This window comes from Phoenix dactylifera, unplaced genomic scaffold (genome assembly GCF_009389715.1).
Source record: "Phoenix dactylifera cultivar Barhee BC4 unplaced genomic scaffold, palm_55x_up_171113_PBpolish2nd_filt_p 000874F, whole genome shotgun sequence".
NCBI lineage: Eukaryota > Viridiplantae > Streptophyta > Magnoliopsida > Arecales > Arecaceae > Phoenix > Phoenix dactylifera.
In genome coordinates, this window is record NW_024068237.1 from 36,050 (window position 1) to 108,138 (window position 72,089).

A 72,089-nucleotide genomic window follows, 5' to 3' on the forward strand; every position below is an offset into this window, starting at 1 on the left:
ATCTTCATTTCTGTGCAATTTGATCTATGATTGATTGTGTGTTCTGCTTACCTCTTTTTTTTTGATACGATGACAAAAAGGAGGAGAAATATTGAATAGATATGTAAATAGAATCAACATAAAAGAAATCAAAATGAGAATCAAAAATTAAAACATAATTTGTTCTTAGTGGATTTGGTACCTCGAGGCTCATTATCTCTCTTTTGGGGCTCCTAATGGAGTAATCTCCAGAATCTATTCAAGGGATATTCGGAGATTAGCTGAATCCAACTCAAGAACAAATTGACAGATTTTTCCTCTAAATACCAAAATTTAAAATTCAAAAACTTCAATATACTAAAAGAAAATTCAGAGAATCAAAACATAGTAGAATGTATATGTTGAGGGGGAGAATCTGAATTTTTAAGAAAGCCAAATCATTAAATATATATAAGCCAAACAATTGATTGCATGATATGAAGGCTTATATAATTCCAAATGAAAGGGAGAGCTTTAACTCCAAAATTTATTGTTTCACACCTTTCAAGCTTGGATATATTAAATTACCAGACATATGAATTCATTTATGGATTTTATTTCCTTGTTTATTGAGCAATTCACTTTACATATACTCAAAGTTTTGTCATCATCAAAAAGGGGGAGATTGTGGAGTGATTGATTAAAACCCTATTTGATTTTGATGAGCTCAAAGCATTAGAGTATATATGTTGTTTACTAATGAATTCAATTGAGTGTTTCAGTGAAAATCTTGTCTAAGTGTCTCAAGACTTGGTTCATAATATTTTGAATAAGTTAAGAAGTCAGTTTGAACCAAAGTCTGAGACTCGAGTCGACTCCAGAGTATTACGAGTCGACTCCAAGCGTATCAGGATCATTGGCACGGGCTCGAGTCGACTCCTGACCATTACGAGTCGACTCCAACTGAGAACAGACAGACAAACAGAAAGCATCAACTCAAAATCTGTCAGCGAGTCGACTCCTGAAGTGCGCGAGTCGACTCCGATGTTTACCGAGTCGACTTCGGAGAAGTATGAATCGACTCCAAGGAGTTACAGGCAGAAAAGTCAGAGAGCGGTTTTCGACCCTGAGATTCGAGTCGACTCCTGTGGAACGCGAGTCGACTCCGATGATTGGCAGGTCGACTCCAAAGATAGTGAGAGTCGACTCTCAGCAGTACACAAGGCAAAAGTTAGAGAGCGTTTTTCGGACTCTGAGATTCAAGTCGACTCCCGCATTGCACGAGTCGACTCCGAGACACCGCGACCCCAAAGAAGACAGAAGACCAATTTGCTGTCTCTGAGATTCGAGTCGACTCCCAGATAGCTCGAGTCGACTCCAAGGCAGCGCTTCACTAAAAATACAAAAGACTAAGTTTTGGAAACTGAGAGCCGAGTCGACTCCGGAACAGTTCGAGTCGACTCCAAGACTGGACGAGCCAAAAGACAGTAGATCGAGAGTTCGGGCTCTGAGTGCCGAGTCGACTCCTAGGATTGTCGAGTCGACTCGAGTGGACCAAGTTCAAAAATAGATCCACGGACTCCATGGGATGAGCCGACTCCGAAAATGCCAAGTCAGCTCCAGAAGTTGGCGAGTCGACTCCGGGTCAAGTCGAGTCGACTCCCAGTCGAAGAGGCGACTTTAATTCAAATCCGGAACAGTTGCCGAGTCGACTCCAGAAAAGCATGAGTCGACTCCCGCTACAGCCGAGTCGACTCCTGATCGCGCGAGTCGACTCCAACCCACCAACGGACATATTGTCAGGCTGTGCAGAGTGTGCAGAACGGGCAGAAAAAGGTCTCTAACGGCTAGTTTCCGTGGGGGATGGCTTAAATAGCCACAGAAGACTGTAGCAAGGTAGAGAACAACCATTCCACTCAAAGTAATCAAGCTTTCAATCTCTGCAACCTGGTTTTCAACGGAAAAGAGGGAAGAGCAACATTAACTGCATCCACCTACTTCTTCCCAACATTGAAAGAGATCTCCTCCTACATTCAAGTCGACCAGACATTCAAGAGGAGACCCGAAGTTCAAGAAGCCCTACTCTACTCCAACTCAAACGTGTTTGAGGGCTTCTAACTTCTCTTTTGTTTATATTGTTATTTATCTGCTTTTGAGAAGCTCTGTTTTTCTGTTACTCCTTTTTACTTCCATCTTGTCTTTGCTTGGTTCAATCGGGGGATTGAATCAAGGGTATTGAGGTTGGTTGGTGAGCCGAGTGTAAAACCAACGTGTAAGGGTTCGATTGTGATCCCAAAAAAACAATCGGGTTGGTTCTAGTCGGTGAGCCTGGGAAAACCGACCGAGTTCGTTGTGAGCTCGTAAAACAACAAGTTTGGTTGTGAGCTTGGAAAACAACCGGCTGTAATCCAAGGGGTTATAGTGAATTCCCAAGTGAGACTTGGGGAGTGGACGTAGGAGCAAGGGTTAGCTCCGAACCACTATAAAACATTGTGTTTGTGATTGTTTGTCTCTCTCTATCTCTCGCATTTCATTCACCGCACATAGAAACTAATTAATCATCTCGCAAAAGCATTAATTAGTTATCCACAAAAGTTTTAATAGCCAAATTATTTTAAAACCCAATTCACCCCCCCTCTTGGGTTGTCTATCTGGGCAACACAAATTGACTCGACTAATAACAGAAGCAGCTAACCAAATTGACTCGGCTAATAATAAAAGCAACGAACCAAATTGATTTGACCAATAACAAAGCAACTAATAATGCAATAAAGTAGAAATGACACGGACTTGAGTGAATCCAATCTCGAGGGTTCAACTCAAACTGATGTCAATCTCTGGTGCGACGTGAATCAGTGGCTCTAATGGCTCCATCATATGAATGAAGAGTTCTGATATTCCCATCACATTTCCACGAAACCTACTGCAACAAAATATACGTAAAAGTAGCATGCTCTGCTCCTCGCTGCTATTTTAGGCAGCTGGGACACAGAAGAAACATGTTCGCTCAGCTGCACAGCTATGATAGGTAATCTTGAAGGCATGAGGCAAGAAGGAAAAAAAGGACATGTATAGATCATAACAAGCACTACAAATAAAAATATTATTGAAGTATAAAAATAAAAGAATTTATAAATGTGGTATAAAACTAGCAGTAAAAGTTTTTACAAGCAGCAAGGCTGCAAAAGAAACTCCATCCATCTTGTTCAACAGAAATTAGCATCAAATCATGCCACGCTAAGTAGAATGGTATAATTTGTTCATTCAATACAATTCGATGATCCAGCTGATAACCATCACAGGATGGACATAACTGATGTATCGAAGAAAATGTCTGGAAAAAAATTGACAATGGTTAATGATAAAATTTTGACAATGATTTCATTACCGTTGTGTCTTACTGGTAATTGTGATCAAATCATCAAAAGGTTAAACAAATGCCCCTTCTCTCAAAAATAGAAGGAAAAGCTGACAGCTGAAATTCTTTATGTGCATTAGCATACAATATTGGCTGCTGCAGAGCCAGATTTCCCAAAATAAAGGAGTGGCAAATGCTATGCAAGCATAGCCGTGAAAGGTATGTTTGAAGCTGCGGATAGATTATGACCTTTGAGCCAGATGCCACTCAGATCTGCCATGAAAAATTACTTGCTCCGCAGATGTTCTGCACCAGCTAGCCTGTTTCATAACCCAAAACCTGCACCAATTAATGCAGCTGTCACCGAAGCTGATGCCTCTTCAAGTGTTCGTTGCTTCTTGACAGTATTAAAAGCCTCAATGACATCTCCAACCTCCCATTCATTGAAGCCACTCACACCAATACCACATTCTAGTCCAGAACCCACCTAGCGTAAGGGAAAAAAATAGATAGCTGGGTAAAGATTGCTCGAAATAGACCCACAAGCTGATGTACAGAAATAACAGAAACAGCTCAGTAAAAATGCCTTATTTAAGAATATTTATTGAACAATGCCTGCTGCTGAGAACAAAACAAATAAAGCCTCAGACTCGAGATATTGTTAATTTCCAAAGTATTTCTTGATCTCAGAACTGGTGCAAGTTACTGCAGTATTTATATGCATATAGGAATTATATAACTATTATATGAAAATGCAATAGAAATTAAAAAAACATTCGTGTAATCTAATGACCTACACGAGATATGAGCAGGGTGTAGAACTAACAAAAAGTTTTTTCATTAATATTTGCATATATTAAGGAAAGATTGTTGGAAAAACATATTATTTTAAGAAATAAAGAATTGTATTAAATTAGAGCCCTATTTGTAACTTATAAGTTGAGCTTCATTAAGTATTCTTATTGATTATTATCAGTATGCTAATACTGATTGCACATTAAGCCCATTGAGTATATCAAAAATCTATATCATAGTGTAGAGATGACTATGATAATTTATTACGGTATTTTCTTTCATATTAGTATCTTTTCTACCAATAATATTAATACTAATATTATTAATATAGCTGAACATTAAGCTTTGATCTTGTTTCATGCTATTTATAATAACTTTTTTATATTAATATTGCGATATAAATAGTATATATATATATATTGATATAGTAAAATAATATATTATTATAAAATAATAAGATTATGATCCAACCTATTACATCTAACGGATATTTAGATGCAATATAGCAGGGTCATTAGTGGTTCTACTTTCACTTTTAAGTAAGATTGTTATCATAAATTTGTAATAATTATAAATAAAATATTAATGTAATCTAATGACTTGTGCAGCATATGGGTAAGGTACGATACTGATGAACAATCTTTTTCATCAATATTAGCATACATTATGTAAATATGATTATTAATAATATCATCAATTTATGTATTAATTTGGTAGTACTAATGAAATATTTCTTATTTAACATGATTTAATAAGCTAATAAACTTCTTATTGATCATATTATATCGTTATATTTTGATAAAAAATGTATTAAATAAAATCCCTACTCATTATCTAAAATAAATAGCTTTATTAATAATGTTACGTAGCAAATGCAGAACTCTGTGCAAGCAAAGCCTACATTTTAGTTTATATATTATATATTAGATGCGTGATTGGTAAATAAGACGGTTGGCACTTGAGCCCTAAAGGCTTGCCCTTAAGGGTCCAAGGTTCAAATCCCAGGCCTTACTCAAAACGATAAATATAGTTCTTCAAGTTCTCCTGGAGTATGTATTTTTAGTACATGCCTTGCCCAAGCCGACTATCCCTTGCAAGCTGTACACCATCTCATAGTGACACATGAAGTTTTGACATGTTATACCGAACAAGAAAACATAACCTCTGCTTGGCATATATACAGGTCCTAGAAGTTTCATTATCTCTTTACCCTATTCTATCTCACCATTCGCCCTTACTATCCTCGTCTAAGCCACCTAGCACATCCATCAATTCCCTCGATTTCCTCAAGCATGTAAAAACCGTTGAAATGGGACTGCAACAATGAGCTATATGTTCCACTACCTAGGCAGCCACTCTTTCAATTGATCTTATCCAACCATGCTAAACACATGCTAGAGACAACAAGTGAATTTCTATTACTTTCCATTCTACTCATGAGAACATTAGGCAAGGTGGCTGATTAGTTTGTCCCTTGTATACACCAAGGTTTGCAATGTCTTATGTTTTCGCATGGTTCAACACTAACAATAACAAAGGCATGCTCCTTGCCTCGATGCAACAAATATGAACATGAAGATCAAATCTCTCTCTCTCTCTATGTGTGCGCGCGCACGTGCACGCCTAGCTGATTGTCAGTTTAACAAACTCTACCCCAACACTTGTTTGCATTCGGCTCTAATATGTCTTCAAATCACTTCTCTGCCAACAACTTCCATGAAGATCTCTTTTTGGTTTGTTCCTCAAACATCAATACAGACTGTAAATACCTAAAATTTGTATTCATTCAGAAGTTCTCATATTTTGACTGCCTTAAAAAGCTTATTATCTGTTCCAATGAGATTCAAAAATCACACCACAACAAAGATGTACCTCCATTACATCCACCCTTCTCCTGACATACTTGAAATCACCTGAATCCCTCCCAAAACTATACTCTCTCAGAAAAACTGGTAAATTGACAGCCATTGAAAAAAAATCTAGCATGAGTTACAATGGTACTTGGTGATTTCTTAAACTTCAAAGGCATATTTCCACTCTATCCATTTTGCACTGATATTAAATAACAAAATGCATAATAGAACATAGGCAGCAATGGCAGCTGTTCAAAGAATCTTACCATCCTTTGATATTGCACCCTAAACTCCAAATATGATCCTAGTAAATTTTCCATACATGAGCTCCATATCATTTTGGCAAACTCTTAATACTCAATAAATATTTTGAATTGTCCCTGGTGTAACAAATTACGACCTCACCCAAAAAACTAGACAAAAGTTATTATTTGGATTCATTGGCCCTATCTAGGTACCCAAGATCCTCCTACTGCACAACCAATATGAGAATAAGCACACACCCACACGAATCCTCACCTCCTCTCATTTAAGCACTGGAGTTCGCTCTAGGCTAAGAGTCTAAATCTAACTATATCTAATTACAAACACCACAATCGGCCCACAATCAGCCCAAAAAGGATTCATGTGTGCCCTATAGTCACACATAGGTCATGGGCCGATTCCGCTTTAATACTATTTGTAACAATCTAGAAACTTACTCAAGAAGCTAAATAGAAGTTATTATATAGGGTTTTGGCCCTATATAAGTATCTAAGATCTTTCCAAGGTACAATCAATGTGGGATTAAACGCACACATGCACAAGTCCCCATGCTTGGTCTGATCCACCATTGAAACTTATGCCAACAATAAAGATATATGAATATTCTATTCCCTTTATGTGTGTTTCCAGTTTAAACCCATCTGTCAATTTACTCAAAGACCATCACTTGAATCTCATCAATTCGTCAGGAATATGATCACCTTTATATGAACAATTGGTTATTATTTAGGGTTTTGGCCCTATACAAGTATCTAAGATCTTTCAGGGTACAATCAAAGAAGGATTAAATGCACACATGCACAAAGCCTCACACTTGGGCTAATCCACCATTGAAACTTATGCCCACATTAAAGATATATGATTTTTCTATTTCATTTATGTGTGTTTATAGTTTAAACCCAGCTTTCAACTTACTCGAAGACCATCACTTGAATCTCATCAATTTGTCAGAAATATACCACCTTTATATAAACAATTGGTTTAACAATCATATTGTAAAAAGGCCTCTTAATTTTTAAAGGTGCGAACAAAATCCATTTTGATTATGACTACTCCAACCAGAGAGAGAACAAGTCTCTTCCTTCAAGCTGCTCAATTGAATCTCTCACAAGAGCAAAATAAGTAGAGAAAACAAATTTCATAGGAAACTTGAAAGTAGGGTTTTACCCTACTTACTTTCTTCAAAAATAATGTATTATATAAGACCACTATTTATACTAGTAAGGTCAATTATTCCAAAATTAGGTTGAATTCCTTCCCTAGCTGAGGTCAAATTTTCTAACAATAAAAAAGTATAAAAATTACTGAAATTGGTCAAAAGCTAGATCTCAAGTCCGACATTAACTTTGCCTTCTATTGCATTGCCCAATTGTTCATAGATTATGAGTTACACTCCGGTCAATGTTTACTATAAATAGTAGGTCAAGGTTGATTAGCATTTTAGAGCCCTAAACAGTTCCGAATCAGGGTTATTTTGAGTTCCACGAGCTTATTGGCAGGGGTGGCAATCGGTTGGGCCGACAAGATAAGGGATGCAAGATAGATCAAAAATCTATCAACCCGAGCCCGATTTGTTTATTAAATGGGTCAAGAATTCAGACCTGAGCCTGAACATTTTATTAAATAGGTAACCTCCAATGGGTTGAATCAATTTAAATGGGTTAAACAGGTAACATTGCCATCCCAACATACTCATCGGTTGCCATATCATATATCTTGAAAATTTACTCAACTTCAAAAAAAAAAAAACAGCCGAAAATAGATAGATACCAATGTGAAAGTTATGCCCTCCAGAAGTTTTATGCCGTGAACAACATGGAAACCAGAAGGAACCCACTAAAGATTGATTACTCCTTGGATTTCCTACTATTTTTCTTTATGCATTAACATGCATTTTTCAAAATATCCATAATAGCTACATGAGCAAGTTTCTTGTTTCCGCAACTAAGGACTTCCCTTGATCATCATTTCCCGTTTCTCATTTTCATATTGTTTCTCACATTGGTTTTCCCTTTATGGCCACCATGAGAATAGTATACTGTAGAAATCATGGATAATGTAGCTTACTATCACCTCAGATATTCTGTAAATTCCCAATGACAGCTCTATATCATCACCTAGCCCTGCAATATTGGAAGCTTATAAATTGACTGATGGCAAGAGATTTCCTACTTGTCCAGGAAACACATCACACAACAATAAAACTTTTAAGTGTAATAAAACATATCTAACTGTGATAGTTTTACAAAAGGGTTCTTAAATTATGATTCATTCAACTAGCAAGAAGTTTATGACTAGAAGAGCATGTTAAAGGATCTCTGGTCTACATGTCCAACTCCTGCCACCTAATGATGAGAGGATAACGATTTTATACTAACAAAGCCACAAGTGATAATTAATGAAAATAGTTCGGAGAGCACGAATATTGTATCTTCAGCTTCTCAAGGACCTTTCTAGACTATCTTGTTTTCTATATTAATGCTTTGCAACTTTACTCATCCAAGTTCTATATATCAAATGATTCATGCTCGGGTCAAGATTTGATCTGCAAATGAAACAACATTATAAGAAATCTTGTTGCATTCATGTTAAATGCTATTTTCTTTTTCTAAATAAAGCACAGAAAATAACAAATCTCAAGATGGTCAATTTGGAAACTGAATAAACTTCAGATTAGGGGTTCAATAATGGCTATCCTTTGTCAAGAAGGCAACTTTTGGCACTCAGATATTGTGCTACCTATCCCGATCGACATAGCCTTAGCCAGGATAAAGGCTATTTCCTAGATATCATGGAATAAAAAGGTACTAACAGGTTGTACCAAGCTTTTTCCACCTACTTATTAGTGATCTCCCTACACTAATGCAAAGTAATCTTGTTATCAAGGGCAAATATCTTTTCACCAAAACAAAATAACACTATCACCATTAAAGGGTAAGACCATGGTATGCCATCCCTGCAACCATATTCATACTTCCTTGTATCCCGTGATATTCCTAGAACAACAAAATTCTCTTTGGATTTCTAGGATAGCTATAGTTTTCCAATTTCTTTTATTCAACAACAAATTGAGCCTTAATAAATTAAATTTCTTCAAAAAAAATATTGGTAATCACCATTTCAAATTCAAAAGACCGCCTTACTATGTTTTTTCTTCCCCTAAATCACAAATTATACAGCAACCAAATGATTGTCACCAACTTATAATATATGAGCTCGTTGTTGATAAAGAGATTATAATTCTATAAGTTATAAATGTTATAGGTACTTCAATAATCATCGAAAGCATGATTTCATTTAAGAACTTTTTAAGATAAACCAATTATACCTCAAGACGTGATCCATATATGAGATTTAAAAACATACCTCCTTCACTTCCTCTTTCACTCGTCTCAAAGAATCAATATTTCCTGAGTGAACTGTCTCCCCATGTCGAACAATCCGAACACCACAATCTTTCACCACTTTCCCTTTGGTGACCATGCATCCAGCCACACGTCCACTGCCACTGCTAAATGTAGCTCGAACATCTGCTGACCCTATAGGAACTCGTTCCTACAATATATCAAAAGTGAACAACATTAATGCCCATTTATATAGACTCCAGTGCATCAGAGAGGAAGTCCAATTCACCAATTATAGCATCGGTTCTACCTCGACAGGCTCTAAAAGTCCTTCCATTGCATTTCGCATGTCATCAATAAAATCATAGATGACCCTACAAAGACGAATTTCAACATTCTTTTTCTCTGCATAGCTCTTAACTGAACCCGGTGCTTTCACATTGAAACCAAATATAATGGCCTTAGTGGTAACAGCCAGATCAATGTCACTGGTACTCACACCACCTGGTGCTTGGAGGAGGAATTTCAGAGTAACATTATCCTGTGGGAGCACTTGAAGAGCATGTCTGATGGCTTCAATTGAACCCTATGATTGATGAAAGTGCTATCAAGTCAATTGGAAATGTGATGATAACATGAATGCCGAACCATATGTCAATTTTGCTTTAAATACATGGACAATGAAGAAATATATTAGAGTAAATTACAAAAAATCCCCGAGGTTTACGTTTATTATAATTAACCCCAATGTTGCCCAAGATAACAAGCCAAGAGGGGGGGGGGGGGTGAATTGGTTTCTCTAAATTTTTACTATCTTAATTTAGTCAATTGATGAGTGAGTGAAGTTAAAACAATACACAATGTAAACACACAAGAAGTATAGCGGTTCGGTGCTCTCCTAAGCACCTACGTCCACTCCCCAAGCGATCCCTTGGGAATTCACTATAATCCCGCAGATTACAGTCGGATTGTTTTCCGGGCTCACAATCCAAAAATCTTTCCACTTTGGTTTTCCGGGATCACCAAAAACCTATGTTGCTTTTACGGGCTCACCAACGAACCTTCACAATTGGTTTTACGGGTTCACCAACAAACCTACACCGTTGGTTTTACGGGCTCCCCATCAAACCTTTACCGTTGGTTTTACGGGCTCACCAACAAACCTTTACAAGGTGATTAAAAAGAAGAAGAAAGTTGAAATTCCTAGATGAGCAAATATAACAATTATAGGCTACAAAGAAGAGTTTAGAATATAGTTATCGCTTGAGGAGACTTCTCTCTTCTTTGTCAAGATTGCTTCACTCTTCAAGGGTTGATGGAGCTCTTGATGTTCCTTAGAATCTGCTCTACCACTTCCTTTTGACTCTTTGAGTGAAGTACTTGGATGAAGAAAATTAGGGCACTTGTCTTTCTTGTGTAAACTTTGATATTTTGCAAAAGAATACTTTCTCTGATGAATAGTGTCACTTTAAATAGTTTTCCTCATCCATTGGACATCCCCCATTGGTTAGATTTCAAAAACTAGCCGTTACTTACTGTTGTGAGGACAAAAAGTACTTCTGCAGAACTAACCGTTATGCTTCTGCCCATGCTGGGGTCGACCCAAATTTTTCTGCGATCGACTCAAATCACTGTTCATCAGACTTGGGGTCGACTCAACTTTCGCTGGGGTCGACCCAACTTTCACTGGGGTCGACTCATGCTACATTGGGGTCGGCCCTCTCAGGAAACACAGAACCTTATATTTCAGCCGTTTTTCACTGGGGTCGACTCAACTCTTTTTGGGTCGACTCAAGGTTCAGTGGGGTCGACTCAAGTTCCATTGATGTCGACCCTCTCAGGGATTCCAGAGACTCAATTTTGAATGACACAGCCTTGGGGTCGACTCATGTTCAGTTGGGGTCGACTCAAGTTACATTGGGATCGACCCTCTCAGAGATTCCAGAGACTTGTTTTCTTGAGGCTTGAAGATGGGGTCGACTCAAGCAAGCTTGGGGTCGACTCAACTACTGTTCATTCGTGCCATTTTTGCAGAAGTGTGCCTGATGGTTCCATGATGTGCCGGGGTCGACTCCATCAATCTTGGGGTCGACTCATTCCACACTTTGCTGCAACTTAAGGTTAAATTTATCCGTATAATCAATAAAATATACTTCAAGCAGTTTTGAATATATGCCATGATATTGCTACATACTCTTAACAATGAAAATTACTATTGTCCCTTAAGAGTACGTTTCACTTGAAACTTTGTCGAATTAGAATTTAGAATTCACTATTTCTTTTCTATCGCAAATTTTATCTCATTAGTAATCATTAAAATATATCTTGATCTCATTCTTTTAATGTACCGAGAGTGTCGAACTCAGTAATGATGTATCAAATTAATCTGTAGTATTTAATTAGATATTCTCTTAATGGTTGTGTTTGCTGACCCAAAGGTTGATTTAACGATTGATTTTGATGATCACAAAACCTTGAAGTATAATTACTATATTTGTGTTGCAAGGAGAAAGATATTTATTTTGCAAGAAATATAGCAAGTTGGAAGAATACAAGAAGGCCTCCAAAGCTCTCAAGAAAAGTTGGAAGAAAGCCACACCTCATTGGCCCAAGGTTCAAGTTCAAAGGCTTCAATTTAGAAGAGCAAATCTCAAAAAAAATTCAAAGGAACGGCGCTCGAGTCGACTCCTACAGTTCCGAGTCGACTCCAAGGAGTAACAGACAGAAAGATAGAGAGATGGGTTTTAGACCCTGTTACCGAGTCGACTCCAGAAGGATGCGAGTCGATTCCGACGTTTGGCGAGTCGACTCCTAAGTATGCCCGAGTCGACTCTCAGAGAAAAGCTGACTGAAAGGCAGAGAATCAAACTTAGTAACCCTGCGAACGAGTCGACTCCGAGAATTCCAGAGTCGAACCCAAGTCAGCCGAGTCAACTCCGGGACTCTGCGAGTCGACTCCGAGGCAGTACAGATCAACAGACAGAGGATCGGCTTTTCAGACTCTGAGAGCCGAGTCGACTCCAAGAGAATCCGAGTCGACTCGAGGAAGAAAATCAGAAAATATGTCCTCTGGATTTCTGAGAATGAGCCGACCCCCAAGTGCCCGAGTCGTCTCCAGCTATTGGCGAGTCGACTCCAGTTTGGTCCGAGTCGACCCTAGGACAAGGAATGCACATTAATTCAAATTTGGAACAGTGTCCGAGTCGTCCCCAGTCAAGCACGAGTCGACTCCAGTAACAGCCGAGTCGTCTCCAGATCGCGCGAGTCGACTCCGATCCCAATGGATACATTGTCAGAATGTGCAGACGGGTCATAATGGCTCTATTTTTGTCTCTAACGGCTAGATCTCTATTTCCAAGTCTTCAAAAGCTACAAAATCAAGGGAAGAGCTAGGGGAGAAGTTAAGGAAGTGGGAGAGAACACATAGGGAAGAGATTTCAAGGGAGATTTCAAGAGAAACCTTCCAAAAGTACAAAAGGGCCATTCAAAGCAAAAGTGAGAGAAGAAGAGCATCCGAGTGAATCCCAAAGCTTCCTCTCCAACAGCGTGCTGCCTCAGTGATCCTCTACCTCATGCGAAATCAAAAGAGGGTCAAGTAAAGAAGAAGCCGAGTTCCTTCATCTACAAAACTTGTTTGAGGGCTTCTTCTCTTTACTCTATTTATTTATATAGTTATATCTGCTTGTTTGAGAAAATTGTATTTGATTTAAACTCTTGTTCTAATATCTTGTAACTTGATTCAATCAAGGAATTGAATCAAAGGGTTAAGGTTTGTTGGTGAGCCAAGTATAAAACCAACGTTGTAAGGTTGTGGTTGGTGAGCCTTTGGAAAAACCAACTGGGTTGATTGTAAATTCGGAAAACAATCGTTGTAAGGTTGTGGTTGGTGAGTCTTTGGAAAAACCAACTGGGTTGGATTGTAAGCCCGTAAAAACAATCGGATTGATTCTAGTCGGTGAGCCTGTGAAAACCGACCGAGTTCGTTGTGATCTCGTAAAAACAACAAGTTAGGTTGTGAGCTTGTAAAACAACCGGCTGTAATCTGAGAGATTATAGTGAAATTCCCAAGACATCTTGGGAAGTGGATGTAGGTGCTGGGGTGCACCGAACTACTATACATCTTTGTGTTTGTGATGCTTTATCTCTTATGTTTCATGCTTTACATTCTTACTTGATTGTGTAATATCTCTAGCTTTGTTTCCTATTGATTTATAAGTGATTGTTTAGAACTTGCTTAGCTTTCACTCCATCCTTACCATTCACATAAATTATAATTGCTCTAGCTTAATCTTCCACTACTTTACTTGTAATTGCCTAGAGCTTAAGTAAATAACATCTTATCATTCCGCTGCATTCAATTCACAGTAAATTAGGGAACATAATTTTTTAGAAAACCCAATTCACCCCCCCTTTTGGGTTGTCACCTTGGGCAACAAGTAGTATCAGAGCAGGTGCTCTCGTATTATTTGTAGTCTTAACCGACTGGAGTCAAAGATCATGACAACCCCACACATATTATTTGTTGAGGGACTTTCCACAAATAGACCTCCACTGTTTGATAGATCTAACTATATTCAATGGAAAGCTAGAATGAAAATCTTTACTCAATCACAAAACTATGAGCTATGGAATGTCATAACAAATAGCCTACACACACCCACGAAATTGATTGAAAGTATGTTCGATAAAAATTTGGCTGAACTAAATGCAAAGGCCATGAACCTTCTGTACTGTGCATTTAATGAAAATATTTTCAACCAAATTTGTATATGTTTATCTGCCAAACAAATATGGAATTTTCTTGAAGCAACTTATGATATTTCTGAGAAACCCCATATTAGATTACCTGAGGATAATTGCAAGACTAACATTGAGCATGCAGGAAACACTCTAAATCAGGAAGATAGCTCAGAAAAAGAAAATATTGGGGATGAAGACAAAGATCTATCATCAATCCCTAAAAAATTCAAAAGCTTCCTAAAGACAAAGAAGAAGAGGAAGCAAGAAGAAAGAAAGAAAGAAATTAAAAACAAGAAAGCCTTGACCAAGAGAGAGTCAAGCAAAAAATTGAAAGCCAGGAGCAATAATGATGAAATCAGCTCCAAAGAACTACAAGAGGTAACTAACCTATGCTTTATGGCACAGGAAGATAAGGTAAATCTTGAATCTGATTTCACATTTAATGAACTTTATGATGCTTTTTCTGATTTGTATCTAGAATATAAGAAACTTATTTGTAAGAACAAGAACTTGAAGAATGAAAAACAAATCCTAATAGATGAAACACTAATGAAGAAACATACTAAAGAAACTGAAATCTTAATTAAAGAAAATAAAGAACTAAATCAGAAAAATCAACTTCTTACTGAAAGCTATGATAAACTTAATTAAAACAATGAATTGCTTTCAGAAGATAATAGAAAACTAACTAAAGAAGTTGAAAATTTCAAACCTATTGTTGAAAGATTCACTCTTAGCTCTGAAAAATTAAATTCAATGATAGAAAATTCAAGAGCTAGATATGACAAAGTTGGATTGGGATATCAACCATGGTACATCCAAAAATCTTTCAAGAATATAGTTGTTAAATCCTCCGTTGCCTATCCTAAAATAGATTCTTATAAATATGATCAACAAAAGTTAATTAAAATCCCTTTTGTTCATCCTAAAATAGTTTTTCATAAATTCGATGAACCTAATGAACAAAATCAGAAAATTAAAAATTCATCATCTACTTATGTTAAATCTATGACTGTTAAATTTAACAAGAATATGCAGAAATATACATCTTGTAATCCTAAAATCTACAAGCCTATGGACAAAATAGCTATTAAGAAAATATAGGTTCCAAAAGGAACAATAATAGCTAACCTGCAAGGACCCAAAAGAGTTTGGGTTCCTAAGTTGAAATCTGATTATTTTTCAGCAGGTGTGTCTAGCTATCCAAGGTTCTAATAAAAGATATTATCTGAACAATGGGTGCTCTAGACACATGTTAAAGAATTTAAAATATACTTAAGAAAAGTAATTGAAATGAAAAGAATAATGAAATTAGTAACCCTTGCATTCTCTTTGCCTTAGTATCTGATTAAAACATGAATTGCAGGTATTAATCAATTTTGTGATATAGGTAATACTTTTAAAAAATATATATAATGAAATCACTTCATTTTATTGTATGCTTTACTTACTGTTGGATAAGTTACTAAATAATTAATCAACTTATTAAGAATAACACTATGAATTCTCTATATGCTTGATTCAAAGTTTTATCCATGGCATTATCTTCTATTGATCATAGACATAAGAATATGTACTTATTATGCTCTTAGAAAAAATATGCATTATAAATACTAGTATCAAAGAATTTTTTTTGGGGCATGTAAAATTAACTTATGCTAGTATGGACCTAATTTCAAAAGACCTTGTCATTGGTTTACTTAGATTATCTTTTGCAAGGTCAAAGTTTGCTATGCATGTTAACTAAGAAAACAAACCAAAAATTAATTTCTAAATCTAAAGATGTTATTTCCGTCACTAAGTTTTCAAAAGCTTACATTGGGTTTGTTCTTAGTACTTAAACTAAAATATTTTCTGCATTGGAACAAACTCACAAAAAGGGATGAAAAAGGTTAGAAAACTGTGAAAATAAAAAAGTATCATGGCATAGTTTAGAAAACCAATTTTCTGTTAAGTTGTGCACAGAAAATAATATTGAATACAATTGTTTCTGCACCAAGAACACCATAAGTACAATAGGGTTAATAGAATCCTTGAAGAAATGAAAAAGACAATGTTGTATGATAGTCATCTACTTAAATGATTTTTGTTAAAACCTATCATCACTGCTTGTCATACATATGGTCTCTATTAGATCTATTTTTGATGAAAACTCTTTTTGATCTTCTGAAAAATAGAAAATGAGCTATTGCATATCTTTCATATTTTTCAATCATACATGATATGCTTGATATGTTTTTATGAAAATAATGCCAAATCTGATTAAGATATTCCTATCTTTGGATTTCATTCATCAAGCAATGCATATAGAATACTCAATGAAAAGATACTAGTTGTAGAAATATTAATTCATACTATTTTTATCAAAACTAGATCTTTTATTGAGAATATAGTTTATCACTTTGCTTTTATGTCACAATCTGAGTCATAATCAGAATTTTTAATAGAAATAGCTACTTAAGATAATTTGATCAAAACTTAACTTATATATCTTATTGATAATTATCTTTAGCAAATAGAATCTAAGCTAAATTGATTCTGAAAACAAGAAATTGATTTGATCTTGATGAATCTTCCTATTGCCTCACATGCTTGTCCTTGAACCATCTTGGTTAATGAAACTATCTTTTTAGTTCAAGTGACATGTGCTTGCTTATATTTAGGCAATCTCTTGAGTAAAGTGACTCAACATTCAATTATTGTCATATCTTATGTTGAGTCATCTAGTTAAAAAATATGTTGTATGAATGTTTTGTATCTTGAAGAAACTAATGACTTTCCTTCAAGAAAGAAAAAGATTTTGTTAATAATGCACGATCCTTAAGCAAAAAAATGAGAGATTTCAACTTGAAGGACACCTCCACATAAGATACAATAAACATTCACATGCAAACAAGAAAGGGACCTTCTTCAGCCAAAAGTTTACACATAAGAAATCTAGTAAGTATTTGACTTGAAGAAGGCAGAATGAATCGGTAGTTTTAGATACCTCTCTCATAAATTAGCTGAGCAAAGTCAATAATTTAAATCTTATTATGGCATGATTATAGTCTTTAATTATTAATTTTTTGATATCATGTCTATATATGTATTGATTGACTTATGCTTTTAGAAATTGTTTCATGGTTTGCCCAAACGAAAATATATCTTTGCCTATGTCATAACCATGAAATATCCAAGTTTATGTTTAAAATTTTGATTTAAAATAACTTGTGAGAAGCTATGAATCCTTGAGCATAATAAAAATGTTGTTTGTTGATATACATCTATATGATACATAAGATTATTTCTTTATTCTGCTCTTTCATGTAAATTATTTGAGAATAACAAAAAGAGAGAGAGATAAAGAAAAGAAAATGAACATTATTCAAGAGAAGTAAAATCTAAGTAAAGGCAAATACTCCAATCTTAAGAAAAAGCAAAACAAGCATAATATATTCGACACATTTGTGAGACTTGTGTGAGCATTCTTTTGGAAGGTGTAAAATCCGTAATTAATTACACTTAAACAGGAAGAGTTTGAAGTGAACATTTTAACCTTTCTATATTGCTCATCTTAGGGATGGTGCCAATAGGGAGGCTAGTGGTAGTACCCGATACTATTTGACTCAACTATTCGGTGTAGGGTATATTAGGGACGGCACAAGAGGGAGGCTAGTGGTAGTACCTCATGCCCCTTCCAACTCCGGATAGGGAGCAAATAGAGTATAGAGCATAAGAAAGTAAAAACGAAAAACAAAATCAAAATGTTCGTTAATTGGTTAAGGAAAGAAATTCAAAAAATGAGGAAATGAATGACAAAGTAAATGAAAGTATATAAGAAGAATCAAGTCAAGTTTTAATCACTTAAAAACACACCTTAAGGATGAAATCCGTGCAACATTATATTTAAATAGGGGAGTTTATTTGAAAAGAATTGATTTTGATCCTTGACATGCTTGTTCTTAATATTTTAATGCATGACTTAACACATAATATATTTTGCATGTGGCATAATATTTTGAATTATGGGTTCTCAATATTTTGTAATGCTCCATGCTTGGATAATTTGATTGAATGTTTGAAATACTACATAATTTTTTTTTGGTATTATTGAAAAGAAATTTTAAATTTGTCGTTCACAATAACTTTGGTACATAATGTTCTAATTCGTACCAAAAGTCAACATTAAATACAAATATTCTGAATATGCTCTAATATATTTGAAATATGTGTTTTCAATCGTAATGATTTAAGATGAGCTACAATGTGGAAGATACATATCTCAAATTATAACTTTGAAAGCCTCCTTAAAAATCTTTATGAAGTTCAGAATCCGATTTTGTATAAAAGCTTAAACTTAATTTAAAAATGCTTATATCGTTACATCTTTGTAACCTTAGTTATATGCTTCAATGATCGCATCATTCAGGAGAATAACTCAATATGATTCCTAAATGAAAATTTTAACTTAGGAAAAATAGATTAATTTTGATGCCTTGGTTGATTGCTCCGATACGCATCTGAAACATATCATTTCTTATCTTTAAAGTGTACTAAAATTGGTCTAAATGATGTATTTTTCAATGATCTTGATTGCGAACAAATATTTCTAAATATATGATTTTATTTTGATATTAAAAAGATTTATTATGTTTCATGTATACATTGCTGTGAATCTATGAGTAAGAAATTAAAATCCTATAAACATTCACTTGAATGATTTTCTATATCCCTTTCTGCATGATTGTTGCTTCCATCACTAAAAGAAAAAGCTATTTTTAAAAGAAAGTGTATGCTCCTAAAGCTAGAAATATTTTAACTCACTCAAATGACTCTTAAAAGAAAGAAAATGTAATTGCTTTTGAAAGAAATTGAGCTTCAAATGAATTATTTTTTGATTAATATTTCAGTACATTTTCTCAAAGATTAAGAGAAAGCATAACTTGTTCTTGAAAGATGAAAAAGAGTGATTGCTATAAATTTTGAAAAACTCTAGATCACTTTACATTCTTAATATCATAGAATTTCAGTTTTATTCACGCTTATCATCAAAATCTGAAATTCAACAAAAACAAAAGAATAATTAAAGAAGAATGCATCTTTTGAGGGGGAGCTTTAGATATTTAATCTAAATGCATTATGTATCTTATTCAAAAGTCACTTTCACTTGATGCATTCCTTGAATGTTTTATGAATTGATTTTGATGAACCTCTTTGTGTTGTCATTGCTTGCCTTGAGTTGAGTTCTATAAAGATTGTTTCAGGAGGAGAGATCATATGGAACTTAATCGCATAAATCCATAACTAAAGGAGAGAAAGAATACTAAATGAGAGGTGATCCTAATACTCTACATTATATAAATATCTAAAATTTAAATATGAAAATCTCTGTAATACACCTTGAGGCTTACTATTTGGTTAATATATTTTATGCATCAATCATGAACCAAATTGCAATTCAAACAGTTGATCTTAAGAGCCTCTAGTTTAATGAAAAAGGGGGAGAATAATGTGTTGAGCTAAATTTCCTTCAGTATTTCTTATGAACACAAATTTCAAGTAACTACTATATGTGATAGATTTATAGATGGTAAAATACACCTAATTGGCAAATCAACTATTTTGAAAATTATTTTTTTTAAAAAAAATCCATCTGTCTCTATTAGAAAATCTATTTTGGAATTCACTAATGAGTTTTTATTGGCTTGCTCTTTAGAGTTTCAATCCTGTGCCAATTCATTCTTATATAAATCAAAATATGTTTCTCTCTAAAGGAATAAAAGAAATTCTTTAAAAGAGCTCTAAGATGTATCAAAATTGCATGAATTCATATTTTGGTATTTGTGCCCCAATGCTCTTATTATCATAAAAGAATTTTGAAATCATTAAGAACTAATGATCCAACATGATGGTATGTTTTTCAAGAATATAAGTTTTGATCTTATACTCTGAAAATTAATTAAATTGCTCTCATGTTGCTAAATACTTAATATATTGGGCAAAGATCTTAAATAAACAAGCTTTCATACTTGTTATTAAAGATCTTTCAAAAAAGAGGGTTAGATTTCCATTCGTGCCTTCCTTGAATATCAGTCTTGATGCTCCTTGAATTAACTTGAAAAAGGTTCCACCTACACTTGATTTGAAAACTATCTTTGGAATGACATTCGATGTGCTCTCCTTATAATTTGCTCTAAAATCATCTTTGTTGCCCAAGATGACAACCCAAGAGGGGGGGTGAATTGGGTTTTCTAAAAATTGTGTTTCCTAATTTTTTACTTTAAATTGAATGCAGCGGAATGATAAGATGTTACTTACTTAAGCTCTAGGCAATTACAAGTTATGTAGTGATAAATTAAGCTAGAGCAATTATACTATGGCTTTAGGGCGCAATTGATCCTAAATTAACTTATAGTTGTATGATCAATTTAATCTATGTGAATGGTAAGAATAGAGTGAAAGCTAAGCAAGTTCTAAACAATCTCTTATAATCAATTAGGAAATAAAGCTAGAGATATTACACAGTCAAGTATGTATGTAAGGCATGAAACGCAAGAAATAAGGCATCACAAACACAAAGATGTATAGTGGTTCGGTGCACCCCAGCACCTACATCCACTCCCCAAAATCTCTTGGGAATTTCACTATAATTCCTTAGATTACAGCCGGTTGTTTTACAAGCTCACAACCCAACTTGTTGTTTTCGCGAGATCACAACGAACTCGGTCGGTTTTCACAAGCTCACCGACTAGAACCAATCCGATTGTTTTCACGGGCTCACAATCCAACCCAGTTGGTTTTCCCCGGTTCACCAACCACAACCTTACACCATTGGTTTTCTCTTTGGCTCACCAACAAACCTTAACACCGTTGGTTTTTCCTTTGGCTCACCAACAAACCTTAACCTCTTGATTCAATCCCTTGATTGAATTAAGTTACAAGATATTAGACTAAGAATTTAAAGCAAATACAAGCTTCTTAAATAAGCAAATATAGCAAATATAAACAAGTAGAGTAAAGAGAAGAAGCCCTCAAACAAATTTGTAGATGAAGGAACTCGGCTTCTTCTTTACTTGACCCTCTTCTGATTTGGCACGAGGTAGAGGATCACTGAGGCAGCACACAGTTGGAGAGGAAGCTTTGGGATTCACTCGGATGCTCTTCTTCTCTCTCTTTTGCTTTGAATGGACCTTTTGTGCTTTTGGAAGATTTTTCTTGAAATCTCTTTCCTAAGTATTCTCTTCCACTTCCTTAACTTCTTCCCTAGCTCTCCTCTTGATTTTATAGCTTTGGATGGCGTGGGAAAAAAAATCTAGCCGTTAGAGACAAAAATAGAGCCGTTGGAGTCAAGAAAAAACTAGCCGTTATGCCTCCCAGCGTGCTCGAGTCGACTCGGCTGAAGCAGGAGTCGACTCGGCTGAAACAAGAGTCGACTCGTGAATAGGAGTCTGCCGGTACTGTAGCTAGGAGTCGACTCGAGCACTGTAGCGCTGAAGTTGGAGTCGACTCGAGCACTGTAGCGCTGAAAATCAACTCTCTGTCTTTTTGTCTGTTCTCAGTCGGAGTCGACTCGCAGAGTCTCGGAGTCGACTCGAGCACTGTTCCTTGAAACTCCAGAGTGCCAGAGTCGACTCTGAACTTTCAGGAGTCGACTCGAGGACAATTCTTTTGAATCTTTCTTTGAATTTGCTCCTCCAACTTGAATTCTTTGAACTTGAAACTTGGGCCAATGAAGCATAGCTTTTTTTCAACTTTTTGAGAGCTTTTGAGGTCTTCTTCTATTTTTCCAACTTGCTATGTTCCTTGCAAAACAAATTATCTTTCTTCTTGCAACACAAGCATTAGTAATTATACTTCAAGATTTTGTGATCATCAAAATTAATCTTTAAATCAATCTTTGGGTCATCAATCTCTCTCTTTTTGATGATGACAAAACTTGGAGTATATGCAATATAAAATAGATTGTGTTCTAGAACTAATGCATAACTAAGTTGCATGAAGTAGAAAACATATATCTTTAAAATATACTTCATGATAATGCTTTAGATTTAATCAACTTAACATAATCAACATATAAAGCATTATGAGCATATACTCAGATATTTCTCCCCCTTTTTGACAACATCAAAAAGGTTGAAAGATAATGAAACATTAAGCACAAAGATAATGATACTCAAATATTTCTTTTTCTTATTGTACTCTGATTTTCACTTAATGCATGTCAAATTATTGCAAGAATATGAATCATATAACTCAAGGCAATAATGTCAGAATGAGATTAATCAGCATAGATCAGAGTCAATTAAGATGATTTTAGAGCAAATTATAATGAGAGCACATCGAATGTGATTCCAAAGATAGTTTTCAAATCAAGTGTAGGTGGAACCTTTTTCAAGTTAATTCAAGGAGTATCAAGACTGATATTCAAAGAAGGCATGAATGGAAATCTAACACCTTTTTTTTCGAAAGATCTTTAATAATAATTATGAAAGCTTGTTCATTTAAGATCTTTTGCCCAATATATTAAATATATAGCAATATGAGAGCAATCTAATCAATTTTTTAGAGTATAATATCAAAACTTATATACTCGAAAAATATAACATCATGTTTGAATTGCAAATTGGTTCATGATTGATGCATAAGATATAGTAACCAAATAGCAAGCCTCAAGGTGTATAACAGAGATTTTCAGATTTAAATTTTAGATATTTATAATACATATTGGAGAGTATTAGGATCACTTCTCATTTAGTATTCTTTCTCTCATCTTTAGTTATGGATTTATGCAATTAAGTTCCATATGATCCCTTCCTCTAAAATTTTCTTTCTCCCCCTTAATTGATCATTCCATTTAAGAGTTTAGAATCTGAAGATAATTTTCAATAAAACATTCAAATTGTTAATCTTGAAAATATGTTTTCTACAAATTTCAGCATATTTTCAACTTAACCCATTGAGAGCATATTTGCAAGTATCAAATCATATTCATTTGAGATAATAAACGCTCTATAGAATTAAACTCAAGGTATAGGCTATATATAATTAAGACAAGTAATGGCAACACAAGGAGGTTCATCAAAATCAATTCATAAAATATTCAAAGTATGCATCATATGATAGTAACTTTTGAATAAGATGCAAAATCTAGAAAGATTGATATGTCTAAAGCTCCCCCTCAAAAGATGCATTCTTCTTTAATCATTCTTTTCTTTTTGTTGAATTTCAGATGTTAATAATAAGCGTGAATAAAACTGAAATTCTATGATATTAAGAATGTAAAGTGATCTAGAGTTTTTCAAAATTTATAGCAATCACTCTTTTTCATCTTTCACGAACAACTTATGCTTTCTCTTAATCTTTGAGAAAATGTACTTAAATATTAATCAAAAAATAATTTATTTGAAGCTCAATTTCTTTCAAAAGCAATTACATTTTCTTTCTTTTAAGAGTCATTCGAATGAGTTAAAATATTTCTAGCTTTAGGAGCATTCACTTTCTTTTAAAAATAACTTTTTCTTTTAGTGATGGAAGCAACAATCATGCAGAAAGGGATATAGAAGATCCTTGAAGTGAATGTTTATAGGATTTAATTTCTTAGTCATAGATTCACAGCAATGTATACATGAAACATAATAAATCTTTTTAATATCAAAATAAAATCATATATTTAGAAATATTTGTTCGCAATCAAGATCATTGAAAAATACATCATTTAGACCAATTTTAGTACACTTTAAAGATAAGAAATGATATGTTTCAGATGCGTATCGGAGCAAATAACCAAGGCATCAAAATTAATTCTGTTTTTCTTAAGTTAAGATTTTTATTTAGGAATCATATTGAGTTATTCTTATGAATATTGCGATCATTGAAACATATAACTAAGGTTACAAAAATGTAACGATATAAGCATTTTTAAATTAAGTTTAAGCTTTTATACAAAGTCGAATTCTGAATTTCATAAAAATTTTCAAGAGGGCTTTCAAAGTTATAATTTGAGATATGTATCTTCCACATTGTAGCTCATCTTAAATCATTATGATTGAAAACACATATTTCAAACATATTAGAGCATATTCAGAATTTTTATATTTAATGTTGAGTTTTGGTACAAATTAGAATATTATATACCAAAGTTAGGCAAGTTGAAAAACAAAATCAATTTATTTTGCCTAAATAGAGATATCCTTCTCTTCTCTTTTTTACAAATTTATTCAACTTTCAGATTTCGAAGATGATTGTGAACGACAAATCTGAAATTTCTTTTCAATAATACCAAAAAGAATTTTATGTAGTATTTCAAACATTCAATCAAATTATCCAAGCATGGAGCATTACAAAATATTGAGAACACATAATTCAAAACATCATGCCACATGCAAAATATATTATGTGTTAAGTTATGCATTAAAATATTAAGAACAAGCATGTCAAGGATCAAAATCAATTCTTTTCAAATAAACTCTCCCTATTTAAATATAATCTTGCACTGATTTCATCCTTAAGGTATGTTTTCAAGTGATTAAAACTTGACTTGATTCTTCTTATATACTTTGATTTACTTTGTCATTCATTTTTCCAATTTTTTTTTAATTTTTTTTCTTAACCAATTAACGAACATTTTGATTTTGTTTCTCGTTTTTACTTTCTTATGCTCTATACTCTTTTTGCTCCCTATCCGGTGAAGTTGGAAGGGGCACGAGGTACTACCATTAGCCTCCCTCTTGTGCCGTCCCTAATATATCCTACACCGAATAGTTGGGTCAAATAGTGCCGGGTACTACCACTAGCCTCCCCATTGGCACCATCCCTATGATGAGCAATATAGAAAGGTTAAAATGTTCACTTCAAATTTTCTTTGTTTAAGTGTAATTAATTATAGATTTTATCTCTTCCAAAAGAATGCTCACACAAGTCTCACAAATGTGCCGAATATATTATGCTTGTTTTGCTTTTCCTTAAGATTGGAGTATTTGCTTTTACTTAGATTTTTATTTTCCTTGAATAATGTTTATTTTCTTTTCTTTATCTCTCTCTCTTTTTGTTATTCTTTTACATAAAAGAGCAGAATAAAGAAATAATCTTATGTATCATATAGATGTATATCATGCAAATAACATTTTCATTATGCTCAAGGATTCATAGCTTCTTATAAGTTATTTTAAATCAAAATTTTAAGCATAAACTTATGTATTTCATGGTTAAAACATAGGTAAAGATATATTTTAGTTTGGGCAAACCATGAAATAATTTCTAAAAGCATAAGTCAATCAATACATATATAGATATGATATCAAGAAATTAATAATTAAAGACTTTAATTATGCCATAATAAGATGTAAGTTATTGACTTTGCTCAGCTAATTTATACAAGAGGTATCTAGAATTACCGATTTATTCTGCATTCTTCAAGTCAAATACCTACTAGATTTCTTATGTGTGAACTTTTGGCTGAAGAAGGTCCTCTCTCTTGTTTGCATGTGAATGTTTATTGTATCTTACGTGGAGGTATCCTTCAAGTTGAACTCTCTCATTTTCTTGCTCAAGGATCCTGCATTATTAATAAAATCCTTTTCTTTCTTGAAAGAAAGTCATTAGTTTTTTTTTTAAAAAATACAAAATATTCATCCAACATATTTCTTAACCAGATGACTCAACATAAGATATGACAATAATTGAATGTTGAGTCACTTTACTCAAGAGATTGCCTAAATATAAGTAAGCACACGTCACTTGAACTAAAGAGACAATTTAATTAAGCAAGATGGTTCAAGGACAAGCATGTGAGGCAATAGGGAGATCCATCAAGGTCAAATCATTTTTTGTTTTCAGAATCAATTTAGCTTAGATTCTACTTGCTAAAGATAATTATCAATAAGATATACAAGTTAAGTTCTGATCAAATTATCTTAAGTAGCTATTTCTATTAAAAATTCTGATTATGACTCAGATTGTGACATAAAAGCAAAGTGATAAACTATATTCTCAATAAAAGATCTAGTTTTGATAAAAATAGTATGAATTGATATTTCTACACCTAGTATCTTTTCATTGAGTAATCTATATGCATTGCTTGATGGATGATATCCAAGGATAGGAGTATCTTTATCAGATTTGGCATTATTTTCATCAGAACATATCATGCATAACATGTACGACTGAAAAATATGAAAGATATGCAATAGTTCATTTTCTATTTTTCAGAAGATCAAAAGGAGTTTTCATCAAAAATAGATCTAATAGAAACCATATGTATGACAAGCAGTGATGATAGCTTTTAACAAAAATCATTTAAGCAGATGACTATCATACAACATTGTCTTTTTCATTTCTTCAAGGATTCTATTAACCCTATTTTACTTATGGTATTCTTGGTGCAGAAACAATTATATTCAATATTATTTTCTGTGCAAAACTTAATAAGAAATTGGTTTTCAAAGCTGTGCCATGAGTTTTCACAGTTTGCAAACCTTTTTTATTCGAAACCTTTTGTAAGTTTATGCCAAAGCAGAAAATATTTCAATTTAAGTGCCAAGAATAAAACCAACGTTAGCTTTGAGGAATCATCCACAATTACAAAGTTAAGAAGCTTATCTCCTAGGTTCACTATCCTAGAGATCCAAATAAGTTGTTGTGGAGAATTTTCAAAGACTAAGAGGCGGAAACAATTGTTGAGATTTGTATCCTAAATGTCAATCGTCAGCATATTGATGATTGAATTTTGTAAATGAATTGACAAATTAATAAAGTGTTATTTGGCATTATTCATCATTTCATCTTCAAATGAACTCTTATATGATGAAGTCCTTAGGACTTATGTTATGATAAAGGAGGATTTATCTTTGAGTCCTTAAACTTGTTCGCGACCAAATGATATGTTGTTACTAGGACGACAGCATTATCGAGATTAGGTCGTTGTGTGACATATACGTTGGTTGTCCTCTTAACCAAGGAGTGTGGAGACACTGGTATGCCACACAGGTAAAGTGTAGGAGTTCATTTCACTGAACGTGACCAATTCCGGAACGTTCTACTGTCGAGAGATGTTCTGAGTGGATATGGGTATAAGTTTGGCCCTCTGACCTGAGACCGCAACCTGTGACTAGCAAGCAACTCACTGTACTTTGGTACCAGACTACCTGAATTTCTAATTCAGTGACGGAAGGTCACTGGGTGCAGTCAAGTACTTGCGTAGTCAGTTGTGAGTCAAGATGGAATTGACCCCTCCTGAAAACAGGAGATAATGTCTTGTGATTAATTTAGCAAAACCTTGACCAGGGTAATCCCAGTGAGGAGTCACGGGATATCTAAAGTTAATCACATAATGGATGTACTAATTATAGGGTTGACAGTGAGCTCTAAGTCATCCTGGCATTAGGAGTCAAAGGGATTGAATTATACAGTAACCATAGTTCAGGGTTTCAGAATATTTGCTTCGCATATATTCGGCCTATCCGGACGTTGGGTACCATTGCTAGATGGTCACATCAATTAGTGTAGGAAATTATTCCTATACTACCGGCTTAGGTTCGAACCTATGAGGTCACACGCATAGAAGATTCCTGATTGATCAAGAAAGCTGATGAATGATTAAGAATCATTCAGGAATAATTTGGTCAATTTGATTGGCAAATTATCTTATAAAATAATTAAAGTAATTATTGAAGGATTAATTAGTAATTAAATTACTAATAAACTCAATTTGATTGAGTAATTATGCTAAGGATGAGCCAAATTGAATTGGATTCAAGTTTGGGCTCAATCAGGATTTTGACCTGATTGGATTAGGTTAGAACCAAAAAGGACTTAAGCTGATCAAATTAATTTTAAATTAATTTATTCTTAATTGGGGATTGACCTAATTGGATTAGGTCCAACGCAAAGTAATTAATTCAATTTGATTGAGTTTGCATGAGCCAAAATTGAATTGGATTCAATTTAAGCTCAATCAGGGTCTGACCTGATTAGATTGGGTTCAACCAAATTGCTTTGTTTTAATTCGGGTTTGACCAAATTTGATTAGGTGCAACCCAAGGGGATTAGGCTCAGATGATGTGGCAATTATTGGTGACATGGAATTGGATTTCATGAATTTTAAATAAACCAAAATTATTGCATGGCACATGGACCCATTGCTTGACACATGGCGACATTGTTTGTTATTTGAATTTAAATTCAAACATTAAGCAATGTGTTAAATGATTTTAATCACTCAAACCATCAGCCAAGGTGGCGTATGAGTTTTTGAATGGAACAAATTCGAATTTCAAGAGGTGATTTCGAAATTATGAAGTGTTTTACCTTGCCGCATGGATTTCAAAATCCTTCCCTCTTGCACATGTGTTTAAAATTTGAATTTAAATCAGATTTGGTTGAGATCTGATTTGGGTTGTTCCTATTCCTTTGCATGTGCCAACTAAAAGAGGTTTTCTGAAAATAAATTTTGAATTTTGAATGAAAATTCGGAGGCCATTAAAAGGGGTCAAACATGGGCACCAAAAACACATCCATTGCAGCCTTCTTCCTCACCCGCCTCCTGACGCAATCGGGGTGGGCTGCAGATTTTTTCTTCTTGAGGATGGCTGAATCTTTCTTCTCTTTTTTTTTTTTTCAAGCAATGGCAATGGAGGCTAGGGTTCTTTGTGGTGGAAGGAAGGAGGAAGAAGATGGGTTGCTGGTTGGTGAGATTGGGTTCAAGGAGGGTCAGCCAATGGACCAAAATTAGGCACCAATTTTGTGGGGGTTGAAATTGGCTAGCCCAATTTTTTTAGGCTGAATTGGGTTGTGTGGAGTCCTAATGGCAATAGGACTTAGAGGAGGACGTGGGAAGGAGTCTTGGGCGTGAGAGAGGTGCTGAAATGCTGATGTGGCACTCAAGGAGGGTGCACACAAGAGGCGGAGGCGTGAGAACAAAAGAAGGGATAAGGATAAACTTGAGTTTGTTAGGGAAATCTCATCCAAAACCAACCCAATTTCAAATGGCGCGAAGGGGAGGCGTCCCACCTTCCCTCAGCCCCTTTGGCATCGCACCAGCAAGAGGAGTAGCCTCTCTTCACGCAAACAAACCATAATTTCGAAATCCAAAAGAAAAACTAACTTCATTCATCATACCCTTCTTTATATAGAAAGAAAGGTTGGCACAGAATTTTAAATTGGACTCCTAATTACATGAGGACTCAATTCAAAATTTAAATTTTCTAATTGACCAATCAAAGGCCTTGACACCTAAGCCTAGACACCTAGGAATCCATTCCTTATGGCGTGTGGATTGAAACCCATCAAAAGAAATTCAGCCGCATGCCACGAGTTGGAATCTAGGTGGAACTCCTTCTCGAGTACCAACATCAGCATGAAGTTCTAAAGACTCCTCAAATTTCATCTGATCTCCAAATTTCATGTTCTTATAGTCATTGGAAAGCTACGGATGTCTACTTTCCAACAAAATTTGAATCAACTTAATCAGACTTCTGTAGCTTCCAAAATCTTCAAAATACCACATAGTATTCAATCTGTCACGGATTTCAACTGGATTTGAACTCTGAATTTCTTCCACATGTGAGAGATCTTCATGGTTGAACTTCTCCACGTGATGAGTGATGATCTTCACGGCATTAGGAATCCTTCTTAATGGCACTCAATTATAAGGACTCAATCTTAAACACATGGACTCAATCCTCTCACATAAGGACTCAATTTCACTCATACGACTAAACTAAATTCTCCACACATGACCCAATATGACTTGACTCAATCCTTGCATAACATGGACTCTTTTGATGCCACTTGGCATTCAATTGCAAACATAAAGCAGCAAATTGCAAACCCAAAATAAGAACTCAAATAAACCCAAAATAAAAGGACTCAATGTGACCAAAATAAAATAGACTCAATCCAATTAAATGCTAGAAATTACGAACCTAATGTGTTTTCGGGCACTCCCAAGCAAGAATCCAAACTCGACGTACATCCATTATGATTTGGGCTTGTGCTCCTGCATCAATTCCTCCCTTCTGGAAAAAAGACTCGACTCCGTCGAGTTTCACAATTGATAGAGCTTGTGGAAGTTTGGGTTTAGCTGTTGGACTTCCTCCGTCTTTAATCATGAGCGATCTGAATTTAGTCGGTCCTCCAATGAAAAACTTCTGAAATTCTCCTCGGTGGGTGGACACTATCTGAACAACTAGGATGTCCTCAACGATGTCCGTCGGGGCTGATCGTCGAAGAAGTGAAGATGGTACAGATGGGATGTCTTCATCTTCAACATAGTGAGCATCATAGGGCTGCAACTCTTCAACATAGAAGATGGGGCTAACCTGCAAATCATCTGGTAACTCGAGCACAAAGGCCTTGGGTCCCATCCACTTCAGCACCTTGAAGAATTCAACTTGGCAAGGTTGAAGCTTCTGAAAATTTCTGCATTCAACACTCAACCACATCAACACAAAGTTTGCTTCCTTGCGCAGGGTCGGCAAATAGAACTTATCCTCCACCATGGTGACTGTTTTGACGTAGCCAAAGTGACCACCAAGGTCTCCGCCATGGACCTTTCAAACAATATGATCACCAAGTGAGGTCTCCGGGACACATAAAAGAAAGCAATCATGGGTCAAAAATTCTGAATGCTGCCACTGATCCACTACTGAAACTTCTGCATATATGGGCTGAAAATATACTTCAGAGGGGTACAAAAATTTTAGATTGGCAAACCCCATTACCTCAACATTCAAAAGAGTTAGAACATATGAATTTTGACTGAGGAAATCAGCAATAAAATCTTCTGCATGCGGCCCATGCTTCAGGACTTGGCGGTGAAGCTCCTCATGTTCTCTAGGATTCAGCCGGTATGCAGGAAGATTCGGTAAACTTGAACCGGGCACCAAATCTATGGAATGTTGGATGTCCCTCATCGGTGGAAGCTCCTTGGGAAGGTCCTCAGGGGTTACATCAGAGAAATCATCCAATATAGACTTGAAATCAGGAGGAACAACTTTTGAAATTTCAGCCCCAACTTCCCTAGCCATTAGTGCATACATGACCCCCATCTCTCGGCTACAAGCTTCAAACTTTCTCATGGTTAAAACCCGTTGGATTATCAGATTTTCAGAGGTAAAATCAGTGATCCTAAGGGGCTTTAACACAACTCTTTTGTTGGCACAATATAGAGAATAACAATTGGATCGACCATCATACTCGACACTACGATCATACAACCAAGGTCTTCCTAGAAGAAGATAGCACACTTTCATGGGCAGAACATCGCACCATACTTCATCTCGGAGGTCCTTACCAAGTAAAAAACTGATCAAGCATCTTTGTTTAACAGGGATGGAGGAGTCTTCGATCCAACTTACCCGATACGGCTTTGGATGCGGTACCGGTTTCAGATTCAGCTTTTTCAGCACTTCTTTGGAAATGATATTTGTTGCTGGTGGTCCAAACCGAGAACGATTGGCACAGCGGTGTGAACGGGGTTCCCTTTGAGTTGCTTTGGTTGCGCTCCGCCCTCCGCCGTGAAACCTGCAAGCAAGCCTCGCACCACCACCGGGGTAGTGGGGGCCCTCCGACGATCAAGTCAGAGGAGATCGAAGGAGAAGGAGAAGGAGAAGGTAGCGGGTGAGATGATACTCTGGAAGATATATCTTACCCTCCCCCTTCCCCCCAGCCCCATATATATCAGGCTGGGGGGTTTTTCTGGGGATTCGTCATCATGTGGCACGATGGGGCTGCCACTGACATGGCCGTTACAGGGCGTCGTGGGGCAGCGCTGGGTACGGCCATGGCAGGGCATAGTGGAGCTCCGCTTTGTACGGCTGTTACAGGGGATCGTGGGGCCGCGCCGGATACGGCCGTTGCAGGGAGTAGTGGAGCAGGGGGCCGCGGCGTGCCTCAGAGGAACAGTCTGTTGTTGTCGAGAGATTACCGACTCGGGGTCGGATTGCTGGATCAAGGGGCAGCCGACTCGGGGTCGGGCTGCGGAGCCGAAGATATCCGACCCGAGGTCGGATTGCTGGATCAAGGGGCAGCCGACTCGGGGTCGGGCTGCGGAGCCGAAGATATCCGACCCGAGGTCGGATTGCTGGATCAAGGGGCAACCGACTCGGGGTCGGGCTGCGGAGCCGAAGATATCCGACCCGAGGTCGGATTGCTGGATCAAGGGGCTGCCGTAGTCTTCCTGGGCGCGCGTGCCGGTCACGTGGGGCATGGTGGCTAAGTTCCCCCGTAACAATAGCCCCCCACTCCTAAGCCTGGAACCAGGAGGGGAACGGGTGAAGGGAGTGATGCTTCGAGATTGCCGCCATCCCTCGGAAAGGCGCGCGCGCTCCGAGCTTCCCGCCTTCTTTATGGCGTATGGCAGTTGTCGCTGATCTGGCGGTCTGCGGATTTCGGCGGACATCCTTCCTTAATGGCGTCGATTCGCCTTTGGGGCGCGAACAAACTTTCGGCAGCCAGGCGTCCTCTGGCATCACCAAGGCGTCACCCGCCTTTCCGCCTATTTAACCGGGGGCCCTCCTCCGTCCGCCTTTCTCTTCACTGGCATCTTCAAGTTTATCCCTTGTGCCGCTGCCGTTGCCGCCGAACTGTTCGTTCGCTCCTCCTTTGACGCTCTCGGAGCCGTTCTTCCTTCCTTTCCGGTGAGTTGCCCCACTCTTCAATTTAGGGCTCTCCGTACTTTCTCCTTTCGTGTTAGTGTACTCCAGTCGTTCCGGTCCCTTCCCCCCTCTTGACCCCGTCCTGACCGTAGGTTCACTGGCCATTAGGGATGGACGAAGTAAGGGCGGACCGCATTCAGTCGGAGTTGGTCCCTGAAGACCTAGATAGGTTCGTGGCCCGGTACCACCTTCCCGAAGCCTGCAACATTACGCTCCCGGGGCCTGAGGAGAGGATGTCCCATCCTCCTCCAGGGAAGGTCGCCATCAATGAGGACATCCTTCGGGCCGGGTTCCGCTTTGCCCCCTCGGACTTAGTCGTGCAGGTACTTCGGGGTTTAAGAGTGGCGCCGACGCAACTGGTGCCGAACTCATGGCGCACCCTGACGGCCTTCCAGATTCTCTGCCGCATGCATGAGGTTCCCGCCACCCTGAATGTCTTTTGGGAATGCTACGGCCTGAACGGCCACCCCCGGGACAGACGGTGGTGGTGCTTCGCGGCGCGGCGAGGGTGCGGCCTCGTCAAGGATGCTCCTTCCTCCATTCACGGCTGGAAGGAGCGTTTCTTTTTCATTGACATAGATCCCTCTTGGAGAATCGGGACAACCTGGGAGACGCCGATGAAGTCCCCGATCGGCTTATCGAGGTTGTCGAGGGAGGAGTCCGATGGCGTTGCCGTCTTGAGGGGGCTGGTTGCCGAGGGCCGGCTTCCTCCGGTGGCCCGCCTTATTTCCGAGGATGCCTTGGTGAACGTCGGTCTGAGCTCGGTCCCCGCCGACCGTGAGCCCGCCACCACTTCTTTCTTTAGCTCTTTTCTCCTCTTTCGTTTCTTCTTTCCATCAGTTTCTCAGTCTTCGACCATCTCGTCCTTTTTGCAGAAATCGACGACGTCATGCGGTCGGACAAGGCGATGGCTGTCAGTAGGGCGTCCCTACTGGAAGCGGTCCGGAGGAAGAAACGGACTCCTCCGAGCGGGGTCCCACCGGCGAAGAAGTCCCGCCAGCAGGCGACTCCGACACCGACAGACGGGTCCGGACCCACCGATCAGGGGGACGCCGCGGGCTCGGACCGACAGTTGACGCCGTATCAGCCCTCCGGTGATGAGACTACCGCTTTTCCGGAGGCGTCACCCGGGCGCGCCCGAGACGGCCGGGTCGGACGCGATCGGTCCCCAGCCCGGCCTTCGACTCGGTCGGCTTCGGATGATACGAGAAGGAGCGCGCCGAGGCCCCGGCCGAGCGGGACCCTGTCGATTTCTGGAACGGCCCCCGCCCCGAGCACGGTCAGCATGACTCTCCCCCAAGCAATAGGTTAGGGTAAGGCCGCAGAACCACCGTCCGGCTCCGGGGCGAAGTCGGGGTCAGCCTTCACTTTCGCCGGCGCCCGAAACCTCATCGAGACGGTGCTGCTGGAGAGTGACCGTAGGCGGGTCCGGCAGATGGGGATCTCTGACGTCGGAGCTGCCAGCTGCGTCTGTCTCATGTCGGTGAGTGTTCTTCTGGCCGCTTTCGTCATTTATAGGCTCTATTGATCCCCGCCTGACGCCCTCATTTTTCCTATCTCTTAGCTCGCCCAGTACATGATCCGTCTGGAGGAGAGCCACGAGGAACAGGCGAGGCTTCTGGCGAGGGCCGAGAGCCGACTGAAAGCTGTAGAGGAGGGAGGCCAGGCTGCGGCGGGGAGGACGACCAGAGACCTCGAGACGAGGCTCCAGGTGGCCGAAGAGCGGGTACTCGGCTTCGCCGCCCTCGAGAGGCAACTGTTGGAGACTCAGGAGCAACTCAAGGTTGCCTCGGGTCTCGAAGGCGAGATCAGGAAGGCGGAGGAGCGGGCCGAAGAGCAGTCCCGGAAGGCTGCCGACTTCCGGGAGAGGTGGGAGAAGGCCCAGCAGTCAGCCGACAACGCCCGCAACCGAGCCCGATCTCTTGAAGCCAAGCTGGCCGAATTGGAATCGGCCTTGGAGGAGTCCCGCGCGAGCAACCAGGAGCTTCATTCACGCCTGGAGGAGGCTGAGGCTGCTCGCGTTGCTGCCGAGGCGAAGCACATGGAGGCTCGGGCCGATCTGCTGAGGGTCTCCTCCGAGGCGGACGACCGGATTGTGGCGAAGGTCATGGAGGCGAAAGCTCAGATTACGGAGCGAGCGGAGGCGGCGCTGGCCGAGAAGGGTGCGGAAATCGGGCGTCAGGCGGTACAGGCCTATTGTCAGTCCGCCGAGTTCATCCGTGACATGTCGGACGCGGGGTCCGACTCCTTTGTCTTAGGCTTCGATGAAGGCCTGGCGAGGGTGTCCGCTAGATACCCCGAAATTGACCTGAGTGGGGTCTCCCTCCTCGACTCCCCTCCGATGCCATTGCCTGCTGATTCTCCAACTGTCTCCCTACCCCTTGCGGATGTGCTCGCCGTTCCCGACCCAGGGGTTCCTCCAAGCTGACCCTCTGTACTTTTCTTTGTTCTTTTCTTTGTATGTTGGCGTTTTGCCATGTTGTATGGGTCTCGGTCCTGATGCAACGAAAGTTAATGCAAACAGAGTGTTTTCTCATTTCACTTTCATCCTTCCTCTTTTTAACTCTCGGTAGCGCCTCGTCGACTCCCGACTCTTGAAGTTCCTCCGGCGCTAGGCCAGGCATCCGAGGGTTAGGCCTCAGAAAATTCATCCGGAGCTAGGCCAGGCATCCAAGGGTTAGGCCTCAGGAAATTCTTCCGGCGCCAGGCCAGGCATCCAAGGGTTAGGCCTCAGGAAATTCTTCCGGCGCCAGGCCAGGCATCCGAGGGTTAGGCCTCAGGAAATTCTTCCGGCGCCAGGCCAGGCATCCGAGGGTTAGGCCTCAGGAAATTCTTCCGGCGCCAGGCCAGGCATCCGAGGGTTAGGCCTCAGGAAATTCTTCCGGCGCCAGGCCAGGCATCCGAGGGTTAGGCCTCAGGAAATTCTTCCGGCGCCAGGCCAGGCATCCGAGGGTTAGGCCTCAGGAAATTCTTCCGGCGCTAGGCCAGGCATCCGAGGATTAGGCCTCAGGAAATTCTTCCGGCGCTAGTCCAGGCATTCGAGGGTTAGGCCTCAGGAAATTCTTCCGGCGCTAGGCCAGGCATCCGAGGGTTAGGCCCCAGGAAATTCTTCCGGCGCTAGGCCAAGCATCCGAGGGTTAGGCCTTAGGAAATTCTTCCGGCGCTAGGCCAGGCATCCGAGGACTGAGCCTTGGGGAATTCCGCTCGTTGGTCGGCCAAGGCTGGCGCAAGCCGAGGCGACCGGTCGGGGCTTCAGGCTAGTCTGCTCCCGGGATGATCATCGGGTTAGCCTGGCATCCGAGGGCCGAGCCTCGGAAAATTCCGCTCGTTGGTCGGCCAAGGCTGGCGCAAGCCGAGGCGACCGGTCGGGGCTTCAGGCTAGTCTGCTCCCGGGATGATCATCGGGTTAGCCTGGCATCCGAGGGCCGAGCCTCGGGGAATTCCGCTCGTTGGTCGGCCAAGGCTGGCGCAAGCCGAGGCGACTGGTCGGGGCTTCAGGCTAGTCTGCTCCCGGGATAATCATCGGGTTAGCCTGGCATCGGAGGGCCGAGCCTCGGGGAATTCCGCTCGTTGGTCGGCCAAGGCTGGCGCAAGCCGAGGCGACCGGTCGGGGCTTCAAGCTAGTCTGCTCCCGGGATGATCATCGGGTTAGCCTGGCATCCGAGGGCCGAGCCTCGGGAAATTCCGCTCGTTGGTCGGCCAAGGCTGGCGCAAGACGAGGCGACCGGTCGGGGCTTCAGGCTAGTCTGCTCCCGGGATGATCATCGGGTTAGCCTGGCATCCGAGGGCCGAGCCTCGGAAAATTCCGCTCGTTGGTCGGCCAAGGCTGGCGCAAGCCGAGGTGACCGGTCGGGGCTTCAGGCTAGTCTGCTCCCGGGATGATCATCGGGTTAGCCTGGCATCCGAGGGCCGAGCCTCGGGAAATTCCGCTCGTTGGCCACGCGCCTGTCGCTTGCCGCTCGACGGGATTTCTCCGTGGCCAGCTACGATCGTGTTTCTCCTCTTCTCCAAGCGTCGCCTAGGGAACACCAGAAGGGTATTAAATGCTAATTGAGGCGTTACCTGAGAAATCGGATCGCCAGTTGCTGCTTGCAAGGAGTGTCAGTTAAGCGGCCGCGATACGCGCGTTCTTCGAGGCGGATGCGGCCTGGGCGCGAGCGGAGATACGTGGGCCGTGGGATACACACCGCCCGGAGTGTCCTGCATGAAGAATGCAATTAAGGAGAACGACGCTTAGGAGATCGTGGGAGGATACGCCTCGAGAGCTAGAACGGCTCCGGATTCGGTGCGCCCGCCTTTATTGGAGCCACCCGCATCGGAACGACCGGGGGGCCACAGTTTGGCTATAAATATAAGTGCAGGCGCGGTGGAGCCTGCCAAGCCGGAGCTATTCAGGTTGCCATGGATCGTGGACCTCCTCTCCGGCGTGTGGCTGGGAAACCCCCGCTGGAGGAACGGGAGGCGCGCCCCTCGCGACTTCCGCCAACTAGCCGTTTCATCTGGGATCAACAAGGAGGTTCTCCCCGGCGGAACTCCGCTCTAGGCGTTTCATCCGGGATCACATCCCCCCTCCTTTCAGCCCCGCCTCCCGATTGAGCTCTGCGCCAGACGCTTCATCCGGGATCGCGCCTCCTCGCGCTCTTCTTCCTTGTATTCCTTCCCCCCCCTTCTCCTGGGGAGGACCGGAATATCCCTTGGAGGTGGCGTTCCTCTGGAGGCAGCGGGAACTCCTCCTTCGTCCACTTCTTCTTCGTCCGCGCCGGCTCTTCGTCTTTTGCGTGAGGCGTCGATGGCGCCTCCGGGGAGAAGCACCCACGCCCGGTGGGATTGCAGCTGCTTCGGATGGAGGGTTCGGGATCCCAGATCTTCAGCTCCACGGAGTCTCCACCTCTTCCTTGTTTTCTTTACTCCCCAATTCCCCTCTGGGAATTCTTTGTAATCACACGAACACACCGTTGTAACCAGGAATTATTGAAATGAAAAGAATTGTACATTTTTCGAACTGTCTTCCTGGCTTTGTCATTCTACTGGTGATACACCCGCAGGTTAGCGGAATTCCAGCTCCTCGGAATTTCTCGACCATCTAGGGCCTCCAACTGGTAGGAGCCAGGTCGGTTTACCCAGCGAACCCTATACGGGCCTTCCCAATTTGGCGCCAGCTTCCCACCTTCCGCGGGTTGAGATGCTTTGGCTCGCCTTAGCACCAGATCTCCGATTCTGAAAAGTTTCGGTCGGACCTTGGAGTTATAATATCGGGCCACCCTCCGCTGATACATCGCCATCCGAACCTGTGCCATTTCTCTTGCTTCTTCCAAGAGGTCCAGGTTCCCTCGGAGTTGCTCCGAATTGGCCTCGGGTCGGTGCGCGGCCACCCGGGGCGAGGGGAGTCCGAGCTCCACGGGAACAACCGCTTCCGTGCCATAGGTTAGGCTGAAAGGCGTCTCCCCGGTAGGGGTCCGATGCGTGGTCCGATACGCCCAAAGGACATTCTCGAGTTCTTCGACCCAAGCTTGCCCCGTCCGACCGATTCGCGCCTTAATTCCTTGGAGGATTGTCCGATTTGTGACCTCGGCCTCACCGTTGGTTTGGGGATGCGACACAGATGTGAACCGATGCTCGATCCCGAACTCCTCGCAGAAGTCAAGGAAATGCTTGTTGTCGAACTGTCGACCATTATCCGAGATGAGGACCCGAGGTACCCCAAATCGGACAATGATGTTTTTTTTCACGAACTTCCGGACTTGCGCCTCCGTGATAGTGGCCAGCGGCTCTGCCTCCACCCACTTGGTGAAGTAGTCGATTGCAACAATCAAAAATTTCCGCTGGGCTGAAGCGACGGGGAATGGTCTGAGGATATCCATTCCCCACTGTGCGAAGGGCCAGGGCGCGGTGATTGGTGCCAAGGGGACAGAAGGGACTCTCTGGACGTTGGCGTGGCGCTGGCAGGCGTCGCATTTCCGTACGTGATCCTTCGAGTCCTCCAACAAGGTAGGCCAATAATAGCCTTGCCTCATGATCTTGTGCGCTAAGGACCTAGCCCCCAAGTGCGATCCGCAGACGCCCTCATGGACTTCGCCGAGGACGTAGGCCGCCTCCGAGGGGCGGAGGCACCTTAAGAGGGGGGCGGTGAACGAGGTCCGATACAGCCTCCCTTCATAGAGTACGTAGTGGGCAGACTTCTTGACAAGTCGCCGAGCTTGATCTTCGTCTTCAGGGAGGATCCCTTCGGCGAGGTAGGCGACGAGCGGGTCCATCCAAGACGGCCCCGGATCAATCGCCATCACCGCTCCAGCCTCGCTGATGCTCGGGGCATCCAGGGTCTCCAGGTAGATTGCCCTCGACAAGTTGTGCGCCTCTGTGCCCACCAAGCGGGACAACCTGTCGGCCCTGGCATTTTCGCTTCTGGGGACCTGCTGGATGTCGACACTGCCGAGGTCGGAAATGAGTGCTTGCACCTTCCGGACGTAGTTCTGCATGGTCGGGCTCCGGGCCTCGAACTCCCCACGAACCTGCCCGACCACCAGCTGGGAGTCGGTGAAGACCTTCAAACGCCGAATGCCGAGCTCCCTGATGAGTTTGAGTCCCGTGACTAGGGCCTCGTACTCCGCCTCGTTGTTGGTCACTGGAAATCCAAACCTCAAGGCATACTCGGCTATCACTCCATCAGGACTGGTAAGGACCAGCCCGGCCCCTCCACCCTCGGGGTTCGACGACCCATCGATGTGAAGCGTCCAGATCGGGAGGTCGAGGCTGGGCGTTTCCGGCGGTCTAGGTTCCGCCTCCTGCACCGTGCACTCAGCGAGGAAGTCCGCGAGCACCTGGGCCTTGATGGCGGGTCGAGGCTGGTAGCGGATGTCGAACTCACCGAGTTCTACTGCCCACTTCACCAGTCGTCCCGCATTCTCGGGGTTGCTGAGGATCTGCCGTAGTGGTTGATCGGTTAAGAGGGTGACCGAATGAGCCTGAAAATAGGGGCGAAGCCTCCTGGTCGCGGTCAGCAGCGCGAAGGCGATCTTTTCAGCCTTCGTGTACCGCGTCTCGGCATCTCGTAGGACCCGGCTGATGTAGTACACAGGCTTCTGGAGCTTTGCCTCTTCCCGAACCAGCACCGCACTGACCGCGGTTGGGGAGACCGTCAGATAGAGGTAGAGCATCTCCCCTTCTTGCGGCTTGGACAGTAGGGGAGGAGACGCCAGGTATTCCTTGAGCTGGTCGAATGCTGCTTGACATTCGGCCGTCCAGAGGAAGTCTTTCGGGCGTTTTAACACCTTGAAGAATGGTTGGCAGCGTTCGGCCGATTTTGCCACAAATCGTCCAAGCGCGGCGACCCTTCCAGCGAGCTCCTGAACCTCCTTTACTTTGGTCGGAGGGGACATACCTTGGATGGCCTTGATTTTGTCCGGGTTAGCTTCGATACCCCGCTGGTTGACAATGAAACCGAGGAACCTCCCGGCCGAAGCGCCGAAGGCGCACTTCGCTGGGTTCAGCTTCATGCGAAACTTCCGCAAGGTGGTGAAAGTCTCCTCCAAATCCGCGATGTGCTGGTCTGCATGGCGGCTCTTCACCAGCATATCGTCCACGTACACCTCCATGTTCCGGCCGATTTGCTCTTTGAAGATTTTGTTGACGAGGCGCTGGTAAGTGGCGCCAGCATTCTTCAGACCGAAGGGCATTACCTTGTAGCAGTACAGCCCCCGGTCTGTTATAAAGGCAGTTTTCTCCTCGTCCTGTGGGGCCATCATTATCTGGTTGTAACCGGAGAAGGCGTCCATGAAAGACAGCAGCTGATATCCGGAAGTCGCGTCGACCAGTTGGTCTATTCGCGGAAGCGGAAAGCTATCCTTAGGGCACGCCTTGTTCAGGTCGGTATAGTCGACGCACATCCTCCACTTCCCGCTCGCCTTCCAGACTAGTACAACATTTGCCAGCCACTCGGGGTAGCTTACCTCCCTTATGAATCCTGCCTCCAAGAGCTTGTCTACCTCCTGGTCGACCACCCGGATCCGATCCGGGGCACAGTGTCTCTTCTTCTGCTTTATTGGTCGGTGGGTCGGGTCGACGTTGAGGGCGTGAGAAATGACCTCCGGGTCGATCCCAGGTACATCGGCCGCCGACCAGGCAAATACATCGGCATTGGCTCGGAGGAATTCCACCAACCGGGCCCGAGCTCCCGGGTCGAGATTGGCACCGACCCGGACCGCCCGGTCGGGGCGGCCTTCCTCAAGGGGGACTTCGACCACACCCTCGGCCGGCTCCCCCTGCCGCAAGGCCACCTCGTCTCTGGCATCAAGGGACTTGACGCTTAGGGCTTCCACGGGCTTCTTCCCTTTGAGGGTTGCTAGAAAACATTGCCGTGCGGTCGGTTGGTCACCTCGGACCTCTCCGATCCCGACCGCCGTGGGGAACCGCATGAGCAAGTGGTACGTGGAGACCACCGCGCGAAGGGCGTTCAGCCCGGGTCGCCCGAGGATAGCGTTGTAGGCCGAGGGAACACGGACGACCAAGAACCCGAGTCGCACCGTGGCTTCTGCGGGTGCGACGCCCGCAGTTACAGGCAGCTCAACGACACCTTCCGCCGGGACAGCGTCACCGGTGAATCCTACGAGGGGGGTGGACATTTTGTGCAACAACTGTCTGGACAAGCTCATCTTTTGGAAGGCCTCGTAAAACAAAATATCAGCTGAGCTTCCACTATCCACAAGAACACGCCTTACATCATAGTTTGCCATAGTGAGGGAGATCACCATGGCGTCATCGTGGGGAGTCTGAACCCCCTTTACATCCTCATCAGAAAAGGTGATTACATTGCCGACCCTCTGCCTCTTTACGACGGCCGTCCCTGACGCTTCCGTCGAGCCCCCTGCGTTCCTCACGGGCCGAGAGCAGCCCCCAGTGATAGTGTGGATCACGTCCGCAACGGGTCGATTCTGCTCCCGAGGCTCCGGAGGAGCCGGGTCGGCCGGACGCGGGTCTGCGGGGGGACGTCGGTCGCTCACATATCGACCGAGACGCCCCCGACGGATAAGAGCCTCGATCTCGTCCCGAAGCTGGAAGCAGTCCTCTGTGTCGTGGCCGTGGTCTCGGTGGTACTCACAGTACGCCCGGGAGGGCCTCTTTCCAGGGATCCTTCGTATCTGTCTCGGGGCCGGGAGGTCCTCCCGCCCCTTGATCTCCATAAGGATCTGGGCCCGGGGAGTCAGGAGAGGGGTGTACCGGTTGAAACGTCGGGGCGGAGAACGAGGGCGTGGGGCGCCGTGGTTCTTTGCCGGCGACGGGCTTCTGCGCCGACGCTGGGGTGTCGGGCTCCTCCTCTGGCGTGCCTCTTTCCGCCTTTTCCTCCCAAGCTTTTGTGGGATCTCGGCGGCCTCCTTGCTCCGGTGGGCGGCCGCCTCCTCGGCGTCCGCATACTGGTTCGCCCGGGACAACAGCTCTGGAAAGCTCCGCGGCAGGCGTTTGTCCAGGGAGAAGGTGAGTCTGCCCTTCCGGAAGCCACGCTTTAGGGCTGAAAGAGCTACCTCCTGACTCAGGTTCCGGACCTCCAGCGTAGCCCTGTTGAAGCGGGTAAGATAATCCCGCAGGCTTTCTCCCTCGTTTTGCCGGACATCAAAGAGGGAGTCGGAGACCAGTCGCCGCCGGCTACTGACGGCGAAATGAGTGATGAAGAGGCGAGTGAACTGGTCGAAGGACCGGATTGAGTCAGCCTCCAGCCCGGCGAACCATGCCCTTGCCGGGCCACGGAGGGTTGCCGGGAAAGCCTTGCAGAGAAGGGGATCTGATGCTCCGTGGAGGAGCATAAGGGTCCTGAAACTCTCGACGTGATCCCGCGGGTCCGCCGCCCCGTCATAGGGCTCGATCGCCGGCATTTTGAACCCCGGCGGATTCGGGGTCCGCAGGATCCTCGAGGCGAGCGCCGGCTGGAAGGAGATCTCTAAGTCGGCGAAGGGATCTTTGGAATGGCCCTTCAGGACCTGGAGTTGTCGGTGGAGATCGTCCACCCGCCGGTCCAGGGAACGCGACCGGTGGGTGGGAGACAAGGAGCGGTGAGAGGGGGATCGACTGGAGCACGGGTTCCTCGAGGACTGGGGGGTCTGGGAACGCGCCCGGGCCCGCCTCTCGTACCCCGCGCAGCTCCGGTGGGAAGGTCCCGGCAGAATGGAGCGTGCTCGAGAATCCTCCTCGCGCCGGCGCTCCTCCCCATGGGAGAGGAAGGAACGCGGGTTGAGGAGGACAGGCGAACGCTCAGGCAGCGGCGGCTCCTGAGCCTGCTGCGGCGCCCGGGACATCGCACCCTGCAGATTCTGCACCGCCTCCGCGAGGGTGCGAACCTGCTGGGTTAGCTGGTCGAACTGGGCGGCTTCGACCATCTGAATGGGCGGTGGGGCAGTGGAGTATTGCTGAGAGCGTGTTGGGGATGCTGCGGCCTCCCGGCCAGTGGCGCGAGAGGCCCCGCGACCGGAAGCATTGGAAGCTCCACGACCACCTCGCCGTGCCATTACGATCGCTCTGAGATCCGGGGCCCTCCTTCTAGCGCCAACTGTTGCTGGTGGTCCAAACCGAGAACGATTGGCACAGCGGTGTGAACGGGGTTCTCTTTGAGTTGCTTTGGTTGCGCTCCGCCCTCCGCCGTGAAACCTGCAAGCAAGCCTCGCACCACCACCGGGGTAGTGGGGGCCCTCCGACGATCAAGTCAGAGGAGATCGAAGGAGAAGGAGAAGGAGAAGGAGAAGGTAGCGGGTGAGATGATACTCTGGAAGATATATCTTACCCTCCCCCTTCCCCCCCAGCCCCATATATATCAGGCTGGGGGGTTTTTCCGGGGATTCGTCATCGTATGGCATGATGGGGCTGCCACTGACATGACCGTTACAGGGCGTCGTGGGGCAGCGCTGGGTACGGCCATGGCAGGGCATAGTGGAGCTCCGCTTTGTACGGCTGTTACAGGGGATCGTGGGGCGGCGCCGGATACGGCCGTTGCAGGGAGTAGTGGAGCAGGGGGCCGCGGCGTGCCTCAGAGGAACAGTCTGTTGTTGTCGAGAGATTACCGACTTGGGGTCGGATTGCTGGTAGTCTTCCTGGGCGCGCGTGCCGGTCACGTGGGGCATGGTGGCTAAGTTCCCCCATAACAATATTCATGCAGCTTCCATTGTCAATGATGAGGTTTAGAGACTTGTTGGCATGCTCGACGCGAGTGTGAAAGATATTGGTGCACCTCCAATCTTCCTCCACGTTCTCCTCCAGCTTGCAACCTGTAAGAACCCGCCGCACGACGCACACAGGTAGATCTGAAGCTTCTAACTCCACCGCAGGGGCTTCTTCATCATGTTCTTCGTTTCCTTCATTTCCCTCTTCATCAGCGGGCTGAGAGGGAGGAGTGACTTCAGAGGGCCCTATGATCTCATCCTCCTCGCATACCAATGCAAATCGTTGGTCTCGGGTAGGACAAACAACGGCGAAATGGCCTCGCCCGCCGCACTTGTAGCATTCAACAGGATTCTTCCCTTGCAGTGTGGATTGTGGCATAGGACCTTTACCCTTTTCATTAGCCCTTGGAGCACCCCTTTCCTGATATGTGCTTCTATTTACAGAGGTTTCAGATCTGAAAGCAGGGGCGTTACCTCGAGGAAATGGAACTCCTCGGTTGGTGCTGCGCTCGGGAAATCGTCGTACAACTGGTGCTTGCGCAGGGCGTCTTTGTCGTAGCTGCGATTCAACTCGAATGGCGAGTTGGTATGCCTCCTCTAGGCTGAAGATGCGCGTTGTCATTAGCTCCCTCTTGATGTCATCCCTCAGCCCGGATCGGTACCGAGTTAGGGACTGTCGATCCGTCTCCGTGAGGTTGCTGCGGATCATCAACTCATGGAATCGGGCCGTATACTCCTCTACGGAAGAGCTTCCTTGACGAAGTTTCAGAAGTTCTTCGAAAAGTGTCTCCTCATAATCAAGGGGAAGATACTTTTCCTTCAAACGAAGTTTCATCTCCTCCCAATCATTGATAGGGGGCTGTCGGAGTCGATGAAGCTTCTCTTCAATGCTATGCCACCATATGCGTGCTTGGCCCTTGAGCTTCATCTTCACGAATCGCACCTTGGTTTCATTGGGCATGCTGAACCATTCGAAGTAGTCTTCGAGAGACATCAACCAATCCTGGAAGTAGGTTGGGTCCATGCTTCTGCTGTAATCAGCAACTTCTACACGAACCCGCTTCATGACATCGTCGAGATCATGGCGCTCCCGCTGATTTGATGAACATAGGGGTTCCTGAAATTATTCCCCATACGAGGAATGTTTGGAGGGGGCATCCGCTGATCCCTAGGTGGCCTTTGGAGTGATAGACCCCTGGGGGAGAATGCTTCAACATCGGGGTCTCCTCCAAATGGCACTTCTGAATTTTCAGGTTGCGCGGGGACAGCATGTTCATCTTCAAGATTGTTTGGCTCGGGGAAGAGACGATCCCAAACAACTTCCACCTTCTGATTCAAGGCCGCCACTTGCCAGATGAGCTCGGCCATCATCTCAGCACGTTGTCGTTCATTGTTGTAGGGGCGACCACTTCTGGTACTCATGGCGACAAGGATTCGCTCTGATACCAATTGACGCAATCGGGGTGGGCTGCAGATTTTTTCTTCTTGAGGATGGATGAATCTTTCTTCTCTTTTTTTTTTTTTTTCAAGCAATGGCAATGGAGGCTAGGGTTCTTTGTGGTGGAAGGAAGGAGGAAGAAGATGGGTTGCTGGTTGGTGAGATTGGGTTCAAGGAGGGTCAGCCAATGGACCAAAATTAGGCACCAATTTTGTGGGGGCTGAAATTGGCTAGCCCAATTTTTTTAGGCTGAATTGGGTTGTGTGGAGTCCTAATGGCAATAGGACTTAGAGGAGGACGTGGGAAGGAGTCTTGGGCGTGAGAGAGGTGCTGAAATGCTGATGTGGCACTCAAGGAGGGTGCACACAAGAGGTGGAGGCGTGAGAACAAAAGAAGGGATAAGGATAAACTTGAGTTTGTTAGGAAAATCTCATCCAAAATCAACCCAATTTCAAATGGCGTGAAGGGGAGGCGTCCCACCTTTCCTCAGCCCCTTTGGCATCGCACCAGCAAGAGGAGTAGCCTCTCTTCACGCAAACAAACCATAATTTCAAAATCCAAAAGAAAAACTAACTTCATTCATCATACCCTTCTTTATATAGAAAGAAAGGTTGGCACAGAATTTTAAATTGGACTCCTAATTACATGAGGACTCAATTCAAAATTTAAATTTTCTAATTGACCAATCAAAGGCCTTGACACCTAAGCCTAGACACCTAGGAATCCATTCCTTATGGCGTGTGGATTGAAACCCATCAAAAGAAATTCAGCCGCATGCCACGAGTTGGAATCTAGGTGGAACTCCTTCTCGGGTACCAACATCAGCATGAAGTTCGGGAGACTCCTCAAATTTCATTTGATCTCCAAATTTCATGTTCTTATAGTCATTGGAAAGCTACGGATGTCTACTTTCCAACAAAATTTGAATCAACTTAATCAGACTTCTGTAGCTTCCAAAATCTTCAAAATACCACATGGTGTTCAATCTGTCACGGATTTCAACTGGATTTGAACTCTGAATTTCTTCCACATGTGAGAGATCTTCATGGTTGAACTTCTCCACGTGATGAGTGATGATCTTCACGGTATTAGGAATCCTTCTTAATGGCACTCAATTATAAGGACTCAATCTTAAACACATGGACTCAATCCTCTCACATAAGGACTCAATTTCACTCATACGACTAAACTAAATTCTCCACACATGACCCAATATGACTTGACTCAATCCTTGCATAACATGGACTCTTTTGATGCCACTTGGCATTCAATTGCAAACATAAAGCAGCAAATTGCAAACCCAAAATAAGAACTCAAATAAACCCAAAATAAAAGGACTCAATGTGACCAAAATAAAATAGACTCAATCTAATTAAATGCTAGAAATTACGAACCCAATGTGTTTTCGGGCACTCCCAAGCAAGAATCCTAACTCGACGTACATCCATTATGATTTGGGCTTGTGCTCCTGCATCACCTCCTCTTCCTCTTCTTCTCCATTTTAGATAGGGTTTTCAGGGTGAATATCTAGAAGATTCAAGATCAGATCTGAGTCCTCTACTTTCCTTACAAACCTCATCTCCATCTGCTTCAAGACGATTGATCAAGAGTTGATTGAATCCCGACGGGCAGATTTCAGCTTTCAAGTGTTCTGCAACTGCTAGCACTGTTGCGGAAGAAGATCCTTCAGGACTTCGCGTGTACTTCTCGTAGAGGCCATTCGTGTGCGTGGCTGCGAAGTCAAGAATCAGATTCACAACTTTCATCCATCATAAAAGGTATTAATCTAGCATTAATCATTTATTATGGTGTCAAGGTCTAGGTCCGATTTCCCGAGGTTTTACCCTCTTTTGGGGCTCCTCACAGAGATATCTCCAGAATCCATTCGATGGATATTCGGAGATTAATTGGAATAGAGTTCTTAAGTTTTAGATCTGATAGTTAATCATGCATAAAAGTTTTAGCATAATTGTTTAAACGATTCCGGCATAATCCTATGTGTTCTTAATGTGCTGATTTCTAGATTTGATCTTGTAAGCATGCATGAATTAAATTGTTTGATTCATTTTTCCGCTGTATTTTTGAAATTTTAAAAGAACTACGTGTGGCTTGATTCCCCTTGTGAAGGGGTACGTAGGCAACCCGATCAGGTTCAGCCATGGTTTTCAAAAAAAAAAGAAAAAAAATTCAGCATGCTAAACACCGAAGAACCTAAGAATAACTTTCAACAATGTTTTTAGATTTAGAAATAATTCTAGTTTGTTTCCCAAGGTGGCATGCATAGAAAGCTTTGACCTTGCAGAAATTAATCTAAATAAACCAATGACAAGGTCTTTTGAGATTAAGTCCATACGAGCATGAGTTGATTTTATATGCCAAACTAGTTTCTTTAATCTTGGTATTCATAATGCATATATATAAAAATATACCAAGTACACATTCTTATGCCTAAGATCAATAAAAGATAATGCCATGAAAAAAAAACTCTCAATCAAGCATATAGAGGATTCAAAAAGATATTTTAAGAAAATTGATTAATCATTAACAAAGTATCCATCAATAAGTAAAGTATAACATAGAAAGATGGAGGAATTTGAATTTATTTCTTCTATTTCAATTGCTTTTTCTTGATTACATTTAAGTTCCATTATTTAACATGTGTCTAGAACACCCATTTGTGTGAAAGTTCCATTTGTTCCATGGGTATCTTGGCACATCTACATCTACACCCTCATATTTTCATTTTGGGTACCCAAGCTTGTTTGGATCCTTGAGAGTTAGGACATATGGTTCCTTTTGGAACCCAAATCTGTTTAATAGTAATAACTTTACCATTTGATTTAATTGTACTAGAACTATAGGTAAAGTTGTTATGCCCATTCTTTTGATGTTTGAAATACGTTATCCTTTTTGATGATTTGCTTGACGAATTTATAACCTTTTTCTTTAGGAATTCATTGCTAAGCAAAGGAGTTAAGCCAAATTTTGATTTATCAAAAACAGCATGTTGACTTTCAAACATCATTTTTAATCTTTCTGAACTTACAGTGAATTTGTTAATAAAAGATTTTAATTGGTTAATTTCTTCACTTAAGTTTTGATTTTCTTTAATTAAATTCTGATTTTTCTGAATCAATTGTTCTGAATTTAACCTTAAGCTTTCATTTTCAGAATTTAGTTTATCTTGTATTTCAGCAATAGAATTTCTTTCTTTTGAAATTTTCAGATTTAGTTTTTTAAGATTTTTATTCTTAATAGCTAATTTTCTACATTCACCATTTTCTACATTCACCATACAAATCATGAAAAGCATTTAATAATTCATCATAAGAGAATTCTTCTTGAAAAATATTTGATGTAAAAGTAGATTCAGATTTTACCTTATCTTCTTGTGCCATAAAGCACAAGTTAGTTACCTCTTATAGTTCTTTGGAGCTAATATCATCATTGTTGCTCCTAACTTTTATTTTCTTTCTTGACTCTTCCTTGGTCAAGGCTTTCTTTCTTTTTATCTCTTTCTTCCTTTCTTCTTGCTTCCTCTTCTTCTTTGTCTTTAGGAAGCTTTTGAATTTTTTTGTTGTTCTTTCTTCCTCGAGTCGACTCGGGTTTACTTGGAGTCGACTCGACTGACTTGAGAGGCAACTCGAGATCTTCGGGAGACGTCTCGTTCTCAGAGGCCTAAAAAACGATTCTCTGTCTTTTGAACTGATGTGCCTCGGAGTCGACTCGAGCTTTGTTGGAGTCGACTCGGCTAACTTGGGGGTCGACTCTGAAATACATGGAGTCGACTCGAGCTTTGTTGGAGTCGACTCGGCTAACTTGGGGGTCGACTCTGAAATACTTGGAGTCGACTCGTTCACAGGATCTCCAAAACTGAGTCTCTGCCTTTCAGACTGTTTTCCTCTAGGAGTCGACTCGGCTGATGTGGGAGATTCTGCAGTCTCATTGTTAGTATGTAATTGAAGCACATGTGAGCTAATCTGAGATTTGTCATAAATAATTTCTAAAGTATCCCAGATTTCTTTAGCAGATAAGCATGCAGAAATTTTATTAAATATAGTTTCATGGATAGCACAATATAGTATGTTCATAGCATTAGCATTCAATTGTGCTAAGTCTTTTTCATTAATAGTTTGAGAGAGTATGTGAAGGTCATTTATTATGATATTCCATAAATCATAGTTTTGTGATTGAATAAAAATGCGCATGCGTGCTTTCCAATGTGTGTAGTTTAAGCCATTAAATAGTGGAGGTCTATCAATTAATTGTCCCTCTCCTAGAAAACTATCTATTTGAGTTGTCATGTTCTTTGGCTCTTGATCGTGAGATCAACAATTAATCTTAGAGTACCTGCTCTGATACCACTTGTTGCCCAAGATGACAACCCAAGAGGGGGGGTGAATTGGGTTTTCTAAAAATTTGTGTTTCCTAATTTTTTACTTTAAATTGAATGCAGCGGAATGATAAGATGTTACTTACTTAAGCTCTAGGCAATTACAAGTTATGTAGTGATAAATTAAGCTAGAGCAATTATACTATGGCTTTAGGGCGCAATTGATCCTAAATTAACTTATAGTTGTATGATCAATTTAATCTATGTGAATGGAAAGAATAGAGTGAAAGCTAAGCAAGTTCTAAACAATCTCTTATAATCAATTAGAAAATAAAGCTAGAAATATTACACAGTTAAGTATGTATGTAAGGCATGAAACGCAAGAAATAAGGCATCACAAACACAAAGATGTATAGTGGTTCGGTGCACCCCAGCACCTACATCCACTTCCCAAGAACTCTTGAAAATTTCACTATAATCCCTTAGATTACAGCCGGTTGTTTTACAAGCTCACAACCCAACTTGTTGTTTTCGCGAGATCACAACGAACTCGGTCAGTTTTCACAGGCTCACCGACTAGAACCAATCCAATTGTTTTCACGGACTCACAATCCAACCCAGTTGGTTTTTTCCGGTTCACCAACCACAACCTTACACCGTTAGTTTTTCCTTTGGCTCACCAACAAACCTTAACACCGTTGGTTTTTTTCCTTTGGCTCACCAACAAACCTTAATACCGTTGGTTTTTTCTTTGGCTCACCAACAAACCTTAACCCTTGATTCAATCCCTTGATTGAATCAAGTTACAAGATATTAGACTAAGAATTTAAAGCAAATACAAGCTTCTTAAATAAGCAAATATAGCAAATATAAACAAGTAGAGTAAGGAGAAGAAGCCCTCAAACAAATTTGTAGATGAAGGAACTCGGCTTCTTCTTTACTTGACCCTCTTCTGATTTGGCACGAGGTAGAGGATCACTGAGGCAGCACACAGTTGGAGAGGAAGCTTTGGGATTCACTCGGATGCTCTTCTTCTCTCTCTTTTGCTTTGAATGGACCTTTTGTGCTTTTGGGAGATTTCTCTTAAAATCTCTTTCCTAATTATTCTCTCCCACTTCCTTAACTTCTTCCCTAGCTCTCCCCTTGATTTTATAGCTTTGGATGGCGTGGGAATAAAAATCTAGCCGTTAGAGACAAAAATAGAGCCGTTGGAGTCAAGAAAAAACTAGCTGTTATGCCTTCCAGCGTGCTCGAGTCGACTCGGCTGAAGCAGGAGTCGACTCGGCTGAAGCAGGAGTCGACTCGGCTGAAACAGGAGTCGACTCGTGAATAGGAGTCTGTCGGTACTGTAGCTGGGAGTCGACTCGAGCACTGTAGCGCTGAAGTTGGAGTCGACTCGAGCACTGTAGCGCTGAAAATCAACTCTCTGTCTTTTTGTCTGTTCTCAGTCGGAGTCGACTCGCAGAGTCTCGGAGTCGACTCGAGCACTGTTCCTTGAAACTTCAGAGTGCCAGAGTCGACTCTGAACTTCCAGGAGTCAACTCGAGAACTATTCTTTTGAATCTTTCTTTGAATTTGCTCCTCCAACTTGAATCCTTTGAACTTGAAACTTGGATCAATGAAGTATAGCTTTCTTTCAACTTTTTGAGAGCTTTTGAGGTCTTCTTCTATTTTTCCAACTTGCTATGTTCCTTGCAAAATAAATTATCTTTCTTCTTGCAACACAAGCATTAGTAATTATACTTCAAGATTTTGTGATCATCAAAATTAATCTTTAAATCAATCTTTGGGTCATCAATCTTAATTGGCTCTGATCTATGCTGATTAATCTCATTCTGATATTATTGCCTTGAGTTATATGATTCATATTCTTGCAATAATTTGACATGCATTAACTGAAAATCAGAGTACAATAAGGAAAAGAAATATTTGAGTATCATTATCTTTGTGCTTAATGTTTCATTATCTTGCAACCTTTTTTTATGTTGTCAAAAAGAGGGAGGAATATCTGAGTATATGCTCATAATGTTTTATGCTCATAATGTTTTATGCATTGATTAATCAATTGATTAAATCTAAAATATTGTCATGAAGTATGTTTTAAATATGCATGTTTTCTACTTCATGCAACTTAGCTATGCATTAGTTCTAAAACAAAATCTATTTTATATTGCATATACTCCAAGTTTTGTCATCATCAAAAGGGGGAGATTGCTGACCCAAAGGTTGATTTAACGATTGATTTTGATGATCACAAAACCTTGAAGTATAATTACTAATGTTTGTGTTGCAAGGAGAAAGATATTTATTTTGCAAGAAATATAGCAAGTTGGAAGAATACAAGAAGGCCTCTAAAGCTCTCAAGAAAAGTTGGAAGAAAGCTACACCTCATTGGCCCAAGGTTCAAGTTCAAAGGCTTCAATTTAGAAGAGCATATCTCAAAAAAAATTCAAAGGAACGGCGCTCGAGTCGACTCCTACAGTTCCGAATCGACTCCAAGGAGTAACTGACAGAAAGATAGAGAGATGGGTTTTAGATCCTGTTACCGAGTCGACTCCAGAAGGATGCGAGTCGATTCCGACATTTGGCGAGTCGACTCCTAAGTATGCCCGAGTCGACTCTCAGAGAAAAGCTGACTGAAAGGCAGAGAATCAAACTTAGTAACCCTGCGAACGAGTCGACTCCGAGAATTCCAGAGTCGACCCCAAGTCAGCCGAGTCGACTCCGGAACTCTGCGAGTCGACTCCGAGGCAGCACAGATCAACAGACAGAGGATCGGCTTTTTGGACTCTGAGAGCCGAGTCGACTCCAAGAGAATCCGAGTCGACTCGAGGAAGAAAATCAGAAAATGTCCTCTGGATTCCTGAGAATGAGCCGACCCCCAAGTGCCCGAATCGTCTCCAGCTATTGGCGAGTCGACTCCAGTTTGGTCCGAGTCGACCCTAGGACAAGGCATGCATATTAATTCAAATTTGGAACAGTGGCCGAGTCATCTCCAGTCAAGCACGAGTCGACTCTAGTAACAGCCGAGTCGTCTCCAGATCGCGCGAGTCGACTTCGATCCCAACGGATACATTGTCAGAATGTGCAGACGGGTCATAACGGCTCTATTTTTGTCTCTAACGGCTAGATATCTGTTCCCAAGTCTTCAAAAGCTATAAAATCAAGGGGAGAGCTAGGGAAGAAGTTAAGGAAGTGGGAGAAAACACATAGGAAAGAGATTTCAAGGAAGATTTCAAGAGAAACCTTCCAAAAGCACAAAAGGGCCATTCAAAGCAAAAGTGAGAGAAGAAGAGCATCCGAGTGAATCCCAAAGCTTTCTCTCCAACAGCGTGCTGCCTCAGTGATCCTCTACCTCATGCGAAATCAAAAAAGGGTCAAGTAAAGAAGAAGCCGAGTTCCTTCATCTACAAAACTTGTTTGAGGGCTTCTTCTCTTTACTCTATTTATTTATATTGTTATATCTGCTTGTTTGAGAAGCTTGTATTTGATTTAAACTCTTGTTCTAATATCTTGTAACTTGATTCAATCAAGGGATTGAATCAAGGGGTTAAGGTTTGTTGGTGAGCCAAGTACAAAACCAACGTTGTAAGGTTGTGGTTGGTGAGCTTTTGGGAAAACCAACTGAGTTGATTGTGAACCCGAAAAACAATCGTTGTAAGGTTGTGGTTGGTGAGCCTTTGGGAAAACCAACTGGGTTGATTGTGAACCCGGAAAACAATCGTTGTAAGGTTGTGGTTGGTGAGCCTTTGGGAAAACCAACTGGGTTGGATTGTAAGCCCGTGAAAACAATCGGATTGGTTTTAGTCGGTGAGCCTGTGAAAACCGACCGAGTTCGTTGTGATCTCGTGAAAACAACAAGTTAGGTTGTGAGCTTGTAAAACAACCGGCTGTAATCTGAGGGATTATAGTGAAATTCCCAAGAGATCTTGGAAAGTGGATGTAGGTGCTGGGGTGCACCGAACCACTATACATCTTTGTGTTTGTGATGCTTTATCTCTTATGTTTCATGCCTTACATTCTTACTTGATTGTGTAATATCTCTAGCTTTGTTTCCTATTGATTTATAAGTGATTGTTTAGAACTTGCTTAGCTTTCACTCCATCCTTACCATTCACATAGATTATAATTGCTCTAGCTTAATCTTCCACTACTTTACTTGTAATTGCCTAGAGCTTAAGTAAATAACATCTTATCATTCTGCTGCATTCAATTCAAATTAAATTAGGGAACATAATTTTTTAAAAAACCCAATTCGCCCCCCTCTTGGGTTGTCACCTTGGGCAACAGTGTTAATCATCAAAATACCACTATCATCCTTAATCTCCCCCTTTTTGATGATTACAAAATATTGAGTATGAGTAGATTGATACTTAACTTAAAATTAGTTTTAGAAGAGCTCAAGTTGCTGAATTTCAGCTTTTCAAATTTGAGAGTGAAGTCTCCCCATTTTTCATCCAAATATTGCCAATTTGAGCTTTTGATTTTCTCCCCCTTTCTTTTATATGTGGTTAAAGATGAAACTTCAAAAATTTAAGATAAAGCAAGAGTTTCAGATTATGTATCGAGATATGAGAGGTATGTGTCAAATTCTAAAATTTGATTGAGAGTTTAGACTTTAACATTTTCATTGTTACATATCGCTCCTCCTTAAGTGTATATTATCTCCTATTATAATTTTCAACCTTGTTTGTCAACTTATTGCAACTTCTTTCTTTCCTTGCTTCTCCTCCTTTTTGTTATCATCAAATAGGTGCATGGCAATAGATAAGTAGACGCAGTAAATAAACAGTCAAGTTTTACTGATCAAAATGGAACATTGTAGTACATTAACGCCAAAAATACAATGTTCTTCAATCAAAGTGCAAAGTATATGAACAACACAAAATACATATGAGAACTAGATAAATCCTAGGCACTAATCATAATGCTAACATCAGCCTAGGGGGTATCTAATGGCTGTGATCTAGTCCTCATCCTCCTAGCATAAGTGGCGAGGGGAGGTCGAGCCTGATGGGACTGAGTCTGGCTTGGACCTCGCTGAGCTGGATGACTCTGTGCCGAAACCTCTTACTCAGCTGCTCGGGGCACAGATGGACCATGAGCCTCTCTCTCCGTAATGCTCCTACCTGCTCTCTGAGATCGCTAATCTCAGCAGTCATGATGTCCATCCTGCTCATCAATCCGTCAGAGATGGTCCTCGCCTGAGCTGACACAAGCTCAGTCATCCTACTCCAAAAATCCTCTGTGCACCCCGTGGGTATAGATGACGATGAAGGTCCAGCCTCTGAAGGTGCTGTAGGATGATCCGCAGGTACCTCAGCCTCAGGGATGGGGTCTCCAATCTCTGGCGCATCACCCTCTCGTGCATCATCCTCTGGTGCATGTATCCCTGCTCCTGCACGCACCCACTGCCCGTTCACCTTCTCATAACCCATGCGAATTAGGGACCGTGCAGTGTAAGTGTCAGTGAATAGTAGATGCCTGGAGATCTCTCCCTCTACTGATATGTCATGCTGTCGGAATATCAGGATGAGTATCATACCGTAGGGCAAAGAGACTCTCGATTTGCATATGGCCTCTCGCATCTGCCTGATCATCATAGCTGGAAGATTCAGGGGAATACCCTCAATAACGTGCTCCATAATAACCAAATCTCGCTCAGATATGAGATCAAATCTCCCACTTTTCGGAAACAAAATCTTACCTATGAAGTTGTGCAACAACCTCATCTCAGCTGATAGAGAGCTCGCTATCACCTTTTCGGAAAAGTCAAAATCATCGTTCTTAAGGATCAACTGTAGAGCTCTCAACTTATTTTCCGACCTTTCTGGAGTTGCACCTTCGCAGGGGAGATGAAGCAACTCACTCAGACTTTCTTCTGAAACCCTAACCCTTACACCTCGGACCTCAGATACAAGCCCTCCCATTCTAACTTTTAGGAAGGCATAGAACTCACGAACCAAGCCCGGGTAGGTTACCAAATCTAGGGAGCAAAGATACTCCCATCCCTACCTTCGGATCCAACCCCCAACCGAAACCCTTCTTCATCCAAAAATTTGGAGTGGATCCTTCTCCCTGTGGTTACCAGTCTTCCCGCATATTTAGCAAGTTGAACTGAAGGGGAGGGAGGTGGAGGAGGCTCTGCACGTGTCTCACCTTGTGGAGGCACTGTAGACGAGTCCCTAGCATGCCTATCAACAATGGTTGGCCGTGAGACTCTCCCAGATCGCTTAGCAACGGCTCGCTTGGGTCCCATTCCTTCCAAGATCTTGATTTAACGGCTTGGAGAAGCAATCTAGCACTATTTGAAGATGATTGGAAGAGATTGGAAAGTGGAAAATAGGGTTTAGGAAGAGGACAGGATGAAACAGTGCCCTAAAATAGCTCACGGGTCCCTCTTTAAAAACAGGGTCCCGCCGTTAGGTCGACCCCAGATTTTTCTTGGGTCGACTCCACGTAGGGTCGACCCCATTCTGGCTCGGGTCGGCCTCAGTTCAGAAAATTTTCTTTCTCTTCTTTTTCTTTTAAAAATTCTTCCTTTCCTCCAATCCTTACAAGTTCTTTATGGAACAATGATACATGAGTAAGGAATCTATAGATGACTAGTTTGACTAATGTTTCATGGATTTTTCGAAATGTGAGAAGAGTATCATCAGACAACTTGCTCCTTTTTATATCTCCTCAATCAAAAGGATCACATATGCCTAATTCCCTCCTAAGCATGCAAAATATATCTTCACTTAAAGGTTTTGTGAATATGTCAGCTAATTGTTTCTCAGTACATACATGCTCAATACATATGTTTCCATTTTGCACATGATCTCTATTGAAATGATATCTTATTTCAATGTGTTTGGCTTTAGAATGCTGAACCGGATTTTTAGTAAAGTTAATGGCACTAGTGTTATCACACTTTATAGGAATGTTGTCAAGTTTAATTCCATAGTCCTCTAGTTGTTGCTTGAGCCATAGTACTTGAGCACAGCAACTCCCAGCAGCTATATATTCGGCCTCAGCCGTTGACAATGCTACCGAATTCTGCTTTTTGCTAAACCATGATACTAAGTTATTTTCTAAAAATTGACATGTTCCACTAGTGCTCTTCCTATCTAATTTGCAACCAGCAAAATCTGCATCAAAATATGCAAGTAAATCTAGATAGGAGTCACTAGAGTACCATAAACCTATGTTTGTGGTTGCTCTTAAATATCTAAGAATTCTTTTGACAACAGTTAGATGTGACTTCTTAGGATCTGATTGGTATCTAGTACATATTCCCACACTAAACACTATGTCTGGCCTACTAGCAGTTAATGCGGACACTAGTACTGGACTGATTATTTTACGGGATCACGGTCGTCGCAGGACGGTCCAGCCACTTTCATTGTGGTTGGATTGATTTATGTTATTTTTATTATTTTATGTTGGTAGGATTAATTTGCATATTGTCATTTGAGGACTTTGTTCAGATTGTTTTCTTTGTAGGGACCTATCTGTTATTTTGTGGCCCTATATGTATGTGGGGCAGGCATTTGTTTTTTTTTCAATGAATGAATACAAGAAAATTAGCCTTCTTCTTCCTCCTCCTCTCCTTTTTTTTCTTCTTCTTCCCCTCTTCTTCTCCTCTTTCACGCTGCCTTCCATCCCTTACATCCGTCCTGCATCAGCTTTGGTATCAGAGCAGGCCTGACTTTACCTCTGTTGCTGAAGTCAAAGGATCCAGTTTATGGACGGACCCCCGCCGATTCCTTTTCGGCCTTTTCCTCATCTGTATTTTGCTGGAGTAGTTGCACCGCAGACGCCAGATCGTACGGAGGGTCCCTGCACAACACGCATTTTGAAGAAAAAGGGGCGTTCCCTTTCTTCTTTATTTTCTTCCCTCTCCCTCATCTCATCTCCTGTGAGGACAAAAGGGGCAAAACCCTCCCGTCGGTCGCTTCCCACCCGTCGCCACTCCACCGGCCCTTCTCCCCATACGCCGTCGTCGCCATCGTCGCCCACCACCACCATCGTCTCCTTTCCTTCTGTCCTCCCTCTCGGTTCCCGCACAGAAGGAGAAGACCTCGTTGCCGGCTACCCCCAAGGTGGCCCGAGTGGCAAATAGGCCGGCCCTCTCGTCGTTTTTCCCCTTCAGCCGCCGCTACGCAGGCGCCAACCACCGCCTTCACCTTGCAGCGCCGCCGATCCGCCATTGGAAGCCGCCGCGTCGCCCCGGAATCTTCGGCCGCACCCTACTGCCTCCGCCCGTGGCCGAAACTAGGAGAAGGATGCCGCCACCTTACGAGACGCCGCCCTAGCACTCTCCTCCGTCGGTGCAATGCCTCCCCGCAACCACCGCCGCGAAATCCGTCGGGAGCATCGAACGGTCGAAGGTGGAAGATGATCTACAGTGCGGGTAAGGTTTCGACCCGTTAGCCCATCACCCATTAGCCCGAACCAATTCAAAAAAAAAAATCAAAATTCAAAATTCAATATTGCGGATCGGATTGTCTTAACGGGATGGGTCAATTAACCTGATAACCCGAGTCCATTTGGGTTATCAAAAAAAAAAAAAAAATTGAATTGCCGCACGTGACGCGTAAGTCACGCACGTGCGGGAACTTCTTTCCCTTCTTATTTTCCTGATTTCTCCCTTGGGTTTTCCGACCACCGCTTTCCGCTATCCCACGCTGCTTCTTTTCAGCCGTCACCACTCCCGCCCACCGTCGCCGCCGCCGCCGCCAATTCTTCTTCGCACCACCGCGCCGCCGCCTCTCTCCTCTCCCGCAGCTGCTGCTGCACCGCAAAACACTCGCCGGTCCGTCCGAACCCTCCACCACTTCCTACGCCCACCACCTCAGCCACCCACTCTGCCGTTCACTGCTATCTGCGCCCCCGCCCGTTTCCCACAGCCGCTGCTATCTCTGCTGCTTGCACTATCGCGCCGCGCACCGCCCCCGCCCTGTCGTGCCGCCGCTCGCCGCTGTTAGTCGCCGCCGCGCCGCCGCCTGCTAGTCACCGTTGCATTGCCCTCGCCGCCGCGTTGCCCTAACCGCCGCGCCGCCGCGTTGCCATTGCCACTGTCGGCTGCTGCAGCATTCCTGTCCATGCTGACAGTCACCACCATAGGACGCTACAACCACAGCCACCATCAGCTGCTCCGTCCACCTCCACAGAAGTTGTCGTAGTGACGACCCTACGACGTAGTGACCATCTTCCAGCACCATTTCAGCTTGATCATCTTCTGCGAGCAGAGGCCTCTTTCCGATTGGGTCAGCTCTATTTTCCCCTCCCCTACAGGTTAAACTTGTTCATTTAAATTGGCATTAATTATTGCATTTTTGTGCTTGGTGATAAGTTCCACAAATTCAAAACACACGCAGCCACACACATCCACAAGACAAATAGAAACCCTAGTAATCACATTTCTTTAATATTCACTAGGGAGCTAGATCAAATCGGGGAGACATACGTGGCTCCGTGACACCTTGCATAGTCTGAAAAATTAGTACTACTTGACTGTACTACTTGTTGGCCTACGCTTCATAGTAATTTTCAGTTTGCAATATTTATTTGCTAGGGAGAAGTTTTAGCTTATATTGGGCATAAACTTTGCAATTTTGAATTATTTTCATGCATTAGGTCTACTTAGGAACCTTTATAATTGGTAGGAACATCCATATCGTCATTCATTTTATGCATCTACGTAGTGGTCGTGTCGCATCTCATTCTGAGTCCCACCTAGACATGGATTCTAAAATTGAAGCTCTATTAAAAGCTATCCACGACACCAATGCCCAAGTCCAAACAAACAATGTCCAAATTCATGACCTAACCACAATGTCCACCCAGGTAACTGCCCGACTCGATTCAATTGAGGCTTCACTTCAGAGGGTTATTGAATCCCAGAAAGCTAGTAACCCCCATTTACCGGGTCTTGAAGGAGACGACACCCTAGAACAAACCCTAGAATGACAAGACTCGGTTCGGCAAGACAACTTTGATAATAGGCCTGTTCCAGGTCACCATCATGCCTACCCTCACCCTAGAGGATCTGGTCCCTTTCCTAATGTTGATAGAGGTTACCGACATCTCGTAGAACCCAGAGAACCTCGTGACCCTGATGACGATGTAATGCGAGGTATTAGGGTTGAAGCCCCCACTTTTGACGGTCGTCTTGATCCGAAAGTCTTCTCAGATTGGTTACGCGAAATGGATCATTTCTTTGAGTGGTACAATCTGTCTGATGAGAAAAAAATCCGATTCGCTAGGATGAAACTTCTTGGTCGAGCTAAACTGTTTTGGCAAAATACTGAACAACTGTTAGCTAGGAGACATCAACCTGCTATTACTGATTGGATCGAAATGAAAGAAAAATTGAAAGAAAAATACCTTCCATTAAGCTATCAAGCTGACCTCCTAGATCGATGGAATAATTTAAGACAAGGTAGCCGCACCGCTACTGATACATCGCTCAATTTGACGAATTTATGATGCGAAGTAGTGTAGCTGAGGATGAACGTATGATCCTGAGCCGGTTTCGACGAGGCCTAAATGATGAGCTTAGGAAAGAACTTATCCTTCGTGAAGTGGCCACCTTAGACCAAGCCTATACATTTGTGCAAAACTATGAGCAATTTTCCAAATCCATGTTTGCTAGGCGCCCTGACACCAGACGGATACCCACTAGTACTCAACCATCTGGACCCAGGCCCCCATTCGGGTCTGTCCCACCTAAGCCCTTTTCTTCTACACCTATCCAAAACTGAGATATTAAAGGCAAAGGAGTTTTAGGTGAACCTCCAAAGACAAACTCAAGAATTCAGTGTTTTTGTTGCCCAGTAGATACAACCCAAGAGGGGGGGTGAATTGGGTCTTTTAAAACTTTTATGCTACTTCTAAAACTTTATGATTAACTATGCTAAGTTGTATAGATGCACAGTGAAAGTTAAACTTAGCAAGGGTTTGATGTATAGACTTCGACTTGATTAAATATGCTTGCAACTAAAGGATGTGCGGATAAGAATTAAGCAAGCAATTTATCTAAGTAAGTAAGTGTGTTAGTTAGATAATAACTAGAGGCATTACAAACACAAAGGACATATAGTGGTTCGGTGCACCCCAGCACCTACATCCACTCCCCAAGACCTCTTGGGAATTTCACTATAATCCTACCGATTACAGCCGGTTGTTTTACAAGCTCACAACCCAACTTGTTGTTTTACGAGGTCATAACGAACTCGGTCGGTTTTCCCAGGCTCACTGACTAGAACCAACCCCGATTGTTTTCCCGGGCTCACAATCAAACCCTTACACGTTGGTTTTACCCTCGGCTCACCAACAAACCTAAACCCCGTTGGTTTTCCCTTTGGCTCACCAACAAACCTTAATCCCGTTGGTTTTCCCTTTGGCTCACCAACAAACCTTACACCGTTGGTTTTCTCTTTGGCTCACCAACAAACCTTTAACCCCTTGATTCAATCTCTTGATTGAATCAAGTTACAAGATATTAAAACAAAGAATAAAAACAAATCAAAGCTTCTTAAACAAGCAGATATGACAATATAAACAAATAGAGTAAAGAGAAGCCCTCAAACGAGTTTTGAAGATGGAGGAGCTCGGCTTCTTCTTTACTTGACCCTCTTCTGATTTGGCACGAGGTAGAGGATCACTGAGGCAGCACACGGATGGAGAGGAAGCTTTGGGATTCTCTTGGATGCTCTTCTTCTCTCTATTTCACTTTGAATGGCCCTTTTGTGCTTATGGGAGATTTCCCTTGTAATCTCTTTGGAATCTCTTTCCTAAATGATCTCTCCCACTTCCATGATTTCTCCCCTAGCTCTCTTCTTGTTTTTATAGCTTTAGATGGCGTGGAAACAAGAATATAGCCGTTAGAGACAAAAATAGAGCCGTTGGACACAGTCTGCACTTCCTGACAATATTACCGTTGGGATCGGAGTCGACTCGCGCGATCAGGAGTCGACTCGCCTGTTGCAGGAGTCGGCTCGTGCTTTACTGGAGACGACTCGGCCACTGTTCCAAATTTGAATTAAAGTGCATGCCTTGACTGGGAGTCGACTCGGCTTAACCTGGAGTCGACTCGCCAACTTCTGGAACTGACCTGGCAATTCGGAGTCGGCTCATCCACTGAAGTCCGTGGATCCAATTTTGAATTTTGTCCTCTCGAGTCGACTCGACTGTCCTGGGAGTCGACTCGAATCTCAGAGCCCGAACTTCCGATCCTCTGTCTTTTGGCTCGTCCAGTCTTGGAGTCGACTCGAACTTTCTTGGAGTCGACTCGGCTCTCAGTTTGCGAAACACAGCCTTCTGCCATCTTGGTGTAGCGCTGCCCTGGAGTCGACTCGAGCTGTCTGGGAGTCGACTCGAATCTCAAAGGCTACTTGGTTTTCTGTCTGTTGATGGTCGCGGAGTCTCGGAGTCGACTCGTGCAATGCGGGAGTCGACTCGAATCTCAGAGTCCCAAAAATGCCTCTCTGAGTTTTTCTTTGTGTTCCACTGAGAGTCGACTCTCGCTTTCTTTGGAGTCGACCCGGCAACCTTTGGAGTCGACTCGCATTCCTCAGGAGTCGACTCGAATCTCAGGGTCGAAAATTCCTCTCTGACTTTTCTGCCTGTTACACTCTGGAGTCGACTCGAAATCCTCAGGAGTCGACTCGAAGACTATTCTCTTGAATTTTCTTTTGAATTCGTTCCTCTAATTTGAATCCTTTGAACTCGAGACTTGGGCCAATAAATTGTAGCTTTCTTCCAACTTTTCTTGAGTGCTTTTGGAGGCCTTCTTGTGCTCTTCCAACTTGCTATGTTCCTTGCAAAATAAATATCTTTCTCCTTGCAACATAAACATTAGTATCTATACTTCAAGGTGTTGTGATCATCAAAATCAATCTATGAATCAATCTTTGGGTCATCAATCTCCCCCTTTTTGATGATGACAAAACTTGGAGTATATGCAATATAAAAGATATTGTTTTCTAGAAGTAATACATAGCAAAGTTGCATGAAGTAGACAACATGTATATTTGAAACAAAACATACTTCATGATAATGCTTTAGATTTAATCAGCTTAACACAATCAATATATTTCAGTTCAAGCTGATTATCACAAAGCATTATAAGCATATACTTAGATATTTCTCCCCCTTTTTGACAGCATCAAAAAGATAGTGAAACATTAAGCACAAAGATCAGAACACTCAAATATTTCTTTCCCTTACTGTACTCTGGTTTGAATGTTACATTATTGCCTGGATATGAATCATATAACTCAAGGCAATAATATTGGAATCAGATTAGTGAGCACAGATCAGAGCCAATTAAGATAATTTCAGAGCAGAACACATTGAATGTGATTTCAAGAAGTTTTCTAATTTGATACCACAGATAGTTTTCTAATCAAGTGTGGGTGGAATCTCTCTTAGGTTAATTCAAGAAGTACCACAAATGATATTCAATGAGAACACAAGTGGAAATCTAACCTCTCTTCACTAAGTATGAAAGCTTGTTGATTTAAGACCTTTTGCCCAATCTATTAAGTATTTTATCAACATGAGAGCAATTTAATTGATTTTCAGAGTAAAAGATCAAAACTTATATACTTGAAAAAACATATCATCATGTTGGATCATAACTTCAAAGTTCTTTTTATGATAATAAGAGCATTGGGGCACAAATACCAAAATATGAATTCATGCAATTTATGATATATCTTAGAGCTCTTTTAAGGACTTTCTTTTATTCCTTTAGAAAATAAGCACGATTTGATACATATATAAAAATATGAATTGGCACAATATTGAAGTTCTAAAGAGCAAGCCAATTAGGACTCATTAGTGAATTCCAAAATAGATTTTACGAGATACTCAAGAAAATTTAACACGTTATTCTCCCCTTTTTTCATTAAATTAGAGGCTCTTAAGATCAACTATTTGAATTGCAATTTGGTTCATGATTTGTGCAGAAGATATATTAACTAAATAACATGCCTCAAGGTGTATCATAAAGATTTTCAGATTTAAATTTCAGATGATACATATTGGAGAGTATTAGGATCACTTTTCATTTAGTATTCTTTCCCTCTCCTATAGATTTATGTAATTAAGTTCTATAAGACCTCTCCTTCTGAAATTTTCTTTCTCCCCCTCAATTGATCATTCCATTTAAGAATTTAGAATCCTAAGATAATGTTCAATAAGATTGTCAATCTCAAAAATATAGTTTGAGATAAGACAACCTTTATAGAACTCATCTCAAGGAAATTAAAGCATGTCTTGCAATATAAGGAGGTTCATCAAAATCAATCCATAAAATTCAAAGTATCCATAAATAAAGTGTCTTTGGGATAGGATACTGAATATCTAAAGCTCCCCCTCAAAAGATGCATTCTTCTTTAATCATTTTAATTGTTGAATTTCAGATTTTAGTGATGAACGTGAATAACACTGAAATTCTGTAATATCAAGAATGTAGAGTGATCTAGAATTATTCAGAATTTATAGTAATCACTCTTTCTAATCCTTTAAGAACAAGTTATGCTTTCTCCTAATCTTAGAGAAAATGTATAAAAGTATTAATCATAAAATGATTCAATTTAAGCTCAGTTTCTTTCAAAAGCATTTACATTTTCTTTCTTTTAGAGTCATTTGAGTGAGGTGAAATGTTTCTAGCTTTAAGATCATTCACTCTATTGATGGAAGTCTTCAATAATGTAGAAGAGAAAAATATATAGATGATCATTGAGGTATATATATTTATAGAACTCAATTTCTTAATCATAGTTTTTCAGCAATGTATACATGAAGCACAATAAATATATATTTTTTTTTATATCAAAATAGAATCATATATTTAGAAATTTTTGTTTGCAATCAAGATCATCGAAAGACACATCATTTGAACCAATATTAGTATACTTTGAAGATAAGAAATGATATGTTTCGGATGCGTATCGGAGCAATCATCAAAGGCATCAAAATTAATTCTGTTTTTCTTAAAGTAAGACTTTATTTTTAAAAATCACATTTAGTTTAAGCTTTTATACAAAATCAGATTCGGAATTACATAGGATTTTCATTCATACTTTGAGATATGTATCTTCCACATTATAGCTCATCTTAAATGATTACGATTGAAAATACATATTTCAAACATATAAGAACATATTCAGAATCTTTGTATTAAATGTTGAGTTTTGGTACGAATTTGAACATTATATACCAAATTTAGGCAAGTTGAAGGATAAAACAAAATCAATTTATTTTCCCTAAATAGAGATGTTCTTCTCTTCTCCTTTCTACAATTTTATTTAGCTTTCAGATTTTAACAATGATTGTGAATGATAAATCTGAAATTTCTTTTCAATAAAACTAGACACAAGATGTTATGTAGCAATTCAAACATTCAATCAAATTGTCCAAGTATGAAACATTACAAAATATTGAGAATCCATAAATCAAGACATCATACCATATGCAAAATATACCATGTGTTAAGTCATGCATTAAAATACTAAGTACAAGAATGTCAAGGATCAAAATCAATTCTTTTCAAATAAACTCCCCCTATTTAAATATAATCTTGCAATGATTTCATCCTTAAAGTGTGTTTTCAAGTGATTAAAAATTTGACTTAATTCTACTTTCATTTACTTTGTTTTTCATTTATAACTTTCTTATGCTCTATACTCTATTTGCTCCCTATCCGGTGGAGTTGGGAAGGGGCACGAGGTACTACCACTAGCCTCCCTCTTGTGCCGTCCCTAATATGCCCTACACCGAATAGTTGGGTCAAATAGTGCCGGGTACTACCACTAGCCTCCCCATTGGCACCATCCCTATGATGAGCAATATAGAAAGGTTAAAATGTTTGCTTCAAAACCTCCCTGTTTAAGTGTAATTAATTATGGATTTTATTCCTTCCAAAAGAATGCTCACACAAGTCTCACAAATGTGTCGAATATATTAAGTTTGTTTTGCTTTTCCTTAAGGTTGAAGTGTTTGCCTCTACTTGGATTTTACTTCTCTTGAATAATATCCATTTTCTTTTCTTTATCTCTCTCTCTTTTTGTTATTCTCAAGTAATTTTCATGAGAGAGCAGAATAGAGAATTAATCTTACGTATCATATATATGTATATCATGCAAATAACATTTTCATTATGCTCAAGGTTTCATAACTTCTCACAAGTTATTTTACATCAACATTTTAAGCATATACTTGTGTATTTCATGGTTATGACATAGGCAAAGATATATTTTAGTTTGGGCAAACCATGAAATAATTTCTAAAAGTATAAGTCAGTCAATACACATATAGACATGATATCAAAAATTAATAATTAAAGAATTTAATCATGCCATAATAAGATTTAAGTTACTGACTTTGCTCAACTAATTTGTGAGAAAGATATCTAAATTACCTATTCATTATATGTTCTTCAAGCCAAACTAGATTTCTTATGTGTGAACTTTTGGCTGAAGATAATCCTCTCTCTTGTTTGCATGTGAATGTTTAGTGTATCTTACATGAAGATATCCTTCAAGTTGAAATCTCTCATTTTTCTTTCTTGAAGGAAGGTCATTAGTTTCTTTAAGATACAAAGCATTCATCCAACATATATATTTTTTTAACTAGATGACTCAATATAAGATATGACAATAGTTGCATGTTGAGTCACTTTACTCAAGAGATTGCCTAAATATAAGCAAGCACATATCATTTGAACTAAAGAGATAGATTCATTAACCAAGATAGTTTAAGTCAATTTAGTTTAGATTCTATTTGCTTAAGATAATTATCAATAAGATATGTTAACTATGTTTTAATCAATTTATCTTAAACATTTGTTTCTATCAAAATTCAGATTATGATTTATTTGTTATCAATAAAATATGATTAATTAAAGTTAGATTGAAGTCTTGCACAAGGTCACATAATGAGCATACAATCTGGTCTACTAGCTGTAAAATAATTATTCTATCATGCTCCAATACAGCTTTAACACAATAGATCTACTTTGCTCATCCTTTTCAAATTCTACAAGATGGGGTCATAGATATACCTTCTTCATGCCAATCTTCTATAAGAGTTTTCTTGTGGACTAACGTTGGTCAATGAAGATCCCCTTTCCTGTTTGTCTTAATTTGGAGTTTGAGAGAAGATGTTAATTCATTCATCATATTTCAAACTCACTTTGCAATATAACTCTTCATTAGTAGAACCAAAAATGATGTCATCAATGCATACTTTGAGCAAATAAGATATCACAAATTCATCTTTTTGATGCATAGATTTATCACTATTACTTTCTATCAAAAAGGTTGCTTAAGCTTTTATATATCATGCTTTTGATGCTTGTTCTAAATCACATATTGCTTTATCATATATGTAATGTGTATTTTTAAATATGGTGGTTATTTTTCATAGATCTCCTTTTTAATGAAGTAACCACATAGGAGTGACTTCTACACATTCATTTGACAGAATATAAAGCTCATGAAGCAAGCACATGATAATGATGATCTTTACTTCTAATCATGCAAGAATCTTTATCAAGATCTATTTCCTCTTTTCTTGATTTAGTCTTTTAGTAGTCATCAATTTTTCTTCATTAAGTGCATATGTAAAGATTAACCATATAATTTGATTTTAGTATTTTGATAATAAATCATTAGTCTCATAAAGAATAAAATGAATTGATACTTCTACAACTAGAATTTTTCATGAATGTTCTATATGCATTGCTTGATGAATGATATCCAAGGATAGAAGTATCTTTATTAGATTTGGCATTATTTTCATAATAACATGTACGACTGAAAAATATGAAAGATATGCAATGGTTCATTTTCCATTTTTCAGAAGATCAAAATTTTCATCAAAAATAGAAATCATATGTATGACAAGCAGTGATGATAGTCTTTTAAAAATTTATTTAAGTAGATGACTATCATACATAATTGTCTTTTTCATTTCTTCAAGAATTCTATTAATCCTATTTTGCTTATGGTGTCCTTGGTGCTGAAATCATTGGATTTAATATTATTTTCTGTATAACCTTTATCAGGATTTTGGTTTTCAACACTGTGCCATGATACTCTTTATCTTCACAGTTTGGAAACCTTTATCATTTGAACCACTTTTACAAGATTTAGTAAATACAGAAAAATACTTCAGTTTTATTTTTCAAGAATAAATCCAATGTAAGCTTTTGAAAAACTTGGAGATGGAAACAACATCTTTAGATTTAGAAATGATTTTTGTTTGTTTCCTTAGTTAGCATGCATAGCAAAACTTTGACCTTTAAGTAGATAATCTAAGTAAGCCTATGGCAAGGTCTTTTGAGATTAAGTACATACTAGCATGAGTTGATTTTATATGCCAAGGATGGTTTCTTGGTATTCATAGTGCATATATTCAAAAGCATACCAAGTACACATTATCATATCTATGATCAATAAACAATAATGCCATGGATAATAACTCTCAATCAAGCATATAGAGAATTCATAGAGTTATTCTTAATAAATTGATTAATCATTTAGCAACTTATCCAATAGTGAGTAAAGTATACTAAAAAATGAAGAGATTTGATTATATTTCCAAAAGTATTTTCTATATCACAAAATTGATCACTACTAGCAAATCATATCAAATACTAAAGCACAAATAATGATGAGATGCAAGAATTACTGATTTCATTATATTTTTTTGTTAATAACTTTTTAAGTTTCTTTATGTTCCATAGGTACCTTGGTACACCTATGTGTACATCCTCATTTTCTCATTTTGGGTACCCAAGCTTGCTTGAGTCCTTGAGAGTTAGGACATATGGTTCCTTTTGGAACCCATATCTGTTTAATAATAATAACTTTACCATTTGATTTAATTATACTAGAACGATAGGTAAAGTTGTTATTCCCATCCTTTTCATTTTTGAAATAAGTTATCTTATTTAATGGTTCGCTTGGTAAATTGATAACCTTTTTCTCTAGAGATTTTTGGCTAAGTGAAGGAGTCAAGCTAAATTTTGATTTATCAAAATCAGCATGTTGGCTTTCAAACATCATTTTTAATCTTTCTGAACTTACAGTGAATTTGTTAATAAAACATTTTAATTGGTTAATTTCTTTACTTAAGTTTTGATTTTCTTTAATTAAGCTATGATTTTTCTGAATCAATTCTTCTGAAAATGACCTTAAGCTTTCATTTTCAGAATTTAGTTTCTTAAGATTTTTATTCTTTACAGATAATTTTCTATAATCACTATACAACTCATGAAAAGCATTTAATAATTCATCATAAGAGAATTCTTCTTGAAAATCATTTGAGGTAAGAGTAGATTCAGATTTTACCTTGTCTTCTTGTGCCATAAAGCACAAGTCAGTTACCTCTTGTAGTTTCTTGGAGCTAATATCATCATTGTTGCTCCTAACCTTTATTTTTTGGCTTGACACTTTCTTGGTCAAGGCTTTCTTCCTTTTTATCTCTTTCTTCCTTTCTTCTTGCTTCCTCTTTTTCTTTGTCTTTAGGAAGCTGATTTGCCTCGGAGTCGACTCGGACCTTATTGGAGTCGACTCGACTAACTTGGGAGTCGACTCTGAGCTACTTGGAGTCGACTCGACTGAGGGAGATTCATCACCCTTTTCTGCAGTCTCATTGTTAGTATATAATTGAAGCATATGAGAGCTAATCTGAGATTTATCATAAATATTTTCTAAAGTATCCCAGATCTCCTTAGCAGATAAGCATGCAGAAATTTCATTAAACTTTGTTTCTTGAATAGCACAATATAATATGTTCATAGCATTAGCATTTAATTGTGCTAAGTCCTTCTCATTAATATGAGAGAGTGTGTGAAGGTCATTTATTATGATTTTCCATAGATAGTAGTTTTGTGATTGAATAAAGATGCGCATGCATATTTTCCAATGTGTATAGTTTATGCCATTAAATAGTGGTGGTGTATCAATTGATTGTCCTTCTCCTAGAAAACTATCTATTTGAGTTGTCATGATCTTTGGCTCTAGTCGGTTAAGACTACAAATAATATTTGAGCACCTGCTCTGATACCACTTGTTGCCCAGTAGATACAACCCAAGAGGGAGGGTGAATTGGGTCTTTTAAAACTTTTATGCTACTTCTAAAACTTTATGATTAACTATGCTAAGTTGTATAGATGCACAGTGAAAGTTAAACTTAGCAAGGGTTTGATGTATAGACTTCGACTTGATTAAATATGCTTGCAACTAAAGGATGTGCGGATAAGAATTAAGCAAGCAATTTATCTAAGTAAGTAAGTGTGTTAGTTAGATAATAACTAGAGGCATTACAAACACAAAGGACATATAGTGGTTCGGTGCACCCCAGCACCTACATCCACTCCCCAAGACCTCTTGGGAATTTCACTATAATCCTACCGATTACAGCCGGTTGTTTTACAAGCTCACAACCCAACTTGTTGTTTTACGAGGTCACAACGAACTCGGTCGGTTTTCCCAGGCTCACCGACTAGAACCAACCCCGATTGTTTTCCCGGGCTCACAATCAAACCCTTACACGTTGGTTTTACCCTCGGCTCACCAACAAACCTAAACCCCGTTGGTTTTCCCTTTGGCTCACCAACAAACCTTAATCCCGTTGGTTTTCCCTTTGGCTCACCAACAAACCTTACACCGTTGGTTTTCCCTTTGGCTCACCAACAAACCTTTAACCCCTTGATTCAATCCCTTGATTGAATCAAGTTACAAGATATTAAAACAAAGAATAAAAACAAATCAAAGCTTCTTAAACAAGCAGATATGACAATATAAACAAATAGAGTAAAGAGAAGCCCTCAAACGAGTTTTGAAGATGGAGGAGCTCGGCTTCTTCTTTACTTGACCCTCTTCTGATTTGGCACGAGGTAGAGGATCACTGAGGTAGCACACGGATGGAGAGGAAGCTTTGGGATTCTCTTGGATGCTCTTCTTCTCTCTATTTCACTTTGAATGGCCCTTTTGTGCTTATGGGAGATTTTCCTTGTAATCTCTTTGGAATCTCTTTCCTAAATGATCTCTCCCACTTCCATGATTTCTCCCCTAGCTCTCTTCTTGTTTTTATAGCTTTAGATGGCGTGGAAACAAGAATATAGCCGTTAGAGATAAAAATAGAGCCGTTGGACACAGTCTGCACTTCCTGACAATATTACCGTTGGGATCGGATCGACTCGCGCGATCAGGAGTCGACTCGCCTGTTGCAGGAGTCGGCTCGTGCTTTACTGGAGATGACTCGGCCACTGTTCCAAATTTGAATTAAAGTGCATGCCTTGACTGGGAGTCGACTCGGCTTAACCTGGAGTCGACTCGCCAACTTCTGGAACTGACCTGGCAATTTCGGAGTCGGCTCATCCACTGAAGTCCGTGGATCCAATTTTGAATTTTGTCCTCTCGAGTCGACTCGACTGTCCTGGGAGTCGACTCGAATCTCAGAGCCCGAACTCCCGATCCTCTGTCTTTTGGCTCGTCCAGTCTTGGAGTCGACTCGAACTTTCTTGGAGTCGACTCGGCTCTCAGTTTGCGAAACACAGCCTTCTGCCATCTTGGTGTAGCGCTGCCCTGGAGTCGACTCGAGCTGTCTGGGAGTCGACTCGAATCTCAAAGGCTACTTGGTTTTCTGTCTGTTGATGGTCGCGGAGTCTCGGAGTCGACTCGTGCAATGCGGGAGTCGACTCGAATCTCAGAGTCCCAAAAATGCCTCTCTGAGTTTTTCTTTGTGTTCCACTGAGAGTCGACTCTCGCTTTCTTTGGAGTCGACCCGGCAACCTTTGGAGTCGACTCACATTCCTCAGGAGTCGACTCGAATCTCAGGGTCGAAAATCCCTCTCTGACTTTTCTGCCTGTTACACTCTGGAGTCGACTCGAAATCCTCAGGAGTCGACTCGAAGACTATTCTCTTGAATTTTCTTTTGAATTCGTTCCTCTAATTTGAATCCTTTGAACTCGAGACTTGGGCCAATAAATTGTAGCTTTCTTCCAACTTTTCTTGAGTGCTTTTGGAGGCCTTCTTGTGCTCTTCCAACTTGCTATGTTCCTTGCAAAATAAATATCTTTCTCCTTGCAACATAAACATTAGTATCTATACTTCAAGGTGTTGTGATCATCTAAATTTTAATGAATCAATCTTTGGGTCATCAGTTTTAAATGCCAAGAGTTTGGTCATGTTGCCTCCCAATGTGCAAATCAGACCCTTGTT

General features: G+C 41.2%; 1 protein-coding gene across 1 annotated transcript; it reads right to left on the reverse strand.

Annotated features, from left to right (window-relative positions):
* Positions 1-2,939: 2,939 nt before the first annotated feature.
* LOC120107466 (translation initiation factor IF-2, chloroplastic-like) lies at positions 2,940-58,968 on the reverse strand. Its single transcript, XM_039120744.1, has 4 exons — positions 58,861-58,968; positions 9,883-10,158; positions 9,595-9,783; positions 2,940-3,803 (listed from the first exon to the last, which is right to left on the reverse strand). Exons 1-4 carry the CDS (start codon positions 58,966-58,968, stop codon positions 3,642-3,644), a joined length of 735 nt encoding a protein of 244 aa, XP_038976672.1. The 3' UTR covers positions 2,940-3,641.
* Positions 58,969-72,089: the final 13,121 nt, after the last annotated feature.

What these genes read in the sequence shown, in the direction of transcription:
- LOC120107466 (XM_039120744.1), bottom strand. Translation starts at nt 58,968, where the DNA reads ATGGTGGTGACTGTCAGCATGGACAGGAATGCTGCAGCAGCCGACAGT. An exon ending in GCGGCGAGGGCAATGCAACG is followed by an intron (nt 10,159 to 58,860) that starts GTGACTAGCAGG and finishes CATCAATCATAG; the next exon opens with GGTTCAATTGAAGCCATCAG. An exon ending in TGAAAGAGGAAGTGAAGGAG is followed by an intron (nt 3,804 to 9,594) that starts GTATGTTTTTAA and finishes CCCTTACGCTAG; the next exon opens with GTGGGTTCTGGACTAGAATG.